Source organism: Procambarus clarkii, chromosome 34, assembly GCF_040958095.1.
Source record: "Procambarus clarkii isolate CNS0578487 chromosome 34, FALCON_Pclarkii_2.0, whole genome shotgun sequence".
NCBI classification, from domain to species: domain Eukaryota; kingdom Metazoa; phylum Arthropoda; class Malacostraca; order Decapoda; family Cambaridae; genus Procambarus; species Procambarus clarkii.
The window spans coordinates 3,625,531-3,696,139 of NC_091183.1; the positions used below are offsets into that span (position 1 = coordinate 3,625,531).

The 70,609-nt window shown below is 41.6% G+C and overlaps 4 protein-coding genes across 4 annotated transcripts; 2 read left to right on the forward strand and 2 right to left on the reverse strand.

Moving 5' to 3' along the window:
* Positions 1-722: 722 nt before the first annotated feature.
* Positions 723-10,495, forward strand: LOC138370912 (Kruppel-like factor 18). The gene is made up of 5 exons (XM_069335573.1): positions 723-1,268; positions 1,649-1,894; positions 2,242-2,436; positions 3,827-4,378; positions 10,328-10,495. The coding sequence occupies exons 1-5, from the start codon at positions 723-725 to the stop codon at positions 10,493-10,495; spliced, it is 1,707 nt and encodes a 568-aa protein (XP_069191674.1).
* A 115-nt stretch (positions 10,496-10,610) lies between these two features.
* Positions 10,611-14,816, reverse strand: LOC138370913 (DNA-directed RNA polymerase II subunit RPB1-like). The gene is made up of 2 exons (XM_069335574.1): positions 14,642-14,816; positions 10,611-11,440 (listed from the first exon to the last, which is right to left on the reverse strand). The coding sequence occupies exons 1-2, from the start codon at positions 14,814-14,816 to the stop codon at positions 10,611-10,613; spliced, it is 1,005 nt and encodes a 334-aa protein (XP_069191675.1).
* Positions 14,817-15,373: 557 nt separating this feature from the next.
* Positions 15,374-18,259, reverse strand: LOC138370914 (Kruppel-like factor 18). The gene is made up of 3 exons (XM_069335575.1): positions 18,246-18,259; positions 17,166-17,967; positions 15,374-15,721 (listed from the first exon to the last, which is right to left on the reverse strand). The coding sequence occupies exons 1-3, from the start codon at positions 18,257-18,259 to the stop codon at positions 15,374-15,376; spliced, it is 1,164 nt and encodes a 387-aa protein (XP_069191676.1).
* Positions 18,258-21,274, forward strand: LOC138370915 (DNA-directed RNA polymerase II subunit RPB1-like). The gene is made up of 4 exons (XM_069335576.1): positions 18,258-18,416; positions 18,690-19,017; positions 19,216-20,276; positions 21,026-21,274. Exons 1-4 carry the CDS (start codon positions 18,258-18,260, stop codon positions 21,272-21,274), a joined length of 1,797 nt encoding a protein of 598 aa, XP_069191677.1.
* Positions 21,275-70,609: the final 49,335 nt, after the last annotated feature.

Consider the following 70,609-nt stretch of genomic DNA (forward strand, 5'->3'; position numbering starts at 1 on the left):
GCAGTTAGTTAATGCTGGTAAGCAGTCTGTATATACTGGTCAGCAGCTGGTGTATTCTGGTCAGCAGTCTGTGTATTCGGGTCAGTAGTTAATGTATACTGGCCAGTAGTCCGGTGTATACTGGTCAGCAGCCTGTGTATACCAGGTAGCAGCCTTTGTATACTGGTCAGCACACTGTGTATACCTATCATTAGCCTTTGTATACTGGTCAGCAGACTGTGTATACCTATCAGCAGTTAGTGTATACTAGCCAGCAGCCTGTGAATACTGGTCAGCAGCCTGGGTATATTTATCAGCAGTTAGTGTATTCTGGTCAGCAGTTAGTGTAAACTGGTCAGCAGTTACTGTATACTGGTCAGCAGCCTGTGCATACTTGTCAGCAGCTTGTGGTTATTGGTCAGCAGCTAGTGTATACTGGTTAGCAGTTAGTGTAAACTGGTTTGCAGCCTGCGTATACTAGTCAGTAGCCTGTGCATACTGCTAAGCAGCAAGTGTATACTGATCAGCCGCCTGTGTATGTTGGTCAGCAGCTAGTGTATGCTGATCAGCAGCTAGTGTATTCTGATCAGCAGCTAGTGTATACTGGTAAGCAGCTAGTGGACACTGGTCAGCATCCTGTATATAATGGTCAGCAGCTTGTGTATAATGGTCAGCAGCTTGTGTATACTGGTCAGCAGTTAGTGTATACTGGTCAATAGCTTGGATATACTGGTTAGCAGCCTATGTATACTGGTCATCGGCTTGTGTATACTGGTCAGCAGCCTGATTATACAGGTCAGCTGCTAGTGTATACTGGTCAGCAGCTGGTGCTCACTGGTCAGCAGCCTGTGTATTCTGGTCAGCAGCTAGTGTATACTGTTCATCAGCCTGTGTATACTGGTCAGCATCGTGTGTATACTGGTCAGCAGCATGTGTATACTGGTCATCAGCTAGTGTATACTGGTCAGCAGCTAATGTACACTGGACAGCAGATAGTGTATACACGTCAGCAGCTAGTGTATACTGGTCAGCAGCCTGTGTATACTGATATGCAGCCTGAGTATACTGATCAGCAGCTAGTGTATACTGGTCAGCAGCTAGTATTATCTGGTCTGCAATCTGTTTATACTGGTCAGCATCCTGTGTATACTGGTCATCACCTAGTGAATACTGGTCAGCAGCTAGTGAACACTGGTCAGCAGCCTGTGTATACATGTCAGCAGCTTGTGTTTACTGGTCAGCAGCCTGAGTATACTGGTCAGCAGCTAGTGTATACAGACCAGAAGTCTGTGAGTACTGGTCAGCAGCCTGTGTATACTGGTCAGCTGCTTGTGTATACTGGCCAGCAGCTTGTGTATACTGGTCAGCATTTGGAGTATACTACTCCGCAGATAGTGTACACTGGTCAGTAGGCTTTGTATACTGGCCAGCAGCTAATGTATACTTGTCAGCAGCCTGTGTATACTGATCAGTAGCCTGTGTATACTGGTCTGCAGCCTGTGTATACTGGTCTCCAGCTTGTGTATACTGGTTAGCAACCTGTGTATACAGGTCAGCATTGGGTATACTTGTGTTTACTCGTCAGCAGCTAGTGTAAACGTGTCAGCAGCCTGTGTATTCTGGTCAGCATTTAGTGTATACAAGTTAGCAATTAGTTTATACTGGTCAGCAGCTAGTGTATATTGGTCAGCAGCTAGTGTATACTGATCAGCAGCCTGTGTATGTTGGTCAGCAACTAGCATATACTAGTCAGCAGCCTGTGAATTCTCATCAGCAGCTAGTGTATACTGGTCAGCAGCCTGTGTATACTGATCAGCAGCCTGTGTATACTGGTCAGCATTTAGTGTATACTACTCCGCAGATAGTGTACACTGTTCAGCAGCCTTTGTATACTGGTCAGCAGTTATGCATTCTGGTCAGCATCCTGTGTATACTGATCAGCAGCCTATATATACTGGTCAGCAGCTAGTGTCTACTGGTGTGCAGCCTGTGTGTACTGGTCACCAGCTTTTGTATACTGGTCAGCAACCTGTGTATTCCGGTCAGTATTGTGTGTACAGGTCAGCAGCCTGTGTATACTGATCAGCAGCCAGAATAAACTGGTCAGCAGCATGTGTATACTGGTCAGCATTTTGTTTACTTGTGTTTACTCGTCAGCAGGTAGTGTATACTTGTCAGCAGCTAGTGTATTCTGGTCAGCATCTAGTGTATACAAGTTAGGAGTTAGTGTATACTGATCAGCAGCCTGTGTATACTGGTCAGCAGCTAGTGTATACTGGTCAGCAGCTAGTGTATACTGGTCAGCAGCCAGTTTATACTGATCAGCAGCCTGTGTATGTTGGTCAGCAACTAGCATATACTAGTCAGCAGCCTGTGTATTCTCATCAGCAGCTAGTGTATACTGGTCAGCAGCCTGTGTATACTGATCAGCAGCCTGTGTATACTGATCAGCTGTCAGTATAAACTGGTCAACAGCATGTGTATATTGGTCAGCATTTAGTGTATACTGGTCCGCAGCTGGGGTACACTGGTCAGTAGCTTTTGTATGCTGGTCAGCAGCTAATGTATACTGGTCAGCAGCCTGTGTATACTGATCAGCAGCCTGTGTATTCTGATCAGCAGCCTGTATATACTGGTCAGCAGCTAGTGTATACTGGTTTGCAGCCTGTGTGTACTGGTCATCAGCTTTTGTATACTGGTCAGCAACCTGTGTATTCCGGTCAGCATTTTCTATACTTGAGTTTACTCTTCAGCGGCTAGTGTATACTTGTCAGCAACTAGTGTATTCTGGTCAGCATCTAGTGTATACTGGTCTGCAGCCTGTGTATACTTATGAGCAGCCAGTGCATTCTGGTCAGCAGCCTGTGTATACTGGTCAGCAGCCAGTATAGTCTGGTCAGCAGCCAGTATAGTCTGGTCAGCAGCCTGTGCATACTGGTCACCAGTTTGTGAATACTGGTCAGCCGCCTGTGTATACTGGTCATCAGCTAGTGTATACTGGTTAGCAGCCTGTGTATACTGGTCAGCAGCCTGTGTATACTGGACACCAGCTTGTGTATACTGGTCAGCAGCCTGTATATACTGGTCTGCAGTTAGTTAATGCTGGTAAGCAGTCTGTATATACTGGTCAGCAGCTGGTGTATTCTGGTCAGCAGTCTGTGTATTCGGGTCAGTAGTTAATGTATACTGGTCAGTAGTCCGGTGTATACTGGTCAGTAGTTAATGTATACTGGTCAGTAGTCCGGTGTATACTGGTCAGCAGCCTGTGTATACCAGATAGCAGCGTTTGTATACTGGTCAGCACACTGTGTATACCTATCATCAGCCTTTGTATACTGGTCAGCAGACTGTGTATACCTATCAGTAGTTAGTGTATACTAGCCAGCAGCCTGTGAATACTGGTCAGCAGCCTGGGTATATTTATCAGCAGTTAGTGTATTCTGGTCAGCAGTTAGTGTAAACTGGTCAGCAGTTACTGTATACTGGTCAGCAGCCTGTGCATACTTGTCAGCAGCTTGTGGTTATTGGTCAGCAGCTAGTGTATACTGGTTAGCAGTTAGTGTAAACTGGTTTGCAGCCTGCGTATACTAGTCAGTAGCCTGTGCATACTGATAAGCAGCAAGTGTATACTGATCAGCAGCCTGTGTATGTTGGTCAGCAGCTAGTGTATGCTGATCAGCAGCTAGTGTATTCTGATCAGCAGCTAGTGTATACTGGTAAGCAGCTAGTGGACACTGGTCAGCATCCTGTATATAATGGTCAGCATCTTGTGTATAATGGTCAGCAGCTTGTGTATACTGGTCAGCAGTTAGTGTATACTGGTCAATAACTTGGATATACTGGTTAGCAGCCTATGTATACTGGTCATCGGCTTGTGTATACTGGTCAGCAGCCTGATTATACAGGTCAGCTGCTAGTGTATACTGGTCAGCAGCTGGTGCTCACTGGTCAGCAGCCTGTGTATTCTGGTCAGCAGCTAGTGTATACTGTTCATCAGTTTGTGTATACTGGTCAGCATCGCGTGTATACTGGTCAGCAGCATGTGTATACTGGTCATCAGCTAGTGTATACTGGTCAGCAGCTAATGTACACTGGACAGCAGATAGTGTATACACGTCAGCAGCTAGTGTATACTGGTCAGCAGCCTGTGTATACTGATATGCAGCCTGTGTATACTGATCAGCAGCTAGTGTATACTGGTCAGCAGCTAGTATTATCTGGTCTGCAATCTGTGTATACTGGTCAGCATCCTGTGTATACTGGTCATCACCTAGTGAATACTGGTCAGCAGCTAGTGAACACTGGTCAGCAGCCTGTGTATACACGTCAGCAGCTTGTGTTTACTGGTCAGCAGCCTGAGTATACTGGTCAGCAGCTAGTGTATACAGACCAGAAGTCTGTGAGTACTGGTCAGCAGCCTGTGTATACTGGTCAGCTGCTTGTGTATACTGGCCAGCAGCTTGTGTATACTGGTCAGCATTTGGAGTATACTACTCCGCAGATAGTGTACACTGGTCAGTAGGCTTTGTATACTGGCCAGCAGCTAATGTATACTTGTCAGCAGCCTGTGTATACTGATCAGTAGCCTGTGTATACTGGTCTGCAGCCTGTGTATACTGGTCTCCAGCTTGTGTATACTGGTTAGCAACCTGTGTATACAGGTCAGCATTGGGTATACTTGTGTTTACTCGTCAGCAGCTAGTGTAAACTTGTCAGCAGCCTGTGTATTCTGGTCAGCATTTAGTGTATACAAGTTAGCAGTTAGTTTATACTGGTCAGCAGCTAGTGTATATTGGTCAGCAGCTAGTGTATACTGATCAGCAGCCTGTGTATACTGGTCAGCATTTAGTGTATACTGGTCAGCAGCTAGTATTATCTGGTCTGCAATCTGTGTATACTGGTCAGCAGCCTGTGTATACATGTCAGCAGCTTGTGTTTACTGGTCAGCAGCCTGAGTATACTGGTCAGCAGCTAGTGTATACAGACCAGAAGTCTGTGAGTACTGGTCAGCAGCCTGTGTATACTGGTCAGCTGCTTGTGTATACTGGCCAGCAGCTTGTGTATACTGGTCAGCATTTGGAGTATACTACTCCGCAGATAGTGTACACTGGTCAGTAGGCTTTGTATACTGGCCAGCAGCTAATGTATACTTGTCAGCAGCCTGTGTATACTGATCAGTAGCCTGTGTATACTGGTCTGCAGCCTGTGTATACTGGTCTCCAGCTTGTGTATACTTGTTAGCAACCTGTGTATACAGGTCAGCATTGGGTATACTTGTGTTTACTCGTCAGCAGCTAGTGTAAACTTGTCAGCAGCCTGTGTATTCTGGTCAGCATTTAGTGTATACAAGTTAGCAGTTAGTTTATACTGATCAGCAGCCTGTGTATACTGGTCAGCAGCTAGTGTATATTGGTCAGCAGCTAGTGTATACTGATCAGCAGCCTGTGTATGTTGGTCAGCAACTAGCATATACTAGTCAGCAGCCTGTGTATTCTCATCAGCAGCTAGTGTATACTGGTTAGCAGCCTGTGTATACTGATCAGCAGCCTGTGTATACTGGTCAGCATTTAGTGTATACTACTCCGCAGATAGTGTACACTGTTCAGCAGCCTTTGTATACTGGTCAGCAGTTATGCATTCTGGTCAGCATCCTGTGTATACTGATCAGCAGCCTATATATACTGGTCAGCAGCTAGTGTCTACTGGTGTGCAGCCTGTGTGTACTGGTCACCAACTTTTGTATACTGGTCAGCAACCTGTGTATTCCGGTCAGTATTGTGTGTACAGGTCAGCAGCCTGTGCTTACTGCTCAGCAGCTTGTGTTTACTGGTCAGTAGCATGTGTATACTGGTCAGCAGCTAGTGTATACTGGTCAGAATCCTGTGTATACTGGTCACTAGCCTGTGTATACTGGTCTGAAGCTTGTGCATAATGGTCAGCAGCTAGTGTATACTGGTCAGCAGCATGTGTATACTGATCAGCATATAGTGTACACTGGTCAGCAGCCGTTGTATACTTTTCAGCAGCTAATGTATACTGGTCAGCAACCTGTGTATACTGATCAGCAGCCTGTGTAAACAGATCAGCAGCCTGTATATACTAGTCAGCAGCTAGTTTATACTGGTCTGCAGCTTGTGTATACAGGTCATCAGCTTGTGTATACTGATCAGCAACCTGTGTATACCGGGCAGCATCATCAGTATACTGGTAAACTGATTAGATTAGATTAAGCAAGAAGGAGTGAGCTGGGCGAACTGCATTTTCTTGGATTGTCAGAAAGCCTTTGACACAGTACCGCATAAGAGGCTGGTACATAAGCTGGAGAGACAGGCAGGTGTAGCTGGTAAGGTGCTCCAGTGGATAAGGGAGTATCTAAGCAATAGGAAGCAGAGAGTTACGGTGAGGGGTGAGACCTCCGATTGGCGTGAAGTCACCAGTGGAGTCCCACAGGGCTCTGTACTCGGTCCTATCTTGTTTCTGATATATGTAAATGATCTCCCGGAGGGTATCGATTCATTTCTCTCAATGTTTGCGGACGATGCTAATATTATGAGAAGGATTAAAACAGAAGAGGACTGTTTGAGGCTTCAAGAAAACCTAGACAAGCTGAAGGAATGGTCGAACAAATGGTTGTTAGAGTTTAACCCAACCAAATGTAATGTAATGAAGATAGGTGTAGGGAGCAGGAGGCCAGATACAAGGTATCATCTGGGAGAGGAAATTCTTCAGGAGTCAGAGAAGGAAAAAGACTTGGGGGTTGATATCACGCCAGACCTGTCTCCTGCAGCACATATCAAGCGGATAACATCAGCGGCATATGCCAGGCTGGCCAACATACGAACGGCATTCAGAAACTTGTGTAAAGAATCATTCAGAACTTTGTATACCACATATGTCAGGCCAATCCTGGAGTATGCAGCCCCAGCATGGAGTCCATATCTAGTCAAGGATAAGACTAAACTGGAAAAGGTTCAAAGGTTTGCCACCAGACTAGTACCCGAGCTGAGAGGTATGAGCTACGAGGAGAGACTACGGGAATTAAACCTCACTTCGCTGGAAGACAGAAGAGTTAGGGGGGACATGATCACCACTTTCAAGATTCTGAAGGGAATTGATAGGGTAGATAAAGACAGTCTATTTAACACAAGGGGAACACGCACAAGGGGACACAGGTGGAAACTGAGTGCCCAAATGAGCCACAGAGATATTAGAAAGAACTTTTTTAGTGTCAGAGTGGTTGACAAATGGAATGCATTAGGGGGTGATGTGGTGGAGGCTGACTCCATACACAGTTTCAAGTGTAGATATGATAGAGCCCAATAGGCTCAGGAATCTGTACACCTATTGATTGACGGTTGAGAGGCGGGACCAAAGAGCCAGAGCTCAACCCCCGCAAACACAACCAGGTGAGTACAACTAGGTGAGTACTGGTCAGCAGCCTGTGTATACTGATTAGCAGCCTGTGTATACTGGTCAGCAGCCTGTGCATACTGGTCTTCAGCCTATGTATACAGGTCACCAGCTTGTGTATACTGGTCAGCAACCTGTGTATACTGGTAAACATTTTGTATACTTGGGTATACTGGTCAGAAGCTAGTGTATACTTTTCAGCTTTTAGTGTATTATGGTCAGTATCTCTTGTATACAAGTTAGCAGTTAGTGTATACTGGTCAGCAGCTAGAGTATACTGGTCACCAGCCTGTTTATACTGATCAGCAGCCTGTGTATGTTGGTCAGCAACTAGTGTATACTAGTGAGCACCCTGTGTATTCTGATCAGTAGCTAGTGTATACTGGTCAGCAACTTGTGCATGCAGGTCAACATTGTGTATACTTGTGAATAGTGGTCAGCATCTAGTGAATTCTAGTTATCAGTTAGTGTATACTGGTCAGCAGCCTGTGCATACTGATCAGCAGCTTGTGTTTACTGGTCAGCCGCCTGTGTATACTGGTCAGCAGCTAGTGTATACTGGCCAGAAGCCTTTGTATCCTGGTCAGCAGCCTGAGTATACTGGTCACCAGCTTGTGTATACAGGTCAGCAACCTGTGTATACCGGTCAGCATTGTGTATACTTGTGTATACTGGTCAGCAGCTTGTGTATACTTGTCAGCAGCCTGTGAATACTGGATATCATCTTTTATATACTGGTCAGAAGCCTGTGTATAGTGGTGAGCAGCCTGAGTATACTAGTCAGCACCTATTGTATAATGGTCAGCAGACTGTGTACACTTTGACGGGAGGAATTTCCCGTCAAAGAAGGAATAATTTAAATAGGGAGATTGAAGAAATCGAGCGGAAATTGAAACACTTATATGAAACTGAAGAAAGGCAGTTAGAACAGAAAGCAATGCAGGAAATAAAGAAAAATCCAAAATATTTCTTATTCGTACAAGTGAAGGTTCATACACGGAGGATGACAAAGAAATTGGTGAAATCCTAAAACAGCAGTATGAGGACATGTTTAGCACTCCAATAAACAACATGAAAGTGGAAGAGCCAGACAATTTCTTTATGCGGGATATTCAAACCCCTGTAAATATAACTGATATCAACACGAGCGCACTAAATTTTGAAAGAGAAATTGAAAACATGCCCATGCAGTCGGCCCCAGGTCCAGACTCATGGAATTCAATATTTATAAAGAAATGCAAAGTGCCGGTAGCACAGGCACTCAGTAGAGTGTGGAGGAAGAGCTTGGACACGGGGGAGATACCAGATGCACTTAAAGTAGCAGACATAGCCCCTCTACACAAGGGAGGGAGCAAAGCATTGGCAAAGAATTATAGACCAGTTGCACTAACATCGCACATCATAAAAGTATTTGAGAGAGTGATTAGGAGTCAGGTCACCAATTTCATGGAGACCAATGACCTTCACAACCCAGGCCAACATGGATTTCGAGCGGGAAGATCGTGCCTCTCACAGCTACTTGAGCACTACGACATAGTCACTGAGGCATTAGAAGAGAAACAGAATGCTGATGTGATATACACGGACTTCGCAAAGGCTTTCGATAAATGTGACCATGGCGTGATAGCACACAAAATGAATTCAATGGGAATAACCGGTAAAGTAGGACGCTGGATACTCAGTTTTCTGTCAAACAGGACTCAGCGAGTTACGGTCAGCCATATAAAATCTAGTCCAAGTGCAGTTAAAAGCTCTGTACCTCAGGGTACAGTCCTTGCACCGCTGCTTTTCCTTATTCTCATATCAGATGTAGACAAAAACACAAGTCATAGCTTCGTATCATCCTTTGCAGATGACACAAAAATCAGTATGAAAATTACCGCGGCTGAAGACATTGAAAAACTTCAAGCTGATATTAATAAAGTTTTCGACTGGGCATCAGAAAATAACATGATGTTTAACAGTGATAAATTCCAGGTACTCAGGTACGGTAAAAATGAGGACCTTAAACATAATACAGAGCACAAAACACAATCAAATGTACCCATAGTAGGAAAACAGCATGTAAAGGATTTGGGAATAATAATGTCTGACGACCTAACGTTTAAGGAGCATAACCAAGCAAATATTGCGACAGCCAGAAAAATGATAGGATGGATTACGAGAACTTTCAAATCCAGGGATCCCATCACAATGGTTGTACTCTTCAAGTCACTTGTGTTGTCCCGTCTTGAGTACTGCTCAGTACTCACTTCCCCCTTCAGAGCAGGAGAGATTGCTGAAATAGAGGGAATACAGAGAACATATACGGCACGCATAGACGCAATAAAGCACTTAAATTATTGGGATCGTCTCAAAGCCCTCCAAATGTACTCACTAGAAAGAAGACGAGAGAGATATCAAATAATATACACCTGGAAGATACTGGAGGGCCAAGTACCAAATCTACACAGTAAAATAACAACGTACTGGAGTGAACGATATGGAAGAAAATGCAGAATAGAACCAGTGAAGAGCAGAGGTGCCATAGGCACAATCAGAGAACACTGTATAAACATCAGAGGTCCGCGGTTGTTCAACGTCCTTCCAGCAAGCATAAGAAATATTGCCGGAACAACCGTGGACATTTTCAAGAGGAAACTAGATTTATTCCTCCAAGGAGTGCCGGACCAACCGGGCTGTGGTGGGTATGTGGGCCTGCGGGCCGCTTCAAGCAACAGCCTAGTGGACCAAACTCTCACAAGTCGAGCCTGGCCTCCGGCCGGGCTTGGGGAGTAGAAGAACTCCCAGAACCCCATCAACCAGGTATCAACCAGGTATCATTGTTCAGCAGCTTGTGTATACTGGTCAGCAGCTTGTGTATACTGGTCAGCAGCTTGTGTATTCTGGTCAGCAGCATGTGTTTAATGGTGAGCAGCTTGTGTATACTTGTCAACAGCTAGTATATACTGATCAGCATCTAGTGTACACTGGTCAGCAGCCTGTGTATATTGATCAGCAGCCTGTGTATACTGGTCAGCAGCTTTTGTTTACTAATCAGCAGCCTGTGTATTCTGGTCAGCAGCTAGTGTATACTGGTCAGAATCCTGTGTATACTGGTCATTAGCCTGTGTATACTGGTCATCAGCTTGTGTATACTGGTCAGCAGCTAGTGTATACTGGTCAGCAGCCTGTTTATACTGATCAGCACCCTGTGTATACCGGTCAGCATCTATTGTATTCTAGTCAGCAACTAATGTATACGGGTCAGCACCTAGAGTATACTGGTTAGCAGCTAGTGTATACTGGTCAGTAGCTAATGTATACTGGTCAACAGCTTGTGTATACTTGTCTGCAGGTAGTGTAACCTGGTTAGATGATAGTGTATACTGGTTATCAGCCTGTGTATATTGGTGTGCAGCTAGTGTATACTGGTCAGCAGCTAGTCTATACTGATCATTAGCCTGTGTATACTGATCAGCAGCTAGTGTATACTGGTTAGCGTTTAGTGTATACTGGTTAGCAGCCTGTGTATACAGGTCAGAAGCCTGTGTATACTGGTCATTAGCTAGTCTATACTTCTCAGCAGTTAGAGTATTCTGGTCAGTATCTAGTGTATACAAGTTAGCAGTTTGTGTATACCAGTCAGCAGCCTGTGTATACTGGTTAACAGCTAGTGTATGCTGGTCAGCAGTTAGTGTATACTGGTCAGCAGCCTGTTTATACTGATCAGCAGCCTGTGTATGTTGGTCAGTAGCTAGTGTATGATAGTCAGCAGCCTGTGTATACTGATCAGCAGCCTGTGTCTTCTGATCAGCATCTAGTGTATACTGAGAAGTAGCTAGTGTATCCTGGTCAGCAGCTAGTGCATACTGTTCAGCAGCTAGTGTATACTGGTCAACAGCCTGTGTATATTGGTCAGCAGCGTGTGTATACTGGTCAGCATCCTTTGAATACAGGTTATCATCTTGTATATTCTGGTTAGCAGCGTGTATATACTGGTCAGCAGCCTGTGTATACTGGTCAGGAGCTAGTGTATATTGGTCAGCAGCTAGTGTATACTGGTCAGCAGCTAGTTAACACTGGTCAGCAGACTGTGCATACTGGTCAACAGCCTGTGTATAATGGTCAGCAGCATTTCTTTACTGGTCAGCAGACTGTGTATACTGATCAGCAGCTCGTGTATACTGGTCAGAAACCTGTATATACTGGTCAGCAGCCTGTGTATACTGGACAATATCTTGTGTATACTGTTCAGCAGCTAGTGTATACTGGTCAGCAGCTAGTGTATACTGGTTTGCAGCTGGTGTATACTGGTTAGCAGTTAGTGTATTCTGTTTAGCAGCCTGTGTATACTGGTCAGCAGCTAGTGTATACTGGTAAGCAGCTAATGTATACTGGTCAGCAGCTAGTGTATACTGGTCTCAAGCTAGTGTATACTGGTTAGCAGTGAGTATATACTGGTTAACAGCCTGTTTTTACTGGTCAGCAGCCTGTGTATACTGGTCAGCAGCTAGAGTATACTTCTCAGGAGCTAATGTATTCTGGTCAGCATCTAGTGTATACAAGTTAGCAGTTAGTGTATACTGGTTAACAGCCTGTGTATACTGGTCAGCAGCTATTGTATACTGGTCAGTAGCTAGTGTATACTGGTCAGCAGCTAAAGCATACTGGTCAGCAGCCTGTTTATACTGATCAGCAGCCTGTGTATGTTGGTCTGCAGCTAGTGTATACTGGTCAGCAGTCTGTTTATTCTGATCAGCAGCTAGTGTATACTGGTCAGCAGCCTGTGTATTCTGATGTATACTGATCATCAGCTAGAGTATACTGGTCAGCAGCTAGTGTACACTGTTCAGCAGCTAGTGTATACTGCTCAACAGCATGTGTATTCTGGACAGCAGCCTGAGTATACTGATCAGCATCTAGTGTGTACTGCTCAGCAGCCTGTAAATACTAGTCAGCAGCCTCTGTATACTTGTAAGCAGCCTGTGTTAACTGGTCAGCAACCTGTGCATAGTGGTCAGCAGCCTGAGTATACCGGTCAGCAGCTGGCGTATACTAGTCAGCAGCTAATGTATACTGGTCAGCAGCTAGAGTATATTGGTTAGCAGCTAGTGTATACTGGTCGCCAGCTAGTGTATACTGGTCAGCAGCTTGTGTATACTGGTCAGCAGCCTGTGTATACTGATCAGCAGCCTGTATATGTTTGTCAGCAGCTAGTGTATACTGGTCAGCAGCCTGTGTATTGTGATCAGCAGCTAGTGTATTCTGGTAAACAGCTAGTGTATACTGGTCAGCAGCTATGGAATACTAGTCAGCAGCCTGTGTATACTGATCAGCAGGCTGTGTATAATGATCAGCAGCCAACGTATACTTGCAAGCAGCTAGTGTATACTGGCAAGCAGCTAGTGTATACTGGTCTGCAGCCTGTGTATACGGGTCACCAGCTTGTGTATACTGGTGAGTAGCCAGAGTATATCGGTCAGCAGCTGGTGTATACTAGTCAGCAGCTAATGTATACTGGTTAGCATCTTGAGTATACTGGTCAGCAGCTAGTGAGTATTGGTCTGCAGCTAGTGAATACTAGTTAGCAGCCTGTGCATTCTGGTCAGCATCCTGTGTACACTGCTCAGCAGATAGAGTATACTTGTCAGCAGTTAGTGTATTCTTTTCATACTGGTCAGCAGTCTGTTTATACTAATCAGCAGCCTGTGTATGTTGGTCAGCAGCTAGTGTATACTGGTCAGAAACCTGTGTGTTCTGATCAGCAGCTAGTGTATTCTGCTATACACAGGCAAGCAGCCTGTGAATACTGATCAGCAGCCTACGTACACTGTCAAGCAGCTAGTGTATACTGGTCTGCAGCCTATGTATACTGGTCACCAGCTTGTGTATACTGGTCAGCAGTCTGTGTATACCTGTCAGCAGCTGGTGCATACTAGTCAGCAGCTAATGTATACTGGTGAGCAGATAGAGCATACTGGTTAGTAGCTAGTGTATACTGGTCAGTTGCTAATGTATACTGGTCAGCAGCTAGTGTATACTGGTTAGCAGCTTGTGTATTCTGGTCAGCAGCCTGTGTATACTGGTCAGTAGCCTGTGTATACTGGTCAGCAGCTAGTGTATTCTGGTCAGCATCTAGTTTATACAAGTTAGCAGAAAGTGTATACTGGTCAGCAGCTAAAGCATACTGGTCAGCAGTCTGTTTATACTGATCAGAAGCCTGTGTATGTTGGTTAGCAGCTAGTGTATACTGGTCAGCACCTAGTATACACTGTTCAGCAGCTAGTGTATACTGGGCAGCAGCGTGTGTATACTGGACAGCAGCCTAAGTATACTGGTCAGCAGCTAGTGTGTACTGCTCAGCAGCTAATGTGTACTGGTCAGCAGCCAGTAAATATTGGTCAGCAGCCTGTGTATATTGGTAATCAGCCTGTGTAAACCGGTCAGCAACCTGTGTATAGTGGTCAGCAACTTGTGTATACTGGTCAGCAGCCTGTTTGTACTGATCAGCAGCCTATGTATACTGGTCAGCATCCTGTGTATACTGGTCAGCAGCTTGTGTATACTGGTCTGCCGCAAGAGTATACTAGTCAGCAGCCTGTATATACAGGTCATCAGATAGTGTATAGTGGTAAGCAGCCTGTCTATATTGGTCAGCAAATAGTGTATTCTGGTCAGCAGCTAGTGTTCACTGGTCAGCAGCTAGTGTATACTGAAATGCAGCCGTTGTATGTTGGTTAGCAGCTCGTGTATATTGGTCAGCAGCCTATGTATTCTGATCAGCAGCAAGTGTATACTGGTCAGCAGCATGTGTATAGTGATAAGCAGCTATTGTATACATGTCAGCAGCCTGTGTATACTGATCAGCAGCTAGTATATACTGGTCAGCAGCTATTATAATCTGGTCAGCAGCATGATTATACTGATCACCAACGTGTGTATACTGGTCAGCAGCCTGTGTATACTTCTCTGCCCAGTATACACTGCTAGTGTATACTGGGCAGAAGCTAGTGTACACTAATCAGCAGCCTGTGTATACTGGTCGTCAGCTAATGTATATTGGTCAGCAACTTGTGTATACTGATCAGCAGCCTGTGTGTACTGATCAGCAGCCTATGTATACTGGTCAGCAACCTGTGTATACTTGTCAGCAACCTGTGTATAATGTTCAGCAACTTGAGTATACTGGTCACCAGCTAGTGTATACTAGTCAGCAGCTTGTATATAAATGTCAGCAGCCTGTGTATACAGGTGAGCATCCTTTGTATACTGGTAATAGCTAGTATATACTGGTCAGCAGCCTGTGCATACTGGTCAGGAGCTTTTGTATACTGGTCAGCATCTTGTGTATACTGGTCAGCAGCTTGTGTATACTGATCAGCAGCTAGTGTACACTGGATAGCAGCCTGAGTATACTGGTCGGCAGCTTCAGTACTAGTCAGCATCTAGTGTACACTGGCAAGCAGCTTCAGTATACTGGTTAGCAGCTTGTGTATACTGGTCAGCAGCTAGTGTACACTTGTGAGCAGCCTGTGAATATTTGTCACCACCTAATGTATACTGGTCAGCAGCCTGTGTATACTGATCAGCAGCCTGTGTATGTTTGTCAGCAGCTAGTGTATACTGGGTCAGCACCAAGTGTATACTGGTCAGCAGCTAGTGAATACTCTTCAGCAGCTAGTGTATACTTTTCAGCAGCCTGTGTATTTCTGGTGTGCAGCCTGTGTATACTGGTCAGCAGCGTGTGTATAGAGCTCAGCAGCAAATGTATACTGGTTAGTAACTTGTTTATACTGGATAGCAGCCTGTGTATACTGGTCACCAGCTTGTGTGTGGTGGTCAGCAACCTGTTTTACTGGTCAGCAGCTTGTGTATTCTGGTCAGCAGCGTGTGTATACTGGTCAGCAGCGTGTGTATACTGGTCAGCAGCCTGTTTATACTGGTCAGCAGCTAATGTATACTGGTCAGTAGTTTGTTTATTCTGAACAGCAACCTTAGAATACTATTCAGCAGCTTGTGTATACTGATTAGCAGCCTGCAAATACTGGTCAGCAACCCGTGTATATTCGTCAGCAACCTGTGTATACTGTTCAGCATCTTGAATATACTGGTCAGCAGCTAGTGTATACTGGTCAGCAGCTAATGTATACTGGTCAGCAGCTTGTGTATACTGGTCAGCATCCTGTGCATACTGGTCAGCAGGTTGTGTATTCTGGTCAACAGCTAGTGTATACTGGTCAGCAGCCTGTGTATACATGTCAGCAGATAGTGTATTCTGTTCAGCAGCTAGTGTACACTGGTCAGCAGCTAGAGTATACTGGAAAGCAGCCTGTGTATACTGATATGCAGCCTGTGTATGTTGGTAAACAGCTAGTGTATATTGATCAGCAGCCTATGTATTCTGATCAGCTGCAAGTGTATTCTGATCAGCAGCTTGTGTACACTGGTCAGCAGCTTGTGTATACTGGTCAGCAGCTGGGCCTAATGGTCAGGAGCTTGTGTATACTGGTCAGCAGCTTGTGTATACTGGTCAACAACCTGTGTATACTGGTCAGCAGTTAGTGTATATTAGTCAGCAGCCTTTGTTTACTTGTAAGCAGTCTGTGTATACGGATCAGCAGCCTGTTTATACTTGTCAACAGGTAGTGTATACTGGTCAAGCTGACTAGTATGCTATGTATACTAGTCAGCAGCCTGTGTATATTGGTCAGCATATTGAGTACACTGGTCAGCAGTTAGTGTATACTGTTCAGCAACGTGTGTATTCTGGACAACAGCTTGTGTGAACTGGTCAGCAGTTAGTGTATACTGGTCAGCAGGTATTGTATACTAGTCAGCAGCCTGTGTATACTGGTCAAGCTGGCTAGTATATACAAGCTGGTGACCAGTATACACAAGCTGCTGACCAGTATACACTAGATGATGAATAGTATACACACGCAGCTGACCAGTATACAACAGCTGCTGACCAGTACACACAAGCTGCTGACCAGTATACACAGGCTGCTGACCAGTATACACAGACTTCTGACCAGTATACACTAGCTGCTGACCAGTATACACAGGCTGCTGACCAGTATACACCGGCTGCTTGCTAGTATACACTAAATGCTGACCAGTATACACAAGCTGCTGTCCAGTAAACAGAAGCTGCTGACCAGTATACACAGGCTGCTGTCCAGTGTACACTAGCTGTTGACCAGTATGCACAGGCTGCTGACCAAAATACACAAGCTGCTGACCTGTATACACCAACTGCTGACCAGTATACACTATCTGCTGACCAGTATACACAAACTGGTGATAAGTATACACAGGCTGCTGACCATGAAACTCAGGCTGCTGACCAGGAAACTCAGGCTACTGACCTGTATACACTAACTGCTGATAAGAATACACATCCTGCTGACCAGTATCCAAACTGCTGCTGTCTCGTATACGCAGGCTGCTGACCAGTATACACCAGGCTGCTGACCAGAATACTCTTGATGATGACCACTAAACACAGGCTGCTGACCAGTGTACACTAATTGCTGACCAGTATACACTAACTGCTGACCAGTATACACAGGCTGCTGACCAGTATGCACAGGCTGCTGATCAGTATACACTAACTGCTGATAAGTATACACAAGCTGCTGACCAGTAAACAAAGGCTGCTAACTAGTCTACACAGGCTGCTGACCAGTATACACTAGCTGATGACCAGTATACACAGGCTGCTGACTAGTATACATAGTCAGCATAGTATATATAGTATACATAGTATACTAGTTATTTTGACCAGTACCCACAGCCTGCTGACCATAATACACAGGCTGCTGACCATAATACACAGGCTGCTGACCAGTATGCACTAACTGCTGACCAGTATATACTAACACCTTACCAGAATACACAGGTTGCTGAACATTATACACTAACTGCTGACACGTATTCACAGGCTGCTGACCAGTATACACTAACTGCTGACAACTATACAAAGGCTGCTGATTAATATTCACAGGGTGCTGACTAGTATACACACGCTGCTGATCAGTATAAACAGGCTGCTTACCAGTAAACAAAGGCTGCTGACTGGTATACACTAACTGCTGCCCAGTATACACAGGTTGCTGCCCAGTATACACAGGCTGTTGAACAAAATACACAGGCTGCTGACCAGTATACACTAGCTGCTGACCAGAATACACTAGCTGCTGTTCAGTATACACTAGCTGCTGATCAGAATACACAGGCTGCTGATCAGAATACACAAGTTGCTGATCAGAATACACAGGATGCTGAACAGTATACACTAGCTGCTGACAAACATATACAGGCTGCTGACCAGTGTGCACAGGCTGCTGACCAGTGTACACTAGATGCTGACCAGTGTACACTAGCTGCTGACCAGAATACACTAGCTGCTGATCAGCATACACTAGCTGCTGATCAGCATACACTAGCTGCTGATCAGAATACACAGGCTGCTGACCAGTAAACACTAGCTGCTGACCAGTATACACTAGCTGCTGATCAGTATACACTAGCTGCTGATCAGAATACACAGGCTGCTGACCAGTATACACTAGCTGCTTACCAGTAAAAATAGAGCTGGTGACCAGTAATCAGAAGCTGCTAACTAGTATACACCGGCTGCTGACTTCTATACACTAGCTGCGGACCAGTATACACATGCTGCTGACCAGTATACACAAGCTGCTGACCAGTATACACAAGCTACTGACCAGTATACACAGGCTGCTGACCAGTGTTAACTAGCTGCTGACCATTATACACTAGCCGCTAACCAGAAAACACTAGCTGCTAACCAGTATACACAGGCTGCTGACCAGTATACACAGGCTGCTGACCAGTATACACTAGTATACCAGGCTGCTGACATGTATATAAATGCTGATGACCAGTATTCAAAGGCTGCTGACCAGTATACACAAGCTGCTGACCAGTGTACACTAGCTTCTGATCAGAATACTTATGCTGCTGACCAATATACACTAGCTGCTGACCAACATACACAGGCTGCATATCAGTATACACAGGTCACTGCCCAGTATACACTAGCTGCTGACCTGTATACACTGTCTTCTGACCTGTATACACATGCTGCTGACCAGTATACACTAGCTGCTGACCAGTGAACACCTATTGCTGACCAGTATACACTATCTGCTGACCTGTATACACTATCTGCTGACCAGTATACAACAGCTGCTGATCAGTATACACAGGCTGCTGACAAGTATACAATAGCTGCTGATCAGAATACATATGCTGCTGACTAATATACACTAGCTGTTGACCAATATACACAGGCTGCAAATCAGTATACACAGGATGCTGCCCAGAATGCACTAGCTGCTGACCAGTATACACTAGCTGTGGAGCAATATACACAGGCTGCTGACCAATACACACAAGCTGCTGACCAGTATACACAAGCTGCTGACTTCTATACACTACCTGCTGATCATTATACACAGGCTGCTGACCATTATACACCAGCTGCTGACGAGTATACACAAGCTGCGAACCAGTATACACAAGCTGCTGACGAGTATACACAAGCTGCTGACCAGTATACACAAGCTGCTGACCAGTATACCCAAGCTGCTGACCAGTATACACAGGCTGCTGACCAGTGTTAACTAGCTGCTGACCAGTATACACTAGCTGCTGACCAGTATACACTAGCTGCTGACCAGTATACACTAGCTGATGACAAGTATACACAAACTGCTGACCAGTATACACTAGCTGCTGACCAGTATTCTCAATCTGCGGACCAGTATACTCAGGCTGCTGGCTAGTGTTAACTAGCTGCTGACCATTATACACTAGCGGCTAACCAGTATACTCAGGCTGCTGATCAGTATACGCAGGCTGCTGACACGTATATACATGCTGATGACCAGTATTCACAGGCTCCTGACCAGTATACACAAGCTGTTGACCAGTATACACAAGCTGTTGACCAGTATAGATTAGCTAGTGATCAGTATAGTCATGCTGCTGACCAATATACACTAGCTGCTGACCAACATACACAGGCTTCATATCAGTATACACAGGCCGCTGCCCTGTATACACTAGCTGCTGACCTGTATACACATGCTGCTGACCAGTATACACTAGCTGCTGACCAGTGTACACCTATTGCTGACCATTATACACTATCTGCTGATCTGTATACACAAGCTGCTGACCAGTATACACTTCCAGATGATCAGTGTAATCATGCTGCTGACCAGTATACACTAGCTGCTGACCAGTGTACACCTATTGCTGACCATTATACACTAGCTGCTGATCAGTATACACAGGCTGCTGACAAGTATACAATTGCTGCTGATCAGAATACATATGCTGCTGACCAATATACACAGGCTGCAAATCAGTATACACAGGTTGCAGACCTGTTTACACCTGCTGCTTTCCAGTATTCACAGGCTGCTGACCAGTATACACTAGCTGCTGACCAACTTACAAAGGCTGCTGATCAGTGTACACTAAGTGCTGACCAGTATACACTAACTGCTGACCAATATACACTAACTGCTTACCAGTATACACTAACTGCTGACCAGTATACAAAGGCTACTGACCAGTATACACTACAGTATTCACAGGTTGATGAGCAGTATACACAGGTTGCTGACCAGTATTCACAAACTATTGATCAGTATCCACAGGATGCTGACCAGTATACACCGGCTGCTAACCAGTATTCACGAATTGCTGACCAGAATGCACTAACTGGTGATAAGTATACACAGGCTGCTGACCAGTATACACAGGCTGCTGACCATTATACACAGACTGCTGATCGGTATACACCAGTTGCTGACCAGTATTTGAAGGCTGCTTATCAGTATACACAAGCTGCTGACCTGTACAAACAGGTCGGTGACCACTATACACAATCTTGTGACCAGATACAAGGTATCATCTGCGAGATGAAATACTTCAGGAGTCAATGAGAGAGAGAATGACTTGGGGGTTGATATCTCGCCAGACCTGTCCCCTGAAGCTTATATCAAAACGATAACATCAGCGGCATATGCCAGGTTGGCTAACATAAGAACGGCATTTAGAAACTTGTGTAAGGAATCTTTCAGAACATTATATACCACATATGTCAGACCAATCCTGGAGTATGCGGCTCCAGCATGGAGTCCATATCTAATCAAGCATAAGACTAAACTGGAAAAGGTTTAAAGGTTTGCCACCAGACTAGTACTCGAGCTGAGAGGTATGAGCTACGAGCACAAGCTGCTGACCAATACAAACAGGTTGCTGACCACCATACACAAGCTGGTGACCACCATATACAAGCTGGTGACCAGTATACACAGGCAGCTGACCGGTATACACAGGCTGCTAACCATTATACACTTGCTGCTGACCAGTATACTCAGGCTGCTGTCAAGTATAAACAAGCTACTAACCAGTATACATTAGCTGCTGACCAGTATACACACGCTGCTCACCAGTATACACAGGCTTCAAACCAGCAATACACAGGCTGCTGACAAGTATACACTAGCTGCTGAAGAGTATTCATTAGCTGCTGACCAGTATACACTAGCTGCTGACCCAGTATACACTAGATGCTGACCAGTATACACAAGCTGCTTACCATTATACACAGACTGCTGACCAGTATAAACAAGCTGCTGACCAGCATACACAAGCAACTGACCAGTATATACAAGCTGCTGACCAGTATACACAAGCTGCTGACCATTATACACAGGCTGCTGACCAGTATACACAAGCTGCTGACCAGAATACACAAGCTGCTGACCAGTATACACAGGCTGCTGATCAGTATACACAAGCTGCTGACCAGAATACACAAGCTGCTGACCAGTATACACCGGCTGCTGACCAGTGTTAACTAGCTGCTGACCAGTATACACTAGCTGCTGCCGAGTATACAATAGCTGCTAACCAGTATAGACAGGCTGCTGACCAGTATACACAGACTGCTGACCAGGGAACACTTGCTGATGACCAGTATACACAGGCTGCTGACCAGTATACACAGACTGCTGACCAGGGAACACTTGCTGATGACCAGTATACACCGGCTGCTGACCAGTGTTAACTAGCTGCTGACCAGTATACACTAGCTGCTGACGAGTATACAATAGCTGCTAACCAGTATAGACAGGCTGCTGACCAGTATACACAGACTGCTGACCAGGGAACACTTGCTGGTGACCAGTATACACAGGCTGCTGATCAACATACACGAGCTGCATGTCGGTATACACAGGTTGCTGCCCAGTATACACTAGCTGTTGACCTGTATACACAGGCTGCTGACCAGTATGCACAAACTGCTTGTAGGTATACAAGTGTAAACCGACTGCTGACTAGTATAAACTAGCTGCTGACCAGTATACACCGACTGCTGACCCGTATTCACTAATTCCTGACCAGTAAACACAGGCTGCTAATCAATATACACTAACTGCTGACCAGTATCCACAGGCTGCTGACGAGTATACTGCTCAGAGTGTTTACTGCTCAGAGTGTTTAATGCTAAGAATGTTTACTGCTCAGTGTTTACTGCTCAGCGTGCTTACTGCTCAGTGTTTACTGCTCAGTGTTTACTGCTCAGAGTGTTTACTGCTCAGAGTGTTTACTGCTCAGAGTTTGTGACTGCTCAGAGTGTTTACTGCTCAGAGTGTTTACTGCTCAGAGTGTTTAATGCTAAGAATGTTTACTGCTCAGTGTTTACTGCTCAGAGTTTAATGCTCAAAGTGTTTACTGCTCAGAGTGTTTACTGCTCAGTGTTTACTGCGCAGTGTTTAATGCTCAAAGTGTTTACTGCTCAGAGTGTTTACTGCTCAGAGTGTTTTCTGCTTAGAGTTTTTTTTGCTCAGAGTGTTTACTGTTCAGAGTGTTTACTGTTCACAATGTTTACTGCTCAGAGTATTTACTGCTCAGAGTGTTTACTGCTCAGAGAGTTTACTGCTCAGTGTGATTACTGCTCAGAGTGTTTACAGCTCACAGTGTTTACTGCTCAATGTTTACTGCTTAGAGTGTTTACTGCTCAACGTTTACTGTTCAGTGTTTTCTGCTCATTGTGTTTACTGCTCAATGTTTACTGCTCAGTGTTTACTGCTCAATGTGATTACTGGTCAATGTTTACTGCTTAGTGTGTTTACTGCTCAGTGTGTTTACTGCTCAATGTGTTTACTGCTGAGTGTTTACTGCTCATTGTGTTTACTGCTCAGTTTTTACTGTTCAATATTTACTGCTCAGTGTTTACTGCTCACAGTTTACTGCTCAGAGTGTTTACTTCTCAATGTTTACTGCTCATAGTGTTTACTACTCAATGTTTACTGTTCAGTGTTTTCTGCTCATTGTGTTTACTGCTCAATGTTTACTGCTCAGTGTTTACTGCTCAGACTGTTTACTTCTCAGAGTATTTACTGTTCAGTGTTTTCTGCTCATTGTGTTTACTGCTCAATGTTTACTACTCAATGTGTTTACTGCTCAATGTTTACTGCTCAGAGTGTTTACTTCTCAGTGTTTACTGCTCAACGTTTACTGTTCAATGTTTACTGCTCAGTGTTTACTGCTCAGAGTGTTTACTTCTAAATGTTTACTGCTCATAGTGTTTACTGCTCAATGTCTACGGCTGAATGTTTACTACTCATTGTGTTTACTGCTCAATGTTTACTGCTCATTGTGTTTACTGCTCAATGTCTACGGCTCAATGTTTACTGCTCATTGTGTTTACTGCTCATTGTGTTTACTGCTCAATGTTTACTGCTCATTGTGTTTACTGCTCAATGTTTATTACTCAGTGTTTATTGCTGAGAGTGTTTACTGCTCAGAGTGTTTACTGCTCAGAGTGTTTACTGCTCAGAGTGTTTACTGTTCAGAGTGTTTACTGTTCAGAGTGTTTACTGCTCAGAGTGTTAACTGCTCAGAGGGTTTACTGCTCAGAGTGTTTACTGCTCAAGGTGTTTACTGTTCAGTGTGTTTAGTGCTCAATGTGTTTACTGCTCAGAATGTTTAATGCTCAGTGTGTTTATTGTTCAGAGTGTTTACTGCTCGATGTTTATTGTTCAGTGTGTTTACTGCTCAGTGTGTTTACTGTTCAGTGTGTTTACTGCTCAGAGTGTTTACTGTTCAGTGTGTTTACTGCTCAGAGTCTTTACTGTTCAGTGTGTTTAGTGCTCAAAGTGTATACTGCTCAGAATGTTTAATGCTCAGTGTGTTTACTGTTCAGTGTGTTTACTGTTTAGAGTGTTTTCTGCTAAGAATGTTTACTGCTCAGAATGTTTACTGCTCAGTGTTTACTTCTCTGAATGTTTATTTCTCTGAATGTTTACTGCTAAGAGTGTTTACTGCTCAGAGTGTTTACTGCTCAAAGAGTTTACTGCAAAGAATGTTTACTGCTCTGAATGTTTACTATTTAGAGTGTTTTTCAGAGTGTTTACTTCTCAGAGTGTGTACTGCTCAGTGTTTACTGCTCAGAGTGTTTACTCCTCTAAATGTTTACTGTTCAGAATGTTTACTGCTCAGAATGTTTACTGCTCAGAGTGTTTACTGCTCAGAGTGTTTACTGCTCAGAGTGTTTATTGTTCAAAATGTTTACTGCTCAGAATGTTTACTGCTCAGTGTGTTTACTGATCAGTGTGTTTACTGCTCAGAGTGTTTACTGCTCAGTGTGATTACTGTTCAGTATGTTTACTGCTCAAAGTGTTTACTGCTCAGAGTGTTTACTGCTCAGTGTTTACTGCTAAGAATGTTTACTGCTTAGTGTTTACTGCTCAGAGTGTTAACTGCTCATAGTGTGTAATGCTCAGAATGTTTACTGCTCAGTGTTTACTGCTAAGTGTTTACTGCTCAGTGTTTACTGCTCAGAGTGCTTAGTGCTCAAAGATTTTACTGCTCAGAATGTTTACTGTTCAGTGTTTACTTCTCAGTGTTTACTGCTCAGATTGTTTTCTGCTCAGCGCATTAACTGCTCAGAGAGTTAACTGCTCAAAGTGTTTACTGCTCAGTGTGTTTACTGCTCAGAGTGTTTACTGCTCAGTGTTTTCTGCTCAGAGTGTTTACTGCTCTGTGTTTAGTGCTTAGAGTCTTTACTGCCAAGAGTCTTTACTCCTCAGAAGGTTTACTGCTCAGAGTGTTTACAGCACAGAGTGTTTACTGCTCAGAGTATTTATTGATCAGAGTGTTTGCTGCTCAGAATGTTTACTGCTCACAGTGTTTACTGCTCTGAATGTTTACTGATAAGTGTGTTTACTGCTTAGAGTGTTTACTGTTAAGAATGTTTACTGCTCTGAGTGTTCACTGCTCTAAATGTTTACTGCTCATAGTGTTTGCTGCTCAGAATGTTTACTACTCAGTGTTGACTGCTCAAAGTGTTACCTGCTCAGAGTGTTTACTGCTCAGAGTGCATACTGCTCAAAGTGTTTACTGCTCAAAGTATTTACTGCTCAGAATGCTTACTAGTCGATGTTTACTGCTTAGTGTTTACTGGTCATTGTGTTTTCTGCTGAATGTTTACTGTTCAGTGTTTATTGCTCATTGTGTTTACTGCTCAATGTTTACTGATCAGTGTTTACTGCTCAGTGTTTACTGCTCACAGTGTTTACTGCTCATAATGTTTACTGCTCAGAATGTTTACTGCCCAAAGTGTTTACTGCTCAAAGTCTTTACCGATCAGAATGTTTACTGATCAGTGTTTACTGCTTAGTGTTTATTGTTCAATGTTTACTGCTCACAGTGTTTACTGCTCAGTGTTTACTGCTCAGTGTTTACTGCTCAGTGTTTACTGCTCAATGTTTACTGCTCACAGTGTTTACTGCTCACAGTGTTTACTGCTCAGAGTGTTTACTGCTAGGAGTGTTTACTGCTCAGAGTGTTTACTGCTCAGAGTGTTTACTTCTCAGAGTGTTTACTGCTAGGAGTGTTTACTGCTCAGTGTTTACTGCTCAGAGTGTTTACTGCTAAGAGTGTTTACTGCTAAGAATGTTTACTGCTCAGTGTTTACTGCTCAGTGTATACTGCTCATTGTTTACTGCTCAATGTTTACTGCTCAGAGTGTTAACTGCTCACAGTGTTTAGTGCTAACAGTGTTTACTGCTCAATATTTCCTGCTCACAGTATTTACTGTTCTATGTTTACTGCTCAAAGTGTGTATTGCTCAGAGTGTTTACTGCTCAGAGTGTTTACTGCTAAGTGTTTACTGCTCAGTGTTTACTGGTCATTGTGTTTACTGCTCAGAGTGTTTACTGCTCAAGGTGTTTACTGTTCAGTGTGTTTAGTGCTCAATGTGTTTACTGCTCAGAATGTTTAATGCTCAGTGTGTTTACTGTTCAGTGTGTTTACTGTTTAGAGTGTTTTCTGCTAAGAATGTTTAATGCTCAGAATGTTTACTGCTCAGTGTTTACTTCTCTGAATGTTTACTGCAAAGAGTGTTTACTGCTCAAAGAGTTTACTGCTAAGAATGTTTACTGTTCTGAATGTTTACTATTTAGAGTGTTTTTTCAGAGTGTGTACTGCTCAGTGTTTACTGCTCAGAGTGTTTACTGCTCAGAGTGTTTACTGTTCAAAATGTTTACTGCTCAGAATGTTTACTGCTCAGAATGTTTTCTGCTCAGAGCGTTTACTGCTCAAAGTCTTTACTGATCAGAATGTTTACTGGTCAGTGTTTACTGCTCAATGTTTACTGCTCAGAGCGTTTACTGCTGAAAGTCTTTACTGATCAGAATGTTTACTCGTCAGTGTTTACTGCTCAATGTTTACTGTTCAATGTTTACTGCTCACAGTGTTTACTGCTGAGTGTTTACTACTCACAGTGTTTACTGCTCAGTGTTTACTTCTCACAGTGTTTACTGCTCAGTGTGTTTACTGCTCATAGTGTTTACTGCTCACAGTGTTTACTGCTCAGTGTTTACTGCTAAGTGTTTACTGCTCAGAGTGTTTACTGCTCAGTGTTTACTGCTCAGAGTGTTTACTGCTCAGAGTGTTTACTGCTCAGTGTTTACTGCTAAGTGTTTACTGCTCAGAGTGTTTACTGCTCAGTGTTTACTGCTCAGAGTGTTTACTGCTCAGAGTGTTTACTGCTAGGAGTGTTTACTGCTCAGTGTTTACTGCTCAGAGTGTTTACTGCTCAGAGTGTTTACTGCTCAGAGTGTTTACTGCTAGGAGTGTTTACTGCTCAGTGTTTACTGCTCAGAGTGTTTACTGCTCATAGTGTTTACTGCTAAGAATGTATACAGGTCAGTGTTTACTGCTCAGTGTATACTTCTCAGTGTTTACTGCTCAATGTTTACTGCTCAGTGTTTACTGCTCAGAGTATTAACTGCTCACAGTGTTTAGTGCTAACAGTGTTTACTGCTCACAGTATTTACTGTTCTATGTTTACTGCTCAGAGTGTTTACTGCTCAGAGTGTTTACTGCTCACAGTGTTTACTGCTCACAGTGTTTACTGCTCAGTGTTTACTGCTCAGATTGTTAACTGCTCAAAGTGTGAATTGCTCAGAGTGTTTACTGCTCACAATGTTTACTGCTAAGTGTTTACTGCTCAGTGTTTACTGCTCAAGGTGTTTACTGTTCAGTGCGTTTAGTGCTCAAAGTGTTTACTGCTCAGAATGTTTAATGCTCAGTGTTTTTATTGTTCAGAGTGTTTACTGCTCGATGTTTATTGTTCAATGTTTCCTGCTGCGAGTGTTTACTGCTCAGAGTTTACTGCTCAGAGAGTTAACTGTTTAGAGTGTTTAATGTTCAGAGTGTTTACTGGTCAGTGTGTTTACTGTTCAGTGTGTTTACTGCTCAGTGTGTTTACTGTTCAGTGTGTTTACTGCTCAGAGTGTTTACTGCTCAGTGTTTACTGTTCAATGTGTTTAGTGCTCAAAGTGTACACTGCTCAGAATGTTTAATGCTCAGTGTGTTTACTGTTCAGTGTGTTTACTGTTTAGAGTGTTTACTGCTAAGAATGTTTACTGCTCAGTATGTTTACTGCTCAGTATTAACTTCTCTGAATGTTTACTGCTAAGAGTGTTTACTGCTCAGAGTGTTTACTGCTCAGAGTTTATGCTAAGAATGTTTACTGCTCTGAGTGTTTACTGCTCTGAATGTTTACTATTTAGAGTGTTTTTTTCAGAGTGTTTACTTCTATGAGTGTTTACTGCTCGAAGTGTTTACTGCACAGAGTGTTTACTGTTCACAGTGTTTACTGCTCAGAGTGTCTACTGCTCAGATGTTTACTGCTCAGAATGTTTACTGCTCAAAGTGTTTACTGCTTTTTTTGAAAAAGAAATTGAAAACATGCCCATGCACTCGGCCCCAGGTCTAGACTCATGGAATTCAATATTTATAAAGAAATGCAAAGTGCCGGTAGCGAGGCACTCAGTATAGTGTGGAGGAAGAGCTTGGACTCGGGGGAGATACCAGATGCACTTAAAGTAGCAGACATAGCCCCTCTACACAAGGTAGGCAGCAAAGCATTGGCAAAAAATTATAGACCAGTTGCACTAACATCGCACATCATAAAAGTATTTGAGAGAGTGATTAGGAGTCAGGTCACCAATTTCATGGAGACCAATGACCTTCACAACCCAGGCCAACATGGATTTCGAGCGGGAAGATCGTGCCTCTCACAGCTACTTGAGCACTACGACAAAGTCACTGAGGCATTAGAAGAGAAACAGAATGCTGATGTGATATACACGGACTTCGCAAAGGCTTTCGATAAATGTGACCATGGCGTGATAGCACACAAAATGAATTCAATGGGAATAACCGGTAAAGTAGGACGCTGGATACTCAGTTTTCTGTCAAACAGGACTCAGCGAGTAACTGTCAACCATATAAAATCTAGTCCAAGTGCAGTGAAAAGCTCTGTACCTCAGGGTACAGTCCTTGCACCGCTGCTTTTCCTTATTCTCATATCAGATATAGACAAAAATGCAAGTCACAGCTTCGTATCATCCTTTGCAGATGACACAAAAATCAGTATGAAAATTACCTCGGCTGAGGACATTGAAAAACTTCAAGCTGATATTAATAAAGTTTTCGACTGGGCATCAGAAATTAACATGATGTTTAACAGTGATAAATTCCAGGTACTGAGGTACGGTAAAAATGAGGACCTTAAACATAATACAGAGTACAAAACACAATCAAATGTACCCATAGTAAGAAAACAGCATGTAAAGGATTTGGGAATAATAATGTCTGACGACCTAACGTTTAAGGAGCATAACCAAGCAAATATTGCGACAGCCAGAAAAATGATAGGATGGATTACGAGAACTTTCAAATCCAGGGATCCCATCACAATGGTTGTACTCTTCAAGTCACTTGTGTTGTCCCGTCTTGAGTACTGCTCAGTACTCACTTCCCCCTTCAGAGCAGGAGAGATTGCTGAAATAGAGGGAATACAGAGAACATATACGGCACGCATAGACGCAATAAAGCACCTAAATTATTGGGATCGTCTCAAAGCCCTCCAAATGTACTCACTAGAAAGAAGACGAGAGAGATATCAAATAATATACACCTGGAAGATACTGGAGGGCCAAGTACCAAATCTACACAGTAAAATAACAACGTACTGGAGTGAACGACATGGAAGAAATTGTAGAATAGAACCAGTGAAGAGCACAGGTGCCATAGGCACAATCAGAGAACACTGTATAAACATCAGAGGTCCGCGGATGTTCAACGTCCTCCCAGCAAGCATAAGAAATATTGCCGGAACAACCGTGGACATTTTCAAGAGGAAACTAGATTTATTCCTCCAAGGAGTGCCGGACCAACCGGGCTGTGGTGATTATGTGGGCCTGAGGGCCGCTCCAAGCAACAGCCTGGTGGACCAAACTCTCACAAGTCGAGCTTGGCCTCGGGCCGGGCTTGGGGAGTAGAAGAACTCCCAGAACCCCATCAACCAGGTATCAACCAGGTGCTCAGAATGCTTACTGCTCAATGTTTACTGCTCAGTGTTTACTGGTCATTGTGTTTTCTGCTGAATGTTTACTGTTCAGTGTTTATTGCTCATTGTGTTTACTGCTCAGTGTTTACTGCTCAGTGTTTACTGCTCAGAGTGTTTACTGCTCAATGTTTACTGACCAGTGTTTACTGATCAGTGTTTACTGCTAAGAATGTTTACTGCTCAGTGTTTACTGCTCAGGGTGTAAACTGCTCAAAGTGTGTAATGCTCAGAATGTTTACTGCTCAGCGTTTACTGCTAAGTGTTTATTGCTCAGTGTTTATTGCTCAGAGTGTTTACTGCTCAAAGATTTTACTGCTCAGAATGTTTACTGTTCAGTGTTTACTTTTCAGTGTTTACTGCTCAGATTGTTTTCTGCTCAGATCGTTAACTGCTCAGAGTGTTACCTGCTCAAAGTGTTTACTGCTCGGTGTGTTTACTGCTCAGAGTGTTTACTGCTCAGTGTTTACTGCTCAGAGTGTTTACTGCTCAAAGTGTTTATTGCTCAGAGTGTTTGCTGCTCAGAATGTTTACTGCTCACAGTGTTTACTGCTCTGAATGTTTACTGATAAGTGTGTTTAGTGCTTAGAGTGTTTATTGCTAAGAATGTTTACTGCTCTGAGTGTTTACTGCTCTGAATGTTTACTGCTCAATGTGTTTGCTGCTCAGAATGTTTACTACTCAGTGTTTACTGCTCTGAGTGTTTACTGCTCTGAATGTTTACTGCTCATTGTGTTTGCTGCTCAGAATGTTTACTGCTCAGTGTTTACTGCTCAGAGTGTTAACTGCTCAGAGTGTTTACTGCTCAGTGTTTACTGCTCAGAGTGTTTACTGCTCAGTGTTTACTGCTCAGAGTGTTTACTGCTCAGAGTGTTTACTGCTCAGTAATTACTGCTCAGAGTGTTTACTGCTCAGTGTTTACTGCTCAGAGTGTTTACTGCTCAGAGTCTTTACTCCTCAGAAGGTTTACTGCTCAGAGTGTTTACTGCTCAGAGTGTTTATTGCTCAGAGTGTTTGCTGCTCAGAATGTTTACTGCTCACAGTGTTTACTGCTCTGAATGTTTACTGACAAGGGTGTTTAGTGCTTAGAGTGTTTACTGCTAAAAATGTTTACTGCTCTGAGTGTTTACTGTTCATTGTGTTTGCTGCTCAGAATGTTTACTACTCAGTATTTACTGCTCAAAGTGTTTACTGCTCAGACTGTTTACTGCTCAGAATGTTTACTTCTCCGAGTGTTTACTGCTCGAAGTGTTTACTGCTCAAAGTCTTTACTGATCAGAATGTTTACTGGTCAGTGTTTACTGCTCAGTGTTTACTGTTCAATGCTTACTGCTCACAGTGTTTACTACTCAGAGTGTTAATGCTCAGTGTTTACTGCATACAGTGTTTACTGCTCAGTGTTTACTGCTCAATGTTTACTGCTCAGTGTTTACTGCATACAGTGTTTACTGCTCAGTGTTTACTGCTCAGAGTTTACTGCTCAATGTTTACTGCTCACAGTGTTTACTGCTCAGAGTGTTTACTGCTCATAGTGTTTACTGCTCAATGTTTACTGCTCACAGTGTTTACTGCTCACAGTGTTTACTTCTCACAGTGTTTACTGCTCAGTGTTTACTGTTAAGTGTTTACTGCTCAGAGTGTTTACTGCTCAGTCTTTACTGCTCAGAGTGTTTACTGCTAGGAGTGTTTACTGCTCAGTGTTTACTGCTCAGAGTGATTACTGCTCAGAGTGTTTACTGCTCAGAGTGTTTAATGCTAGGAGTGTTTACTGCTCAGTGTTTACTGCTCAGAGTGTTTACTGATGAGAGTGTTTACTGCTAAGAATGTTTACTGCTGAGTGTTTACTGCTGAGTGTATACTGCTCAGTGTTTACTGCTCAATGTTTACTGCTCAGAGTGTTAACTGCTCATAGTGTTTAGTGCTAACAGTGTTTACTGTTCAATATTTACTGCTCACAGTATTTACTGTTCTATGTTTACTGCTCAGAGTGTTTACTGCTCACAGTGTTTACTGCTCACAGTGTTTACTGCTCAATGTTTACTGCTCAGAGTGTTAACTGCTCAAAGTGTGTATTGCTCAGAGTGTTTACTGCTCACAGTGTTTACTGCTAAGTGTTTACTGCTCAGAGTGTTTACTGCTCAAGGTGTTTACTGTTCAGTGTGTTTAGTGCTCAATGTGTTTACTGCTCAGAATGTTTAATGCTCAGTGTGTTTATTGTTCAGAGTGTTTACTGCTCGATGTTTATTGTTCAGTGTGTTTACTGCTCAGTGTGTTTACTGTTCAGTTTGTTTACTGCTCAGAGTGTTTACTGTTCAGTGTGTTTAGTGCTCAAAGTGTATACTGCTCAGAATGTTTAATGCTCAGTGTGTTTACTGTTCAGTGTGTTTACTTTTTAGAGTGTTTTCTGCTAAGAATGTTTACTGCTCAGAATGTTTACTGCTCAGTGTTTACTTCTCTGAATGTTTACTTCTCTGAATGTTTACTGCTAAGAGTGTTTACTGCTCAGAGTGTTTACTGCTCAAAGAGTTTACTGCTAAGAATGTTTACTGCTCTGAATGTTTACTATTTAGAGTGTTTTTCAGAGTGTTTACTTCTCAGAGTGTGTACTGGTCAGTGTTTACTGCTCAGAGTGTTTACTCCTCTAAATGTTTACTGTTCAGAGTGTTTACTGCTCAGAATGTTTACTGCTCAGAGTGTTTACTGCTCAGAGTGTTTACTGCTCAGAGTGTTTATTGTTCAAAATGTTTACTGCTCAGAATGTTTACTGCTCAGTGTGTTTACTGATCAGTGTGTTTGCTGCTCAGAGTGTTTACTGCTCAGTGTGATTGCTGTTCAGTATGTTTACTGCTCAGAGTGTTTACTGCTCAGAGTGTTTACTGCTCAGTGTTTACTGCTAAGAATGTTTACTGCTTAGTGTTTACTGCTTAGTGTTTACTGCTCAGAGTGTTAACTGCTCATAGTGTGTAATGCTCAGAATGTTTACTGCTCAGTGTTTACTGCTAAGTGTTTACTGCTCAGTGTTTACTGCTCAGAGTGTTTAGTGCTCAAAGATTTTATTGCTCAGAATGGGTACTGTTCAGTGTTTACTTCTCAGTGTTTACTGCTCAAATTGTTTTCTGCTCAGCGCATTAACTGCTCAGAGTGTTAACTGCTCAAAGTGTTTACTGCTCAGTGTGTTTACTGCTCAGAGTGTTTACTGCTCAGTGTTTTCTGCTCAGAGTGTTTACTGCTCAGTGTTTAGTGCTTAGAGTCTTTACTGCTAAGAGTCTTTACTCCTCAGAAGGTTTACTGCTCAGAGTGTTTACAGCGCAGAGTGTTTACTGCTCAGAGTATTTATTGATCAGAGTGTTTGCTGCTCAGAATGTTTACTGCTCACAGTGTTTACTGCTCTGAATGTTTACTGATAAGTGTGTTTACTGCTTAGAGTGTTTACTGTTAAGAATGTTTACTGCTCTGAGTGTTCACTGCTCTAAATGTTTACTGCTCATAGTGTTTGCTGCTCAGAATGTTTACTACTCAGTGTTGACTGCTCAAAGTGTTCCCTGCTCAGAGTGTTTACTGCTCAGAGTGCATACTGCTCAAAGTGTTTACTGCTCAAAGTATTTACTGCTAAGAATGCTTACTACTCAATGTTACACTGCTTAGTGTTTACTGGTCATTGTGTTTTCTGCTGAATGTTTACTGTTCAGTGTTTATTGCTCATTGTGTTTACTGCTCAATGTTTACTGATCAGTGTTTACTGCTCAGTGTTTACTGCTCACAGTGTTTACTGCTCAGAATGTTTACTGCTCAGAATGTTTACTGCCCAAAGTGTTTACTGCTCAAAGTCTTTACCGATCAGAATGTTTACTGATCAGTGTTTACTGCTTAGTGTTTATTGTTCAATGTTTACTGCTCACAGTGTTTACTGCTCAGTGTTTACTGCTCGGTGTTTACTGCTCAGTGTTTATTGCTCAATGTTTACTGCTCACAGTGTTTACTGCTCAGAGTGTTTACTGCTCAGAGTGTTTACTGCTAGGAGTGTTTACTGCTCAGTGTTTACTGCTCAGAGTGTTTACTGCTCAGAGTGTTTACTTCTCAGAGTGTTTACTGCTAGGAGTGTTTACTGCTCAGTGTTTACTGCTCAGAGTGTTTACTGCTAAGAGTGTTTACTGCTAAGAATGTTTACTGCTCAGTGTTTACTGCTCAGAGTATACTGCTCAGTGTTTACTGCTCAATGTTTACTGCTCAGAGTGTTAACTGCTCAATGTTTACTGCTCAGAGTGTTAACTGCTCACAGTGTTTAGTGCTAACAGTGTTTACTGCTCAATATTTACTGCTCACAGTATTTACTGTTCTATGGTTACTGCTCAAAGTGTGTATTGCTCAGAGTGTTTACTGCTCAGAGTGTTTACTGCTAAGTGTTTACTGCTCAGTGTTTAATGGTCATTGTGTTTACTGCTCAGAGTGTTTACTGCTCAAGGTGTTTACTGTTCAGTGTGTTTAGTGCTCAATGTGTGTACTGCTCAGAATGTTTAATGCTCAGTGTGTTTACTGTTCAGTGTGTTTACTGTTTAGAGTGTTTTCTGCTAAGAATGTTTAATGCTCAGAATGTTTACTGCTCAGTGTTTACTTCTCTGAATGTTTACTGCAAAGAGTGTTTACTGCTCAGATTGTTTACTGCTCAAAGAGTTTACTGCTAAGAATGTTTACTGCTCTGAATGTTTACTATTTAGAGTGTTAACTGCTCAGAATGTTTACTGCTCAGAGTGTTTACTGCTCAGAGTGTTTACTGTTCAAAATGTTTACTGCTCAGAATGTTTACTGCTCAGAATGTTTACTGCTCAGAGCGTTTACTGCTCAAAGTCTTTACTGATCAGAATGTTTACTGGTCAGTGTTTACTGCTCAATGTTTACTGCTCAGAGCGTTTACTGCTCAAAGTCTTTACTGATCAGAATGTTTACTGGTCAGTGTTTACTGCTCAATGTTTACTGTTCAATGTTTACTGCTCACAGTGTTTACTGCTGAGTGTTTACTACTCACAGTGTTTACTGCTCAGTGTTTACTGCTCACAGTGTTTAATGCTCAGTGTTTACTGCTCAGTGTTTACTGCTCAATGTTTACTGCTCACAGTGTTTACTGCTCAGAGTGTTTACTGCTCATAGTGTTTACTGCTCAATGTTTACTGCTCACAGTTTTTACTGCTCACAGTGTTTACTGCTCACAGTGTTTACTGCTCAGTGTTTACTGCTCAAGGTGTTTACTGTTCAGTGCGTTTAGTGCTCAAAGTGTTTACTGCTCAGAATGTTTAATGCTCAGTGTTTTTATTGTTCAGAGTGTTTACTGCTCGATGTTTATTGTTCAATGTTTCCTGCTGCGAGTGTTTACTGCTCAGAGTTTACTGCTCAGTGTTTACTGCTCAGAGAGTTAACTGTTTAGAGTATTTAATGTTCAGAGTGTTTACTGGTCAGTGTGTTTACTGTTCAGTGTGTTTACTGCTCAGTGTATTTACTGTTCAGCGTGTTTACTGCTCAGAGTGTTTACTGCACAGTGTTTACTGTTCAGTGTGTTTAGTGCTCAAAGTGTACACTGGTCAGAATGTTTAATGCTCAGTGTGTTTACTGTTCAGTGTGTTTACTGTTTAGAGTGTTTACTGCTAAGAATGTTTACTGCTTAGAATGTTTACTGCTCAGTGTTTACTTCTCTGAATGTTTACTGCTAAGAGTGTTTACTGCTCAGAGTGTTTACTGCTCAAAGAGTTTATGCTAAGAATGTTTACTGCTCTGAGTGTTTACTGCTCTGAATGTTTACTATTTAGAGTGTTTTTTCAGAGTGTTTTCTTCTATGAGTGTTTACTGCTCGAAGTGTTTACTGCACAGAGTGTTTACTGTTCACAGTGTTTACTGCTCAGAGTGTCTACTGCTCAGATGTTTACTGCTCAGAATGTTTACTGCTCAAAGTGTTTACTGCTTTTTTTGAAAAAGAAATTGAAAACATGCCCATGCACTCGGCCCCAGGTCTAGACTCATGGAATTCAATATTTATAAAGAAATGCAAAGTGCCGGTAGCGAGGCACTCAGTATAGTGTGGAGGAAGAGCTTGGACTCGGGGGAGATACCAGATGCACTTAAAGTAGCTGACATAGCCCCTCTACACAAGGTAGGCAACAAAGCATTGGCAAAAAATTATAGACCAGTTGCACTAACATCGCATATCATAAAAGTATTTGAGAGAGTGATTAGGAGTCAGGTCACCAATTTCATGACCAATGACCTTCACAACCCAGGCCAACATGGATTTCGAGCGGGAAGATCGTGCCTCTCACAGCTACTTGAGCACTACGACAAAGTCACTGAGGCATTAGAAGAGAAACAGAATGCTGATGTGATATACACGGACTTCGCAAAGGCTTTCGATAAATGTGACCATGGCGTGATAGCACACAAAATGAATTCAATGGGAATAACCGGTAAAGTAGGACGCTGGATACTCAGTTTTCTGTCAAACAGGACTCAGCGAGTAACTGTCAACCATATAAAATCTAGTCCAAGTGCAGTGAAAAGCTCTGTACCTCAGGGTACAGTCCTTGCACCGCTGCTTTTCCTTATTCTCATATCAGATATAGACAAAAATGCAAGTCACAGCTTCGTATCATCCTTTGCAGATGACACAAAAATCAGTATGAAAATTACCTCGGCTGAGGACATTGAAAAACTTCAAGCTGATATTAATAAAGTTTTCGACTGGGCATCAGAAATTAACATGATGTTTAACAGTGATAAATTCCAGGTACTGAGGTACGGTAAAAATGAGGACCTTAAACATAATACAGAGTACAAAACACAATCAAATGTACCCATAGTAAGAAAACAGCATGTAAAGGATTTGGGAATAATAATGTCTGACGACCTAACGTTTAAGGAGCATAACCAAGCAAATATTGCGACAGCCAGAAAAATGATAGGATGGATTACGAGAACTTTCAAATCCAGGGATCCCATCACAATGGTTGTACTCTTCAAGTCACTTGTGTTGTCCCGTCTTGAGTACTGCTCAGTACTCACTTCCCCCTTCAGAGCAGGAGAGATTGCTGAAATAGAGGGAATACAGAGAACATATACGGCACGCATAGACGCAATAAAGCACCTAAATTATTGGGATCGTCTCAAAGCCCTCCAAATGTACTCACTAGAAAGAAGACGAGAGAGATATCAAATAATATACACCTGGAAGATACAGGAGGGCCAAGTACCAAATCTACACAGTAAAATAACAACGTACTGGAGTGAACGACATGGAAGAAATTGTAGAATAGAACCAGTGAAGAGCACAGGTGCCATAGGCACAATCAGAGAACACTGTATAAACATCAGAGGTCCGCGGATGTTCAACGTCCTCCCAGCAAGCATAAGAAATATTGCCGGAACAACCGTGGACATTTTCAAGAGGAAACTAGATTTATTCCTCCAAGGAGTGCCGGACCAACTGGGCTGTGGTGATTATGTGGGCCTGAGGGCCGCTCCAAGCAACAGCCTGGTGGACCAAACTCTCACAAGTCGAGCTTGGCCTCGGGCCGGGCTTGGGGAGTAGAAGAACTCCCAGAACCCCATCAACCAGGTATCAACCAGGTGTTCAGAATGCTTACTGCTCAATATTTACTGCTCAGTGTTTACTGGTCATTGTGTTTTCTGCTGAATGTTTACTGTTCAGTGTTTATTGCTCATTGTGTTTACTGCTCAATGTTTACTGATCAGTGTTTACTGCTCAGTGTTTACTGCTCAGTGTTTACTGCTCAGAGTGTTTACTGCTCAATGTTTACTGACCAGTGTTTACTGCTCAGTGTTTACTGCTCAGTGTTTACTGCTAAGAATGTTTACTGCTCAGTGTTTACTGCTCAGGGTGTTAACTGCTCAAAGTGTGTAATGCTCAGAATGTTTACTGCTCAGCGTTTACTGCTAAGTGTTTATTGCTCAGTGTTTATTGCTCAGAGTGTTTACTGCTCAAAGATTTTACTGCTCAGAATGTTTACTGTTCAGTGTTTACTTCTTAGTGTTTACTGCTCAGATTGTTTTCTGCTCAGATCGTTAACTGCTCAGAGTGTTACCTGCTCAAAGTGTTTACTGCTCAGTGTGTTTACTGCTCAGTGTTTACTGCTCAGTGTTTACTGCTCAGAGTGTTTACTGCTCAAAGTGTTTATTGCTCAGAGTGTTTGCTGCTCAGAATGTTTACTGCTCACAGTGTTTACTGCTCTGAATGTTTACTGATAAGTGTGTTTAGTGCTTAGAGTGTTTATTGCTAAGAATGTTTACTGCTCTGAGTGTTTACTGCTCTGAATGTTTACTGCTCATTGTGTTTGCTGCTCAGAATGTTTACTACTCAGTGTTTACTGCTCTGAGTGTTTACTGCTCTGAATGTTTACTGCCCATTGTGTTTGCTGCTCAGAATGTTTACTGCTCAGTGTTTACTGCTCAGAGTGTTAACTGCTCAGAGTGTTTACTGCTCAGTGTTTACTGCTCAGAGTGTTTACTGCTCAGTGTTTACTGCTCAGAGTGTTTACTGCTCAGAGTGTTTACTGCTCAGTGTTTACTGCTCAGAGTGTTTACTGCTCAGTGTTTACTGCTCAGAATGTTTACTGCTCAGAGTCTTTACTCCTCAGAAGGTTTACAGCTCAGAGTATTTACAGCTCAGAGTGTTTACTCCTCAGAAGGTTTACTGCTCAGAGTGTTTACAGCTAAGAGTGTTTACTGCTCAGAGTGTTTGCTGCTCAGAATGTTTACTGCTCACAGTGTTTACTGCTCTGAATGTATACTGATAAGGGTGTTTAGTGCTTAGAGTGTTTACTGCTAAGAATGTTTACTGCTCTGAGTGTTTACTGCTCTGAATGTTTAATGTTCATTGTGTTTGCTGCTTAGAATGTTTACTACTCAGTATTTACTGCTCAAAGTGTTTACTGCTCAGACTGTTTACTGCTCAGAATGTTTACTTCTCCGAGTGTTTACTGCTCGAAGTGTTTACTGCACAGAGTGTTTACTGTTCAGAGTGTTTACTGTTCAGAATGTTTACTGTTCAGAGTGTTTACTGCTCAGAGTGTTTACTGTCCAGAGTGTTTACTGCTCAGAGTGTTTCTGCTCTGAATGTTTACTGCTCAGAGGGTTTACTGCCCAGAGTGTTTACTTTTCAGAGTGTTTACTGCTCTGAATGTTTACTGTTCAGAGTGTTTACTGCTCAGAGTGTTTACTGCTCAGTATTTACTGCTCACAGTGTTTATTGCTCAGAAGGTTTTCTGATCAGAATGTGTACTGCCCACAGTCTTTACTGATCAGAATGTTTACTGGTCAGTGTTTACTGCTCAATGTTTACTGTTCAATGTTTACTGCTCACAGTGTTTACTGCTCAGAGTTTACTACTCACAGTGTTTACTGCTCAGTGTTTACTGCTCACAGTGTTTAATGCTCAGTGTTTACTGCTCAGTGTTTACTGCCTAATGTTTACTGCTCACAGTGTTTACTGCTCAGAGTGTTTACTGCTCATAGTGTTTACTGCTCAATGTTTACTGCTCACAGTGTTTACTGCTCACAGTGTTTACTGCTCATAGTGTTTACTGCTCAGTGCTTACTGCTCAGAATGTTTACTGCTCAGTGTTTACTGCTCAGAGTGTTTACTGCTCAGAGTGTTTAATGCTAGGAGTGTTTACTGCTCAGTGTTTACTGCTCAGAGTGTTTACTGCTCTGAGTGTTTACTGCTCAGAGTGTTTACTGCTAGGAGTGTTTACTGCTCAGTGTTTACTGCTCAGAGTGTTTACTGCTCAGAGTGTTTACTGCTAAGAATGTATACAGCTCAGTGTTTACTGCTCAGTGTATACTGCTCAGTGTTTACTGCTCAATGTTTACTGCTCAGAGTATTTACTGCACACAGTGTTTAGTGCTAACAGTGTTTAGTGCTCAATATTTACTGCTCACAGTATTTACTGTTCTATGTTTACTGCTCAGAGTGTTTACTGCTCACAGTGTTTACTGCTCACAGTGTTTACTGCTCACTGTTTACTGCTCAGAGTGTTAACTGCTCAAAGTGTGTATTGCTCAGAGTGTTTACTGCTCACAGTGTTTACTGCTAAGTGTTTACTGCTCAGTGTTTACTGCTCAAGGTGTTTACTGTTCAGTGCGTTTAGTGCTCAAAGTGTTTACTGCTCAGAATGTTTAATGCTCAGTATTTTTATTGTTCAGAGTGTTTACTGTTCAGTGTGTTTACTGCTCAGTGTGTTTACTGTTCAGTGTGTTTACTGCTCAGTGTTTACTGTTCAGTGTTTCCTGCTGCGAGTGTTTACTGCTCAGAGTTTACTGCTCAGTGTTTACTGCTCAGAGAGTTAACTGTTTAGAGTGTTTAATGTTCAGAGTGTAAACTGCTCAGTGTGTTTACTGTTCAGTGTGTTTACTGCTCAGTGTGTTTACTGTTCAGTGTGTTTACTGCTCAGAGTGTTTACTAATCAGTGTTTACTGTTCAGTGTGTTTAGTGCTCAAAGTGTACACTGCTCAGACTGTTTAATGCTCAGTGTGTTTACTGTTCAGTGTGTTTACTGTTTATAGTGTTTACTGCTAAGAATGTTTACTGCTCAGAATGTTTACTGTTCAGTGTTTACTTCTCTGAATGTTTACTGCTAAGAGTGTTTACTGCTCAGAGTGTTTACTGCTCAAAGAGTTTACTGCTAAAAATATTTACTGCTCTGAGTGTTTACTGCTCAGAATGTTTACTATTTAGAGTGTTTTTTCAGAGTGTTTCTTCTCAGAGTGTGTACTGCTCAGTGTTTACTGCTCAGAGTGTTTACTCATGTAAATGTTTACTGTTCAGAGTGTTTACTGTTCAGAATGTTTACTGCTCAGAGTGTTTACTGATCAGAATGTTTACTGCTCAGAGTGTTTACTGCTCAGAATGTTTACTGCTCAGAGTGTTTACTGCTCAAAGTGTTTACTGCTCACAGTGTTTACTTCTCACAGTGTTTACTGCTCAGTGTTTACTGCTCAAAGTCTTTAATGATTAGAATGTTTACTGCTCAGTGTTTATTGCTCAATGTGTTTACTGGTCACTGTGTTTACTGCACAGTGTTTACTGCTCAGAGTGAGTACTGTTCAGAGTGTTTACTGCTCAGTGTGTTTACTGCTCAGAGTGTTTACTGCGCAAAGTGTTTACTGCTCAAAGTCTTTACTGATCAGAATGCTTACTGCTCAGTGTTTATTGCTCAGTGTGTTTACTGTTCAGTGTTCACTGCTCAGTGTTTACTGCTCACAGTGTTTACTACTCAGTGTTTATTGCTCAGTGTTTACTGCTCAATGTTTACTGCCCACAGTGTTTACTGCTCAGTGTTTACTGCTCACAGTGTTTACTGCTCACAGTGTTTACTGCTTAGTGTTTACAGCTCAGTGTTTACAGCTCAATGTTTACTGCTCACAGTGTTTACTGCTCAATGTTTACTGCTCACAGTATTTACTGCTCAGAGTGTTTACTACTCAGTGTTTACTGCTCAGAGTGTTTACTGCTAGGAGTGTTTACTGCTCAGTGTTTACTGCTCAGAGTGTTTACTGCTCAGAGTGTTTACTGCTAAGAATGTATACAGCTCAGTGTTTACTGCTCAGTGTATACTGCTCAGTGTTTACTGCTCAATGTTTACTGCTCAGAGTATTTACTGCACACAGTGTTTAGTGCTAACAGTGTTTAGTGCTCAATATTTACTGCTCACAGTATTTACTGTTCTATGTTTACTGCTCAGAGTGTTTACTGCTCACAGTGTTTACTGCTCACAGTGTTTACTGCTCACTGTTTACTGCTCAGAGTGTTAACTGCTCAAAGTGTGTATTGCTCAGAGTGTTTACTGCTCACAGTGTTTACTGCTAAGTGTTTACTGCTCAGTGTTTACTGCTCAAGGTGTTTACTGTTCAGTGCGTTTAGTGCTCAAAGTGTTTACTGCTCAGAATGTTTAATGCTCAGTATTTTTATTGTTCAGAGTGTTTACTGTTCAGTGTGTTTACTGCTCAGTGTGTTTACTGTTCAGTGTGTTTACTGCTCAGTGTTTACTGTTCAGTGTTTCCTGCTGCGAGTGTTTACTGCTCAGAGTTTACTGCTCAGTGTTTACTGCTCAGAGAGTTAACTGTTTAGAGTGTTTAATGTTCAGAGTGTAAACTGCTCAGTGAGTTTACTGTTCAGTGTGTTTACTGCTCAGTGTGTTTACTGTTCAGTGTGTTTACTGCTCAGAGTGTTTACTAATCAGTGTTTACTGTTCAGTGTGTTTAGTGCTCAAAGTGTACACTGCTCAGACTGTTTAATGCTCAGTGTGTTTACTGTTCAGTGTGTTTACTGTTTATAGTGTTTACTGCTAAGAATGATTACTGCTCAGAATGTTTACTGTTCAGTGTTTACTTCTCTGAATGTTTATTGCTAAGAGTGTTTACTGCTCAGAGTGTTTACTGCTCAAAGAGTTTACTGCTAAAAATATTTACTGCTCTGAGTGTTTACTGCTCAGAATGTTTACTATTTAGAGTGTTTTTTCAGAGTGTTTCTTCTCAGAGTGTGTACTGCTCAGTGTTTACTGCTCAGAGTGTTTACTCATCTAAATGTTTACTGTTCAGAGTGTTTACTGTTCAGAATGTTTACTGCTCAGAGTGTTTACTGATCAGAATGTTTACTGCTCAGAGTGTTTACTGCTCAGAATGTTTACTGCTCAGAGTGTTTACTGCTCAAAGTGTTTACTGCTCACAGTGTTTACTTCTCACAGTGTTTACTGCTCAGTGTTTACTGCTCAAAGTCTTTAATGATTAGAATGTTTACTGCTCAGTGTTTATTGCTCAATGTGTTTACTGCTCACTGTGTTTACTGCACAGTGTTTACTGCTCAGAGTGAGTACTGTTCAGAGTGTTTACTGCTCAGTGTGTTTACTGCTCAGAGTGTTTACTGCGCAAAGTGTTTACTGCTCAAAGTCTTTACTGATCAGAATGCTTACTGCTCAGTGTTTATTGCTCAGTGTGTTTACTGTTCAGTGTTCACTGCTCAGTGTTTACTGCTCACAGTGTTTACTACTCAGTGTTTATTGCTCAGTGTTTACTGCTCAATGTTTACTGCCCACAGTGTTTACTGCTCAGTGTTTACTGCTCACAGTGTTTACTGCTCACAGTGTTTACTGCTTAGTGTTTACAGCTCAGTGTTTACAGCTCAATGTTTACTGCTCACAGTGTTTACTGCTCAATGTTTACTGCTCACAGTATTTACTGCTCAGAGTGTTTACTACTCAGTGTTTACTGCTCAGTGTTTACTGCTCAGTGTTTACTGCTCAGAGTGTTTACTGCTCAGAGTGTTTACTGCTCAGTGTTTACTGCTCAGTGTTTACTGCTCAGAGTGTTTACTGCTCAGAGTGTTTACTGCTAAGAGTGTTTACTGCTCAGAGTGTTTACTGCTCTGAATGTTTACTGTTCAGAGTGTTTACTGCTCAGAGTGTTTACTGCTCAGTGTTTACTGCTCAGAGTATTTACTGCTGAAAGTGTTTACTGCTCATAGTCTTTACTGATCAGAATGTTTACTGGTCAGTGTTTACTGCTCAGTGTTTACTGTTCAATGTTTACTGATCACAGTGTTTACTGCTCAGTGTTTACTACTCACAGTGTTTACTGCTCAGTGTTTACTGCTCACAGTGTTTACTGCTCAGTGTTTACTGCTCAGTGTTAACTGCTCAGAGTATTTACTGCTGAAAGTGTTTACTGCTCAAAGTCTTTACTGATCAGAATGTTTACTGATCAGTGTTTACTGCTCAGTGTTTACTGTTCAATGTTTACTGATCACAGTGTTTACTGCTCAATGTTTACTGTTCATAGTGTTTACTGCTCACAGTGTTTACTGCTCAGAGTGTTTACTGCTCAGAGTGTTAACTGCTCAGTGTTCACTGCTCACCGTGTTTATTGCTCAGAGCGTTTACTGCTCAGAGTGTTTACTGCTCACAGTATTTACTGCTCAGTGTTTACTGCTCAGTGTTTACTGCTCAATGTTTACTGCTCACAGTGTTTACTGCTCAATGTTTTTTGCTCACAGTGTTTACTGCTCAGAGTGTTTACTGCTCACAGTGTTTACTGCTCAGTGTTTACCGCTCACAGTGTTAACTGCTCACAGTGTTTACTGCTCACAGTGTTTACTGCTCAGTGTTTACTGCTAAGTGTTTACTGCTCAGAGTGTTTACTGCTCAGTGTTTACTGCTCAGAGTGTTTACTGCTCTGGGTGTTTACTGCTAGGAGTGTTTACTGCTCAGTGTTTACTGCTCAGAGTGTTTACTGCTCAGAGTGTTTACTGCTCAGAGTGTTTACTGCTCAGAGTGTTTACTGCTCAGAGTGTTTACTGCTCAGAGTGTTTACTGCTAGGAGTGTTTCTGCTCAGTGTTTACTGCTCAGAGTGTTTACTGCTCAGAGTGTTTACTGCTTAGAATGTTTGTTGCTCAGTGTTTACTGCTCAGTGTTTACTGCTCAGTGTTTTACTGCTCAATGTTTACTGCTCAGAGTGTTAACTGCTCACAGTGTTTACTGTTTAATATTTACTGCTCACAGTATTTACTGTTCTATGTTTACTGCTCAGAATGTTTACTGCTAGGAGTGTTTCTGCTCAGTGTTTACTGCTCAGAGTGTTTACTGCTCAGAGTGTTTACTGCTATGAATGTTTATTGCTCAGTGTTTACTGCTCAGTGTTTACTGCTGAATATTTACTGCTCAGAGTGTTAACTGCTCACAGTGTTTAGTGCTAACAGTGTTTTCTGCTCAATATTTACTGCTCACAGTATTTACTGTTCTATGTTTACTGCTCACAGTGTTTACTGCTCACAGTGTTTACTGCTCAGTGTTTACTGCTCAGAGTGTTAACTGCTCAAAGTGTGTATTGCTCAGAGTGTTTACTGCTCACACTGTTTACTGCTAAGTGTTTACTGCTCAGTGTTTACTGGTCATTGTGTTTACTGCTCAGAGTGTTTACTGCTCAAAGTGTTTACTGCTCACAGTGTTTACTTCTCACAGTGTTTACTGCTCTGAATGTTTACTGTTCAGAGTGTTTACTGCTTAGAGTGTTTACTGCTCAGTGTTTACTGCTCAGAGTATTTACTGCTGAAAGTGTTTACTGCTCAAAGTCTTTACTGATCAGAATGTTTACTGGTCAGTGTTTACTGCTCAGTGTTTACTGTTCAATGTTTACTGCTCACAGTGTTTACTGCTCAGTGTTTACTACTCACAGTGTTTACTGCTCAGTGTTTACTGCTCACAGTGTTTACTGAACAGTGTTTACTGCTCAGTGTTAACTGCTCAATGTTTACTGTTCATAGTGTTTACTGCTCACAGTGTTTACTACTCAGAGTGTTTACTGCTCAGAGTGTTAACTGCTCAGTGTTCACTGCTCACAGTGTTTATTGCTCAGAGCGTTTACTGCTCAGAGTGTTTACTGCTCACAGTATTTACTGCTCAGTGTTTACTGCTCAGTGTTTACTGCTCAATGTTTACTGCTCACAGTGTTTACTGCTCAGAGTGTTTGCTGCTCACAGTGTTTACTGCTCAATGTTTTTTGCTCACAGTGTTTACTGCTCACAGTGTTTACTGCTCACAGTGTTTACTGCTCAGTGTTTACAGCTAAGTGTTTACTGCTCAGAGTGTTTACTGCTCAGAGTGTTTACTGCTCAGTGTTTACTGCTCAGAGTGTTTACTGCTCTGGGTGTTTACTGGTAGGAGTGTTTACTGCTCAGAGTGTTTACTGCTCAGAGTGTTTACTGCTCAGAGTGTTTACTGCTCAGAGTGTTTACTGCTCAGAGTGTTTACTGCTAGGAGTGCTTACTGCTCAGAGTGTTTACTGCTTAGAATGTTTGTTGCTCAGTGTTTACTGCTCAGTGTTTACTGCTCAGTGTTTTACTGCTCAATGTTTACTGCTCAGAGTGTTAACTGCTCACAGTGTTTAGTGCTAACAGTGTTTACTGCTCAATATTTACTGCTCACAGTATTTACTGTTCTATGTTTACTGCTCACAGTGTTTACTGCTCAGTGTTTACTGCTCAGAGTGTTAACTGTTCAAAGTGTGTATTGCTCAGAGTGTTTACTGCTCACACTGTTTACTGCTAAGTGTTTACTGCTCAGTGTTTACTGGTCATTGTGTTTACTGCTCAGAGTGTTTACTGCTCAAAGTGTTTACTGCTCACAGTGTTTACTTCTCACAGTGTTTACTGCTCAGTGTTTACTGCTCAAAGTGTTTACTGCTCAAAGTCATTACTGATCAGAATGTTTACTGCTCAGTGTTTATTGCTCAATGTGTTTACTGCTCACAGTGTTTACTGCTCAGTGTTTACTGCTCAGAGTGTGTACTGTTCAGAGTGTTTACTGCTCAGTGTGTTTACTTCTCAGAGTGTTTACTGCTCAAAGTGTTTACTGCTCAAAGTCTTTACTGATCAGAATGCTTACTGCTCAGTGTTTATTGCTCAGTGTGTTTACTGTTCAGTGTTTACTGCTCAGTGTTTACTGCTCACAGTGTTTACTGATCAGTGTTTATTGGTCAGTGTTTACTGCTCAATGTTTACTGCTCACAGTGTTTACTGCTCAGTGTTTACTGCTCACAGTGTTTTTTGCTCACAGTGTTTACTGCTCACAGTGTTTACTGTTCAGAGTGTTTACTGCTCAATGTTTACTGCTCACAGTGTTTACTGCTCAATGTTTACTGCTCACAGTGTTTACTGCTCTGAGTGCTTACTACTCAGTGTTTACTGCTCAGTGTTTACTGCTCAGTGTTTACTGCTCAGAGTGTTTACTGCTCAGAGTGTTTACTGCTCAGTGTTTACTGCTCAGTGTTTACTGCTCAGAGTGTTTACTGTTCAGAGAGTTTACTGCTCAGAGTGTTTACTGCTCAGAGTGTTTACTGCTCTGAATGTTTACTGTTCAGAGTGTTTACTGCTCACAGTGTTTACTGCTCAGTGTTTACTGCTCACAGTGTTTACTGCTCAGAAGGTTTACTGATCAGAATGTTTACTGCTCAGTGTTTAGTGCTCAGAATGTTTACTGCTCAGAATGTTTACTGCTTAGAATGTTTACTGGTCAAAGTGTTTACTGCTCAGTGTTTACTGCTCAGAGTATTTACTGTTAAAAGTGTTTACTGCTCAAAGTCTTTATTGATCAGAATGTTTACTGGTCAGTGTTTACTACTCACAGTGTTTACTGCTTAGTGTTTACTGCTCACAGTGTTTACTGCTCAGTGTTTATTGCTCAATGTGTTTACTGCTCACTGTGTTTACTGCACAGTGTTTACTGCTCAGAGTGAGTACTGTTCAGAGTGTTTACTGCTCAGTGTGTTTACTGCTCAGAGTGTTTACTGCGCAAAGTGTTTACTGCTCAAAGTCTTTACTGATCAGAATGCTTACTGCTCAGTGTTTATTGCTCAGTGTGTTTACTGTTCAGTGTTCACTGCTCAGTGTTTACTGCTCACAGTGTTTACTACTCAGTGTTTATTGCTCAGTGTTTACTGCTCAATGTTTACTGCCCACAGTGTTTACTGCTCAGTGTTTACTGCTCACAGTGTTTACTGCTCACAGTGTTTACTGCTTAGTGTTTACAGCTCAGTGTTTACAGCTCAATGTTTACTGCTCACAGTGTTTACTGCTCAATGTTTACTGCTCACAGTATTTACTGCTCAGAGTGTTTACTACTCAGTGTTTACTGCTCAGTGTTTACTGCTCAGTGTTTACTGCTCAGAGTGTTTACTGCTCAGAGTGTTTACTGCTCAGTGTTTACTGCTCAGTGTTTACTGCTCAGAGTGTTTACTGCTCAGAGTGTTTACTGCTAAGAGTGTTTACTGCTCAGAGTGTTTACTGCTCTGAATGTTTACTGTTCAGAGTGTTTACTGCTCAGAGTGTTTACTGCTCAGTGTTTACTGCTCAGAGTATTTACTGCTGAAAGTGTTTACTGCTCATAGTCTTTACTGATCAGAATGTTTACTGGTCAGTGTTTACTGCTCAGTGTTTACTGTTCAATGTTTACTGATCACAGTGTTTACTGCTCAGTGTTTACTACTCACAGTGTTTACTGCTCAGTGTTTACTGCTCACAGTGTTTACTGCTCAGTGTTTACTGCTCAGTGTTAACTGCTCAGAGTATTTACTGCTGAAAGTGTTTACTGCTCAAAGTCTTTACTGATCAGAATGTTTACTGATCAGTGTTTACTGCTCAGTGTTTACTGTTCAATGTTTACTGATCACAGTGTTTACTGCTCAATGTTTACTGTTCATAGTGTTTACTGCTCACAGTGTTTACTGCTCAGAGTGTTTACTGCTCAGAGTGTTAACTGCTCAGTGTTCACTGCTCACCGTGTTTATTGCTCAGAGCGTTTACTGCTCAGAGTGTTTACTGCTCACAGTATTTACTGCTCAGTGTTTACTGCTCAGTGTTTACTGCTCAATGTTTACTGCTCACAGTGTTTACTGCTCAATGTTTTTTGCTCACAGTGTTTACTGCTCAGAGTGTTTACTGCTCACAGTGTTTACTGCTCAGTGTTTACCGCTCACAGTGTTAACTGCTCACAGTGTTTACTGCTCACAGTGTTTACTGCTCAGTGTTTACTGCTAAGTGTTTACTGCTCAGAGTGTTTACTGCTCAGTGTTTACTGCTCAGAGTGTTTACTGCTCTGGGTGTTTACTGCTAGGAGTGTTTACTGCTCAGTGTTTACTGCTCAGAGTGTTTACTGCTCAGAGTGTTTACTGCTCAGAGTGTTTACTGCTCAGAGTGTTTACTGCTCAGAGTGTTTACTGCTCAGAGTGTTTACTGCTAGGAGTGTTTCTGCTCAGTGTTTACTGCTCAGAGTGTTTACTGCTCAGAGTGTTTACTGCTTAGAATGTTTGTTGCTCAGTGTTTACTGCTCAGTGTTTACTGCTCAGTGTTTTACTGCTCAATGTTTACTGCTCAGAGTGTTAACTGCTCACAGTGTTTACTGTTTAATATTTACTGCTCACAGTATTTACTGTTCTATGTTTACTGCTCAGAATGTTTACTGCTAGGAGTGTTTCTGCTCAGTGTTTACTGCTCAGAGTGTTTACTGCTCAGAGTGTTTACTGCTATGAATGTTTATTGCTCAGTGTTTACTGCTCAGTGTTTACTGCTGAATATTTACTGCTCAGAGTGTTAACTGCTCACAGTGTTTAGTGCTAACAGTGTTTTCTGCTCAATATTTACTGCTCACAGTATTTACTGTTCTATGTTTACTGCTCACAGTGTTTACTGCTCACAGTGTTTACTGCTCAGTGTTTACTGCTCAGAGTGTTAACTGCTCAAAGTGTGTATTGCTCAGAGTGTTTACTGCTCACACTGTTTACTGCTAAGTGTTTACTGCTCAGTGTTTACTGGTCATTGTGTTTACTGCTCAGAGTGTTTACTGCTCAAAGTGTTTACTGCTCACAGTGTTTACTTCTCACAGTGTTTACTGCTCTGAATGTTTACTGTTCAGAGTGTTTACTGCTTAGAGTGTTTACTGCTCAGTGTTTACTGCTCAGAGTATTTACTGCTGAAAGTGTTTACTGCTCAAAGTCTTTACTGATCAGAATGTTTACTGGTCAGTGTTTACTGCTCAGTGTTTACTGTTCAATGTTTACTGCTCACAGTGTTTACTGCTCAGTGTTTACTACTCACAGTGTTTACTGCTCAGTGTTTACTGCTCACAGTGTTTACTGAACAGTGTTTACTGCTCAGTGTTAACTGCTCAATGTTTACTGTTCATAGTGTTTACTGCTCACAGTGTTTACTACTCAGAGTGTTTACTGCTCAGAGTGTTAACTGCTCAGTGTTCACTGCTCACAGTGTTTATTGCTCAGAGCGTTTACTGCTCAGAGTGTTTACTGCTCACAGTATTTACTGCTCAGTGTTTACTGCTCAGTGTTTACTGCTCAATGTTTACTGCTCACAGTGTTTACTGCTCAGAGTGTTTGCTGCTCACAGTGTTTACTGCTCAATGTTTTTTGCTCACAGTGTTTACTGCTCACAGTGTTTACTGCTCACAGTGTTTACTGCTCAGTGTTTACAGCTAAGTGTTTACTGCTCAGAGTGTTTACTGCTCAGAGTGTTTACTGCTCAGTGTTTACTGCTCAGAGTGTTTACTGCTCTGGGTGTTTACTGGTAGGAGTGTTTACTGCTCAGAGTGTTTACTGCTCAGAGTGTTTACTGCTCAGAGTGTTTACTGCTCAGAGTGTTTACTGCTCAGAGTGTTTACTGCTAGGAGTGCTTACTGCTCAGAGTGTTTACTGCTTAGAATGTTTGTTGCTCAGTGTTTACTGCTCAGTGTTTACTGCTCAGTGTTTTACTGCTCAATGTTTACTGCTCAGAGTGTTAACTGCTCACAGTGTTTAGTGCTAACAGTGTTTACTGCTCAATATTTACTGCTCACAGTATTTACTGTTCTATGTTTACTGCTCACAGTGTTTACTGCTCAGTGTTTACTGCTCAGAGTGTTAACTGTTCAAAGTGTGTATTGCTCAGAGTGTTTACTGCTCACACTGTTTACTGCTAAGTGTTTACTGCTCAGTGTTTACTGGTCATTGTGTTTACTGCTCAGAGTGTTTACTGCTCAAAGTGTTTACTGCTCACAGTGTTTACTTCTCACAGTGTTTACTGCTCAGTGTTTACTGCTCAAAGTGTTTACTGCTCAAAGTCATTACTGATCAGAATGTTTACTGCTCAGTGTTTATTGCTCAATGTGTTTACTGCTCACAGTGTTTACTGCTCAGTGTTTACTGCTCAGAGTGTGTACTGTTCAGAGTGTTTACTGCTCAGTGTGTTTACTTCTCAGAGTGTTTACTGCTCAAAGTGTTTACTGCTCAAAGTCTTTACTGATCAGAATGCTTACTGCTCAGTGTTTATTGCTCAGTGTGTTTACTGTTCAGTGTTTACTGCTCAGTGTTTACTGCTCACAGTGTTTACTGATCAGTGTTTATTGGTCAGTGTTTACTGCTCAATGTTTACTGCTCACAGTGTTTACTGCTCAGTGTTTACTGCTCACAGTGTTTTTTTGCTCACAGTGTTTACTGCTCACAGTGTTTACTGTTCAGAGTGTTTACTGCTCAATGTTTACTGCTCACAGTGTTTACTGCTCAATGTTTACTGCTCACAGTGTTTACTGCTCTGAGTGCTTACTACTCAGTGTTTACTGCTCAGTGTTTACTGCTCAGTGTTTACTGCTCAGAGTGTTTACTGCTCAGAGTGTTTACTGCTCAGTGTTTACTGCTCAGTGTTTACTGCTCAGAGTGTTTACTGTTCAGAGAGTTTACTGCTCAGAGTGTTTACTGCTCAGAGTGTTTACTGCTCTGAATGTTTACTGTTCAGAGTGTTTACTGCTCACAGTGTTTACTGCTCAGTGTTTACTGCTCACAGTGTTTACTGCTCAGAAGGTTTACTGATCAGAATGTTTACTGCTCAGTGTTTAGTGCTCAGAATGTTTACTGCTCAGAATGTTTACTGCTTAGAATGTTTACTGGTCAAAGTGTTTACTGCTCAGTGTTTACTGCTCAGAGTATTTACTGTTAAAAGTGTTTACTGCTCAAAGTCTTTATTGATCAGAATGTTTACTGGTCAGTGTTTACTACTCACAGTGTTTACTGCTTAGTGTTTACTGCTCACAGTGTTTACTGCTCAGTGTTTACTGCTCAGTGTTTACTGCTCAATGTTTACTGTTCATAGTGTTTACTGCTCAGTGTTTACTGCTCACAGTGTTTACTGCTCACAGTGTTTACTGCTCACAGTATTTACTGCTCAGTGTTTACTGCTCAGTGTTTACTGTTCAATGTTTACTGCTCACAGTGTTTACTGCTCAATGTTTTTTGCTCACAGTTTTTACTGCTCAGAGTGTTTACTGCTCACAGTGTTTACTGCTCAATGTTTACCGCTCACAGTGTTTACTTCTCACAGTGTTTACTGCTCAGAGTGTTTACTGCTCAGTGTTTACTGACCAGAGTGTTTACTGTTCAGTGTTTACTGCTCAGTGTTTACTGCTCAGAGTGTTTACTGCTCAGAGTGTTTACTGCTCAGAGTGTTTACTGCTCAGAGTGTTTACTGCTCAGAGTGTTTACTGCTCTGAATGTTTACTGTTCAGAGTGTTTACTGCTCACAGTGTTTACTGCTCAGTGTTTACTGCTCACAGTGTTTACTGCTCAGAAGGTTTACTGATCAGAATGTTTACTGCTCAGTGTTTACTGCTCAGAATGTTTACTGCTTAGAATGTTTACTGCTCAAAGTGTTTACTGCTCAGTGTTTACTGCTCAGAGTATTTACTGTTAAAAGTGTTTACTGCTCAAAGTCTTTATTGATCAGAATGTTTACTGGTCAGTGTTTACTACTCACAGTGTTTACTGCTCAGTGTTTACTGCTCACAGTGTTTACTGCTCAGTGTTTACTGCTCAGTGTTTACTGCTCAATGTTTACTGTTCATAGTGTTTACTGCTCAGTGTTTACTGCTCACAGTGTTTACTGCTCAGAGTGTTTACTGCTCACAGTATTTACTGCTCAGTGTTTACTGCTCAGTGTTTACTGCTCAATGTTTACTGCACACAGTGTTTACTGCTCAATGTTTTTTGCTCACAGTTTTTACTGCTCAGAGTGTTTACTGCTCACAGTGTTTACTGCTCAATGTTTACCGCTCACAGTGCTTACTGCTCACAGTGTTTACTGCTCAGAGTGTTTACTGCTCAGTGTTTACTGCTATGTGTTTACTGCTCAGAGTGTTTACTGCTCAGTGTTTACTGCTCAGAGTGTTTACTGCTCAGAGTGTTTACTGCTCAGAGTGTTTACTGCTAAGAATGTTTATTGCTCAGTGTTTACTGCTCAGTGTTTACTGCTCAGTGTTTACTGCTCAATGTTTACTGCTCAGAGTGTTAACTGCTCACAGTGTTTAGTGCTAACAGTGTTTGCTGCTCAATATTTACTGCTCACAGTGTTTAGTGCTAACAGTGTTTACTGCTCAATATTTACTGCTCACAGTATTTACTGTTCTATGTTTACTGCTCACAGTGTTTACTGCTAACAGTGTTTACGGCTCAGTGTTTACTGCTCAGAGTGTTAACTGCTCAAAGTGTGTATTGCTCAGAGTGTTTACTGCTCACACTGTTTACTGCTAAGTGTTTACTGCGCAGTGTTTACTAGTCATTGTGTTTACTGCGCAGTGTTTACTAGTCATTGTGTTTACTGCTCAGAGTGTTTACTGCTCAAGGTGTTTACTGTTCAGTGTGTTTACTGCTCAGTGTGTTTACTGTTCAGTGTGTTTACTGCTCAGAGTGTTTACTGCTCAGAGTGTTTACTGCCCAGAGTGTTTACTGCTCAGAGTGTTTACTGCTCAGAGTGTTTACTGCTCAGAGTGTTTACTGCTAGTAGTGTTTCTGCTCAGTGTTTACTGCTCAGAGTGTTTACTGCTCAGAGTGTTTACTGCTTAGAAGTTTTATTGCTCAGTGTTTACTGCTCAGTGTTTACTGCTCAGTGTTTTACTGCTCAATGTTTACTGCTCAGAGTGTTAACTGCTCACAGTGTTTAGTGCTAACAGTGTTTACTGTTTAATATTTACTGCTCACAGTATTTACTATTCTATGTTTACTGCTCAGAATGTTTACTGCTAGGAGTGTTTCTGCTCAGTGTTTACTGCTCAGAGTGTTTACTGCTCAGAGTGTTTACTGCTCAGAGTGTTTACTGCTATGAATGTTTATTGCTCAGTGTTTACTGCTCAGTGTTTACTGCTGAATATTTACTGCTCAGAGTGTTAACTGCTCACAGTGTTTAGTGCTAACAGTGTTTACTGCTCAATATTTACTGCTCACAGTATTTACTGTTCTATGTTTACTGCTCACAGTGTTTACTGATCACAGTGTTTACTGCTCAGTGTTTACTGCTCAGAGAGTTAACTGCTCAAAGTGTGTATTGCTCAGAGTGTTTACTGCTCACACTGTTTACTGCTAAGTGTTTACTGCTCAGTGTTTACTGGTCATTGTGTTTACTGCTCAGAGTGTTTACTGCTCAAAGTGTTTACTGCTCACAGTGTTTACTTCTCACAGTGTTTACTGCTCAGTGTTTACTGCTCAAAGTGTTTACTGCTCAAAGTCATTACTGATCAGAATGTTTACTGCTCAGTGTTTATTGCTCAATGTGTTTACTGCTCACAGTGTTTACTGCTCAGTGTTTACTGCTCTGAGTGTGTACTGTTCAGAGTGTTTACTGCTCAGTGTGTTTACTTCTCAGAGTGTTTACTGCACAAAGTGTTTACTGCTCAAAGTCTTTACTGATCAGAATGCTTACTGCTCAGTGTTTATTGCTCAGTGTGTTTACTGTTCAGTGTTTACTGCTCAGTGTTTACTGCTCACAGTGTTTACTGATCAGTGTTTATTGCTCAGTATTTACTGCTCAATGTTTACTGCTAACAGTGTTTACTGCTCAGTGTTTACTGCTCACAGTGTTTACTGCTCACAGTGTTTACTGCTCAGAGTGTTTACTGCTCAGAGTGTTTACTGCTCAATGTTTACTGCTCACAGTGTTTACTGCTCAATGTTTACTGCTCACAGTGTTTACTGGTCAGAGTGTTTACTACTCAGTGTTTACTGCTCAGTGTTTACTGCTCAGTGTTTACTGCTCAGAGTGTTTACTGCTCAAAGTGTTTACTGCTCAGTGTTTACTGCTCAGTGTTTACTGCTCAGAGTGTTTACTGCTCAGAGTGTTTACTTCTCAGAGTGTTTACTGCTCAGAGTGTTTACTGCTCTGAATGTTTACTGTTCAGAGTGTTTACTGCTCAGAGTGTTTACTGCTCAGTGTTTACTGCTCAGAGTATTTACTGCTGAAAGTGTTTACTGCTCAAAGTCTTTACTGATCAGAATGTTTACTGGTCAGTGTTTACTGCTCAGTGTTTACTGTTCAATGTTTACTGCTCACAGTGTTTACTGCTCAGTGTTTACTACTCACAGTGTTTACTGCTCAGTGTTTACTGCTCACAGTGTTTACTGCTCAGTGTTTACTGCTCAGTGTTAACTGCTCAATGTTTACTGTTCATAGTGTTTACTGCTCACAGTGTTTACTGCTCAGAGTGTTTACTGCTCAGAGTGTTAACTGCTCAGTGTTCACTGCTCACAGTGTTTATTGCTCAGAGCGTTTACTGCTCAGAGTGTTTACTGCTCACAGTATTTACTGCTCAGTGTTTACTGCTCAGTGTTTACTGCTCAATGTTTACTGCTCACAGTGTTTACTGCTCAATGTTTTTTGCTCACAGTGTTTACTGCTCAGAGTGTTTACTGCTCCCAGTGTTTACTGCTCAATGTTTACCGCTCACAGTGTTTACTGCTCACTGTGTTTACTGCTCTTAGTGTTTACTGCTCAGTGTTTACTGCTAAGTGTTTACTGCTCAGAGTGTTTACTGCTCAGTGTTTACTGCTCAGAGTGTTTACTGCTCTGGATGTTTACTGCTAGGAGTGTTTACTGCTCAGTGTTTACTGCTCAGAGTGTTTACTGCTCAGAGTGTTTACTGCTCAGAGTGTTTACTGCTCAGAGTGTTTACTGCTCAGAGTGTTTACTGCTCAGAGTGTTTACTGCTCAGAGTGTTTACTGCTCAGAGTGTTTACTGCTCAGAGTGTTTACTGCTAGGAGTGTTTCTGCTCAGTGTTTACTGCTCAGAGTGTTTACTGCTCAGAGTGTTTACTGCTTAGAATGTTTGTTGCTCAGTGTTTACTGCTGATTGTTTACTGCTCAGTGTTTTACTGCTCAATGTTTACTGCTCAGAGTGTTAACTGCTCACAGTGTTTAGTGCTAACAATGTTTACTGTTTAATATTTACTGCTCACAGTATTTACTGTTCTATGTTTACTGCTCAGAATGTTTACTGCTAGGAGTGTTTCTGCTCAGTGTTTACTGCTCAGAGTGTTTACTGCTCAGAGTGTTTACTGCTCAGAGTGTTTACTGCTATGAATGTTTATTGCTCAGTGTTTACTGTTCAGTGTTTACTGCTGAATATTTACTGCTCAGAGTGTTAACTGCTCACAGTGTTTAGTGCTAACAGTGTTTACTGCTCAATATTTACTGCTCACAGTATTTACTGTTCTATGTTTACTGCTCACAGTGTTTACTGCTCACAGTGTTTACTGCTCAGTGTTTACTGCTCAGAGTGTTAACTGCTCAAAGTGTGTATTGCTCAGAGTGTTTACTGCTCACACTGTTTACTGCTAAGTGTTTACTGCTCAGTGTTTACTTGTCATTGTGTTTACTGCTCAGAGTGTTTACTGCTCAAAGTGTTTACTGCTCACAGTGTTTACTTCTCACAGTGTTTACTGTTTAGTGTTTACTGCTCAAAGTGTTTACTGCTCAAAGTCATTACTGATCAGAATGTTTACTGCTCAATATTTACTGCTCACAGTATTTACTGCTCAGTGTTTACTGCTCAGAGTGTTTACTGCTCAGAGTGTTTACTGCTCAGTGTTTACTGCTCAGTGTTTACTGCTCAGAGTGTTTACTGCTCAGAGTGTTTACTGCTCAGAGTGTTTACTGCTCTGAATGTTTACTGTTCAGAGTGTTTACTGCTCAGAGTGTTTAATGCTCAGTGTTTACTGCTCACAGTGTTTACTGCTCAGAAGGTTTACTGATCAGAATGTTTACTGCTCAGTGTTTAGTGCTCAGAATGTTTACTGCTCAGAATGTTTACTGCTTAGAATGTTTACTGCTCAAAGTGTTTACTGCTCAGTATTTACTGCTCAGAGTATTTACTGTTAAAAGTGTTTACTGCTCAAAGTCTTTATTGATCAGAATGTTTACTGGTCAGTGTTTACTACTCACAGTGTTTACTGCTCAGTGTTTACTGCTCACAGTGTTTACTGCTCAGTGTTTACTGCTCAGTGTTTACTGCTCAATGTTTACTGTTCATAGTGTTTACTGCTCAGTGTTTACTGCTCACAGTGTTTACTGGTCAGAGTGTTTACTGCTCACAGTATTTACTGCTCAGTGTTTACTGCTCAGTGTTTACTGCTCAATGTTTACTGCTCACAGTGTTTACTGCTCAATGTTTTTTGCTCACAGTTTTTACTGCTCAGAGTGTTTACTGCTCACAGTGTTTACTGCTCAATGTTTACCGCTCACAGTGTTTACTTCTCACAGTGTTTACTGCTCAGAGTGTTTACTGCTCAGTGTTTACTGCTCAGAGTGTTTACTGCTCAGTGTTTACTGCTCAGTGTTTACTGCTCAGTGTTTACTGCTCAGAGTGTGTACTGTTCAGAGTGTTTACTGCTCAGTGTGTTTACTTCTCAGAGTGTTTACTGCTCAAAGTGTTTACTGCTCAAAGTCTTTACTGATCAGAATGCTTACTGCTCAGTGTTTATTGCTCAGTGTGTTTACTGTTCAGTGTTTACTGCTCAGTGTTTACTGCTCACAGTGTTTACTGATCAGTGTTTATTGCTCAGTGTTTACTGCTCAATGTTTACTGCTCACAGTGTTTACTGCTCAGTGTTTACTGCTCACAGTGTTTACTGCTCACAGTGTTTACTGCTCACTGTGTTTACTGCTCAGATTGTTTACTGCTCAATGTTTACTGCTCACAGTGTTTACTGCTCAATGTTTACTGCTCACAGTGTTTACTGTTCAGAGTGTTTACTACTCAGTGTTTACTGCTCAGTGTTTACTGCTCAGTGTTTACTGCTCAGAGTGTTTACTGCTCAGAGTGTTTACTGCTCAGAGTGTTTACTGCTCTGAATGTTTACTGTTCAGAGTGTTTACTGCTCAGAGTGTTTACTGCTCAGTGTTTACTGCTCACAGTGTTTACTGCTCAGAGGGTTTACTGATCAGAATGCTTACTGCTCAGTGTTTAGTGCTCAGAATGTTTACTGCTCAGAATGTTTACTGCTTAGAATGTTTACTGCTCAAAGTGTTTACTGCTCAGTGTTTACTGCTCAGAGTATTTACTGTTAAAAGTGTTTACTGCTCAAATTCTTTATTGATCAGAATGTTTACTGGTCAGTGTTTACTACTCACAGTGTTTACTGCTCAGTGTTTACTGCTCACAGTGTTTACTGCTCAGTGTTTACTGCTCAGTGTTTACTGCTCAATGTTTACTGTTCATAGTGTTTACTGCTCAGTGTTTACTGCTCACAGTGTTTACTGGTCAGAGTGTTTACTGCTCACAGTATTTATTGCTCAGTGTTTACTGCTCAGTGTTTACTGCTCAATGTTTACTGCTCACAGTGTTTACTGCTCAATGTTTTTTGCTCACAGTTTTTACTGCTCAGAGTGTTTACTGCTCACAGTGTTTACTGCTCAATGTTTACCGCTCACAGTGTTTACTTCTCACAGTGTTTACTGCTCTGAATGTTTACTGTTCAGAGTGTTTACTGCTCAGAGTGTTTACTGCTCAGTGTTTACTGCTCACAGTGTTTACTGCTCAGAAGGTTTACTGATCAGAATGTTTACTGCTCAGTGTTTACTGCTCAGAATGTTTACTGCTCAGAATGTTTACTGCTTAGAATGTTTACTGCTCAAAGTGTTTACTGCTCAGTGTTTACTGCTCAGAGTATTTACTGTTAAAAGTGTTTACTGCTCAAAGTCTTTATTGATCAGAATGTTTACTGGTCAGTGTTTACTACTCACAGTGTTTACTGCTCAGTGTTTACTGCTCACAGTGTTTACTGCTCAGTGTTTACTGCTCAGTGTTTACTGCTCAATGTTTACTGTTCATAGTGTTTACTGCTCAGTGTTTACTGATCACAGTGTTTACTGCTCAGAGTGTTTACTGCTCACAGTATTTACTGCTCAGTGTTTACTGCTCACAGTGTTTACTGCTCAGTGTTTACTGCTCAGTGTTTACTGCTCAATGTTTACTGCTCACAGTGTTTACTGCTCAATGTTTTTTGCTCACAGTTTTTACTGCTCGGAGTGTTTACTGCTCACAGTGTTTACTGCTCAATGTTTACCGCTCACAGTGTTTACTGCTCACAGTGTTTACTGCTCAGAGTGTTTACTGCTCAGTGTTTACTGCTATGTGTTTACTGCTCAGAGTGTTTACTGCTCAGTGTTTACTGCTCAGAGTGTTTACTGCTCAGAGTGTTTACTGCTCAGAGTGTTTACTGCTAAGAATGTTTATTGCCCAGTGTTTACTGCTCAGTGTTTACTCCTCAGTGTTTACTGCTCAATGTTTACTGCTCAGAGTGTTAACTGCCAACAGTGTTTAGTGCTAACAGTGTTTGCTGCTCAATATTTACTGCTCACAGTGTTTAGTGCTAACAGTGTTTACTGCTCAATATTTACTGCTCACAGTATTTACTGTTCTATGTTTACTGCTCACAGTGTTTACTGCTAACAGTGTTTACGGCTCAGTGTTTACTGCTCAGAGTGTTAACTGCTCAAAGTGTGTATTGCTCAGAGTGTTTACTGCTCACACTGTTTACTGCTAAGTGTTTACTGCGCAGTGTTTACTAGTCATTGTGTTTACTGCTCAGAGTGTTTACTGCTCAAGGTGTTTACTGTTCAGTGTGTTTACTGCTCAGTGTGTTTACTGTTCAGTGTGTTTACTGCTCAGAGTGTTTACTGCTCAGAGTGTTTACTGCTCAGAGTGTTTACTGCTCAGAGTGTTTACTGCTCAGAGTATTTACTGCTAGGAGTGTTTCTGCTCAGTGTTTACTGCTCAGAGTGTTTACTGCTCAGAGTGTTTACTGCTTAGAAGTTTTATTGTTCAGTGTTTACTGCTCAGTGTTTACTGCTCAGTGTTTTACTGCTCAATGTTTACTGCTCAGAGTGTTAACTGCTCACAGTGTTTAGTGCTAACAGTGTTTACAGTTTAATATTTACTGCTCACAGTATTTACTGTTCTATGTTTACTGCTCAGAATGTTTACTGCTAGGAGTGTTTCTGCTCAGTGTTTACTGCTCAGAGTGTTTACTGCTCAGAGTGTTTACTGCTCAGAGTGTTTACTGCTATGATTGTTTATTGCTCAGTGTTTACTGCTCAGTGTTTACTGCTGAATATTTACTGCTCAGAGTGTTATTTGCTCACAGTGTTTAGTGCTAACAGTGTTTACTGCTCAATATTTACTGCTCACAGTATTTACTGTTCTATGTTTACTGCTCAGAGTGTTTACTGCTCAGTGTTTACTGCTCAGTGTTTACTGCTCAGAGTGTTTACTGCTCAGAGTGTTTACTGCTCAGAGTGTTTACTGCTCAGAGTGTTTACTGCTCTGAATGTTTACTGTTCAGAGTGTTTACTGCTCAGAGTGTTTACTGCTCAGTGTTTACTGCTCACAGTGTTTACTGCTCAGAAGGTTTACTGATCAGAATGTTTACTGCTCAGTGTTTAGTGCTCAGAATGTTTACTGCTCAGAATGTTTACTGCTTAGAATGTTTACTGCTCAAAGTGTTTACTGCTCAGTATTTACTGCTCAGAGTATTTACTGTTAAAAGTGTTTACTGCTCAAAGTCTTTATTGATCAGAATGTTTACTGGTCAGTGTTTACTACTCACAGTGTTTACTGCTCAGTGTTTACTGCTCACAGTGTTTACTGCTCAGTGTTTACTGCTCAGTGTTTACTGTTCAATGTTTACTGTTCATAGTGTTTACTGCTCAGTGTTTACTGCTCACAGTGTTTACTGGTCAGAGTGTTTACTGCTCACAGTATTTACTGCTCAGTGTTTACTGCTCAGTGTTTACTGCTCAATGTTTACTGCTCACAGTGTTTACTGCTCAATGTTTTTTGCTCACAGTTTTTACTGCTCAGAGTGTTTACTGCTCACAGTGTTTACTGCTCAATGTTTACCGCTCACAGTGTTTACTTCTCACAGTGTTTACTGCTCAGAGTGTTTACTGCTCAGTGTTTACTGCTCAGAGTGTTTACTGCTCAGTGTTTACTGCTCAGTGTTTACTGCTCAGTGTTTACTGCTCAGAGTGTGTACTGTTCAGAGTGTTTACTGCTCAGTGTGTTTACTTCTCAGAGTGTTTACTGCTCAAAGTGTTTACTGCTCAAAGTCTTTACTGATCAGAATGCTTACTGCTCAGTGTTTATTGCTCAGTGTGTTTACTGTTCAGTGTTTACTGCTCAGTGTTTACTGCTCACAGTGTTTACTGATCAGTGTTTATTGCTCAGTGTTTACTGCTCAATGTTTACTGCTCACAGTGTTTACTGCTCAGTGTTTACTGCTCACAGTGTTTACTGCTCACAGTGTTTACTGCTCACAGTGTTTACTGCTCACAGTGTTTACTGCTCACAGTGTTTACTGCTCAGATTGTTTACTGCTCAATGTTTACTGCTCACAGTGTTTACTGCTCAATGTTTTCTGCTCACAGTGTTTACTGCTCAGAGTGTTTACTACTCAGTGTTTACTGCTCAGTGTTTACTGCTCAGTGTTTACTGCTCAGAGTGTTTACTGCTCAGAGTGTTTACTGCTCAGTGTTTACTGCTCAGTGTTTACTGCTCAGAGTGTTTACTGCTCAGAGTGTTTACTGCTCAGAGTGTTTACTGCTCAGAGTGTTTACTGCTCTGAATGTTTACTGTTCAGAGTGTTTACTGCTCAGAGTGTTTACTGCTCAGTGTTTACTGCTCACAGTGTTTACTGCTCAGAAGGTTTACTGATCAGAATGTTTACTGCTCAGTGTTTAGTGCTCAGAATGTTTACTGCTCAGGATGTTTACTGCTTAGAATGTTTACTGCTCAAAGTGTTTACTGCTCAGTGTTTACTGCTCAGAGTATTTACTGTTAAAAGTGTTTACTGCTCAAAGTCTTTATTGATCAGAATGTTTACTGGTCAGTGTTTACTACTCACAGTGTTTACTGCTCAGTATTTACTGCTCACAGTGTTTACTGCTCAGTGTTTACTGCTCAGTGTTTACTGCTCAATGTTTACTGTTCATAGTGTTTACTGCTCAGTGTTTACTGCTCACAGTGTTTACTGGTCAGAGTGTTTACTGCTCACAGTATTTATTGCTCAGTGTTTACTGCTCAGTGTTTACTGCTCAATGTTTACTGCTCACAGTGTTTACTGCTCAATGTTTTTTGCTCACAGTTTTTACTGCTCAGAGTGTTTACTGCTCACAGTGTTTACTGCTCAATGTTTACCGCTCACAGTGTTTACTTCTCACAGTGTTTACTGCTCTGAATGTTTACTGTTCAGACTGTTTACTGCTCAGAGTGTTTACTGCTCAGTGTTTACTGCTCACAGTGTTTACTGCTCAGAAGGTTTACTGATCAGAATGTTTACTGCTCAGTGTTTACTGCTCAGAATGTTTACTGCTCAGAATGTTTACTGCTTAGAATGTTTACTGCTCAAAGTGTTTACTGCTCAGTGTTTACTGCTCAGAGTATTTACTGTTAAAAGTGTTTACTGCTCAAAGTCTTTATTGATCAGAATGTTTACTGGTCAGTGTTTACTACTCACAGTGTTTACTGCTCAGTGTTTACTGCTCACAGTGTTTACTGCTCACAGTGTTTACTGCTCAGAGTGTTTACTGCTCAGTGTTTACTGCTATGTGTTTACTGCTCAGAGTGTTTACTGCTCAGTGTTTACTGCTCAGAGTGTTTACTGCTCAGAGTGTTTACTGCTCAGAGTGTTTACTGCTAAGAATGTTTATTGCTCAGTGTTTACTGCTCAGTGTTTACTGCTCAGTGTTTACTGCTCAATGTTTACTGCTCAGAGTGTTAACTGCTAACAGTGTTTAGTGCTAACAGTGTTTGCTGCTCAATATTTACTGCTCACAGTGTTTAGTGCTAACAGTGTTTACTGCTCAATATTTACTGCTCACAGTATTTACTGTTCTATGTTTACTGCTCACAGTGTTTACTGCTAACAGTGTTTACGGCTCAGTGTTTACTGCTCAGAGTGTTAACTGCTCAAAGTGTGTATTGCTCAGAGTGTTTACTGCTCACACTGTTTACTGCTAAGTGTTTACTGCGCAGTGTTTACTAGTCATTGTGTTTACTGCTCAGAGTGTTTACTGCTCAAGGTGTTTACTGTTCAGTGTGTTTACTGCTCAGTGTGTTTACTGTTCAGTGAGTTTACTGCTCAGAGTGTTTACTGCTCAGAGTGTTTAATGCTCAGAGTGTTTACTGCTCAGAGTGTTTACTGCTCAGAGTGTTTACTGCTCAGAGTATTTACTGCTAGGAGTGTTTCTGCTCAGTGTTTACTGCTCAGAGTGTTTACTGCTCAGAGTGTTTACTGCTTAGAAGTTTTATTGCTCAGTGTTTACTGCTCAGTGTTTACTGCTCAGTGTTTTACTGCTCAATGTTTACTGCTCAGAGTGTTAACTGCTCACAGTGTTTAGTGCTAACAGTGTTTACTGTTTAATATTTACTGCTCACAGTATTTACTGTTCTATGTTTACTGCTCAGAATGTTTACTGCTAGGAGTGTTTCTGCTCAGTGTTTACTGCTCAGAGTGTTTACTGCTCAGAGTGTTTACTGCTCAGAGTGTTTACTGCTATGAATGTTTATTGCTCAGTGTTTACTGCTCAGTGTTTACTGCTGAATATTTACTGCTCAGAGTGTTATTTGCTCACAGTGTTTAGTGCTAACAGTGTTTACTGCTCAATATTTACTGCTCACAGTATTTACTGTTCTATGTTTACTGCTCACAGTGTTTACTGCTCACAGTGTTTACTGCTCAGTGTTTACTGTTCAGAGTGTTAACTGCTCAAAGTGTGTATTGCTCAGAGTGTTTACTGCTCACACTGTTTACTGCTAAGTGTTTACTGCTCAGTGTTTACTGGTCATTGTGTTTACTGCTCAGAGTGTTTACTGCTCAAAGTGTTTACTGCTCACAGTGTTTACTTCTCACAGTGTTTACTGCTCAGTGTTTACTGCTCAAAGTGTTTACTGCTCAAAGTCATTACTGATCAGAATGTTTACTGCTCAGTGTTTATTGCTCAATGTGTTTACTGCTCACAGTGTTTACTGCTCAGTGTTTACTGCTCAGAGTATGTACTGTTCAGAGTGTTTACTGCTAAGTGTGTTTACTTCTCAGAGTGTTTACTGCTCAAAGTGTTTACTGCTCAAAGTCTTTACTGATCAGAATGCTTACTGCTCAGTGTTTATTGCTCAGTGTGTTTACTGTTCAGTGTTTACTGCTCAGTGTTTACTGCTCACAGTGTTTACTGATCAGTGTTTATTGCTCAGTGTTTACTGCTCAATGTTTACTGCTAACAGTGTTTACTGCTCAGTGTTTACTGCTCACAGTGTTTACTGCTCAGAGTGTTTACTGCTCAGAGTGTTTACTGCTCAGAGTGTTTACTGCTCAATGTTTACTGCTCACAGTGTTTACTGCTCAATGTTTACTGCTCACAGTGTTTACTGCTCAGAGTGTTTACTACTCAGTGTTTACTGCTCAGTGTTTACTGCTCAGTGTTTACTGCTCAGAGTGTTTACTGCTCAAAGTGTTTACTGCTCAGTGTTTACTGCTCAGTGTTTACTGCTCAGAGTGTTTACTGCTCAGAGTGTTTACTGCTCAGAGTGTTTACTGCTCAGAGTGTTTACTGCTCTGAATGTTTACTGTTCAGAGTGTTTACTGCTCAGAGTGTTTACTGCTCAGTGTTTACTGCTCAGAGTATTTACTGCTGAAAGTGTTTACTGCTCAAAGTCTTTACTGATCAGAATGTTTACTGGTCAGTGTTTACTGCTCAGTGTTTACTGTTCAATGTTTACTGCTCACAGTGTTTACAGCTCAGTGTTTACTACTCACAGTGTTTACTGCTCAGTGTTTACTGCTCACAGTGTTTACTGCTCAGTGTTTACTGCTCAGTGTTAACTGCTCAATGTTTACTGTTCATAGTGTTTACTGCTCACAGTGTTTACTGCTCAGAGTGTTTACTGCTCAGAGTGTTAACTGCTCAGTGTTCACTGCTCACAGTGTTTATTGCTCAGAGCGTTTACTGCTCAGAGTGTTTACTGCTCACAGTATTTACTGCTCAGTGTTTACTGCTCAGTGTTTACTGCTCAGTGTTTACTGCTCAATGTTTACTGCTCACAGTGTTTACTGCTCAATGTTTTTTGCTCACAGTGTTTACTGCTCAGAGTGTTTACTGCTCCCAGTGTTTACTGCTCAATGTTTACCGCTCACAGTGTTTACTGCTCACAGTGTTTACTGCTCTTAGTGTTTACTGCTCAGTGTTTACTGCTAAGTGTTTACTGCTCAGAGTGTTTACTGCTCAGTGTTTACTGCTCAGAGTGTTTACTGCTCTGGGTGTTTACTGCTAGGAGTGTTTACTGCTCAGTGTTTACTGCTCAGAGTGTTTACTGCTCAGAGTGTTTACTGCTCAGAGTGTTTACTGCTCAGAGTGTTTACTGCTCATAGTGTTTACTGCTCAGAGTGTTTACTGCTCAGAGTGTTTACTGCTAGGAGTGTTTCTGCTCAGTGTTTACTGCTCAGAGTGTTTACTGCTCAGAGTGTTTACTGCTTAGAATGTTTGTTGCTCCGTGTTTACTGCTGAGTGTTTACTGCTCAGTGTTTTACTGCTCAATGTTTACTGCTCAGAGTGTTAACTGCTCACAGTGTTTAGTGCTAACAGTGTTTACTGTTTAATATTTACTGCTCACAGTATTTACTGTTCTATGTTTACTGCTCAGAATGTTTACTGTTAGGAGTGTTTCTGCTCAGTGTTTACTGCTCAGAGTGTTTACTGCTCAGAGTGTTTACTGCTCAGAGTGTTTACTGCTCAGAGTGTTTACTGCTATGAATGTTTATTGCTCAGTGTTTACTGCTCAGTGTTTACTGCTGAATATGTACTGCTCAGAGTGTTAACTGCTCACAGTGTTTAGTGCTAACAGTGTTTACTGCTCAATATTTACTGCTCACAGTATTTACTGTTCTATGTTTACTGCTCACGGTGTTTACTGCTCACAGTGTTTACTGCTCAGTGTTTACTGCTCAGTGTTTACTGCTCAGTGTTTACTGGTCATTGTGTTTACTGGTCATTGTGTTTACTGCTCAGAGTGTTTACTGCTCAAAGTGTTTACTGCTCACAGTGTTTACTTCTCACAGTGTTTACTGCTCAGTGTTTACTGCTCAAAGTGTTTACTGCTCAAAGTCATTACTGATCAGAATGTTTACTGCTCAGTGTTTATTGCTCAATGTGTTTACTGCTCACAGTGTTTACTGCTCAGTGTTTACTGCTCAGAGTGTGTACTGTTCAGAGTGTTTACTGCTCACACTGTTTACTGCTAAGTGTTTACTGCTCAGTGTTTACTGGTCATTGTGTTTACTGCTCAGAGTGTTTACTGCTCAAAGTGTTTACTGCTCACAGTGTTTACTTCTCACAGTGTTTACTGCTCAGTGTTTACTGCTCAAAGTGTTTACTGCTCAAAGTCATTACTGATCAGAATGTTTACTGCTCAGTGTTTATTGCTCAATGTGTTTACTGCTCACAGTGTTTACTGCTCAGTGTTTACTGCTCAGAGTGTGTACTGTTCAGAGTGTTTACTGCTCAGTGTGTTTACTTCTCAGAGTGTTTACTGCTCAAAGTCTTTACTGCTCAAAGTCTTTACTGATCAGAATGCTTACTGCTCAGTGTTTATTGCTCAGTGTGTTTACAGTTCAGTGTTTACTGCTCAGTGTTTACTGCTCACAGTGTTTACTGATCAGTGTTTATTGCTCAGTGTTTACTGCTCAATGTTTACTGCTCACAGTGTTTACTGCTCAGTGTTTACTGCTCACAGTGTTTACTGCTCACAGTGTTTACTGCTCACAGTGTTTACTGCTCAGAGTGTTTACTGCTCAATGTTTACTGCTCACAGTGTTTACTGCTCAATGTTTACTGCTCACAGTGTTTACTGCTCAGAGTGTTTACTACTCAGAGTTTACTGCTCAGTGTTTACTGCTCAGTGTTTACTGCTCGGAGTGTTTACTGCTCAGAGTGTTTACTGCTCAGTGTTTACTGCTCAGTGTTTACTGCTCAGAGTGTTTACTGCTCAGAGTGTTTACTGCTCAGAGTGTTTACTGCTCAGAGTGTTTACTGCTCAGAGTGTTTACTGCTCTGAATGTTTACTGTTCAGAGTGTTTACTGCTCACAGTGTTTACTGCTCAGAATGTTTACTGCTCAGTGTTTAGTGCTCAGAATGTTTACTGCTCAGAATGTTTGCTGCTTAGAATGTTTACTGCTCAAAGTGTTTACTGCTCAGTGTTTACTGCTCAGAGTATTTACTGTTAAAAGTGTTTACTGCTCAAAGTCTTTATTGATCAGAATGTTTACTGGTCAGTGTTTACTACTCACAGTGTTTACTGTTCAGTGTTTACTGCTCACAGTGTTTACTGCTCAGTGTTTACTGCTCAGTGTTTACTGCTCAATGTTTACTGTTCATAGTGTTTACTGCTCAGTGTTAACTGCTCAAAGTGTGTATTGCTCAGAGTGTTTACTGCTCACACTGTTTACTGCTAAGTGTTTACTGCTCAGTGTTTACTGGTCATTGTGTTTACTGCTCAGAGTGTTTACTGCTCAAAGTGTTTACTGCTCACAGTGTTTACTTCTCACAGTGTTTACTGCTCAGTGTTTTACTGCTCAAAGTGTTTACTGCTCAAAGTCATTACTGATCAGAATGTTTACTGCTCAGTGTTTATTGCTCAATGTGTTTACTGCTCACAGTGTTTACTGCTCAGTGTTTACTGCTCAGAGTGTGTACTGTTCAGAGTGTTTACTGCTCAGTGTGTTTACTTCTCAGAGTGTTTACTGCTCAAAGTGTTTACTGCTCAAAGTCTTTACTGATCAGAATGCTTACTGCTCAGTGTTTATTGCTCAGTGTGTTTACAGTTCAGTGTTTACTGCTCAGTGTTTACTGCTCACAGTGTTTACTGATCAGTGTTTATTGCTCAGTGTTTACTGCTCAATGTTTACTGCTCACAGTGTTTACTGCTCAGTGTTTACTGCTCACAGTGTTTACTGCTCACAGTGTTTACTGCTCACAGTGTTTACTGCTCAGAGTGTTTACTGCTCAATGTTTACTGCTCACAGTGTTTACTGCTCAATGTTTACTGCTCACAGTGTTTACTGCTCAGAGTGTTTACTACTCAGAGTTTACTGCTCAGTGTTTACTGCTCAGTGTTTACTGCTCAGAGTGTTTACTGCTCAGAGTGTTTACTGCTCAGAGTGTTTACTACTCAGAGTGTTTACTGCTCTGAATGTTTACTGTTCAGAGTGTTTACTGCACAGGGTGTTTACTGCTCAGTGTTTACTGCTCACAGTGTTTACTGCTCAGAATGTTTACTGCTCAGTGTTTAGTGCTCAGAATGTTTACTGCTCAGAATGTTTGCTGCTTAGAATGTTTACTGCTCAAAGTGTTTACTGCTCAGTGTTTACTGCTCAGAGTATTTACTGTTAAAAGTGTTTACTGCTCAAAGTCTTTATTGATCAGAATGTTTACTGGTCAGTGTTTACTACTCACAGTGTTTACTGTTCAGTGTTTACTGCTCACAGTGTTTACTGCTCAGTGTTTACTGCTCAGTGTTTACTGCTCAATGTTTACTGTTCATAGTGTTTACTGCTCAGTGTTTACTGCTCACAGTGTTTACTGGTCAGAGTGTTTACTGCTCACAGTATTTACTGCTCAATGTTTTTTGCTCACAGTTTTTACTGCTCAGAGTGTTTACTGCTCACAGTGTTTACTGCTCACAGTGTTTACTGCTCAATGTTTTTTGCTCACAGTTTTTACTGCTCAGAGTGTTTACTGCTCACAGTGTTTACTGCTCAATGTTTACCGCTCACAGTGTTTACTTCTCACAGTGTTTACTGCTCAGAGTGTTTACTGCTCAGTGTTTACTGCTCAGAGTGTTTACTGCTCAGTGTTTACTGCTCAGTGTTTACTGCTCAGAGTGTTTACTGCTCAGAGTGTTTACTGCTCTGAATGTTTACTGTTCAGAGTGTTTACTGCTCAGAGTGTTTACTGCTCAGTGTTTACTGCTCACAGTGTTTACTGCTCAGAAGGTTTACTGATCAGAATGTTTACTGCTCAGTGTTTACTGCTCAGAATGTTTACTGCTCAGAATGTTTACTGCTTAGAATGTTTACTGCTCAAAGTGTTTACTGCTCAGTGTTTACTGCTCAGAGTATTTACTGTTAAAAGTGTTTACTGCTCAAAGTCTTTATTGATCAGAATGTTTACTGGTCAGTGTTTACTACTCACAGTGTTTACTGCACAGTGTTTACTGCTCAGTGTTTACTGCTCAATGTTTACTGTTCATAGTGTTTACTGCTCAGTGTTTACTGCTCACAGTGTTTACTGCTCAGAGTGTTTACTGCTCACAGTATTTACTGCTCAGTGTTTACTGCTCAGTGTTTACTGCTCAATGTTTACTGCTCACAGTGTTTACTGCTCAATGTTTTTTGCTCACAGTTTTTACTGCTCAGAGTGTTTACTGCTCACAGTGTTTACTGCTCAATGTTTACCGCTCACAGTGTTTACTGCTCACAGTGTTTACTGCTCAGAGTGTTTACTGCTCAGTGTTTACTGCTATGTGTTTACTGCTCAGAGTGTTTACTGCTCAGTGTTTACTGCTCAGAGTGTTTACTGCTCAGAGTGTTTACTGCTCAGAGTGTTTACTGCTCAGAGTGTTTACTGCTCAGAGTGTTTACTGCTTGGAATGTTTATTGCTCAGTGATTACTGCTCAGTGTTTACTGCTCAGTATTTTACTGCTCAATGTTTACTGCTCAGAGTGGTAACTGCTCACGGTGTTTAGTGCTAACAGTGTTTACTGCTCGATATTTACTGCTCACAGTATTTACTGTTCTATGTTTACTGCTCAGAGTGTTTACTGCTAGGAGTGTTTCTGCTCAGTGTTTACTGCTCAGAGTGTTTACTGCTCAGAGTGTTTACTGCTCAGAGTGTTTATGCTAAGAATGTTTATTGCTCAGTGTTTACTGCTCAGTGTTTACTGCTCAGTGTTTACTGCTCAATGTTTACTGCTCAGAGTGTTAACTGCTCACAGTGTTTAGTGCTAACAGTGTTTGCTGCTCAATATTTACTGCTCACAGTGTTTAGTGCTAACAGTGTTTACTGCTCAATATTTACTGCTCATAGTATTTACTGTTCTATGTTTACTGCTCACAGTGTTTACTGCTAACAGTGTTTACGGCTCAGTGTTTACTGCTCAGAGTGTTAACTGCTCAAAGTGTGTATTGCTCAGAGTGTTTACTGCTCACACTGTTTACTGCTAAGTGTTTACTGCGCAGTGTTTACTGGTCATTGTGTTTACTGCTCAGAGTGTTTACTGCTCAAGGTGTTTACTGTTCAGTGTATTTACTGCTCAGTGTGTTTACTGTTCAGTGTGTTTACTGCTCAGAGTGTTTACTGTTCAGTGAATTTAGTGCTCAAAGTGTATACTGCTCAGAATGTTTAATGCTCAGTGTTTACTGCTCAAAGAGTTTACTGCTAAGTCTTTACTGATCAGAATGTTTACTGCTCAGTGTTTACTGTTCAATGTTTACTGCTCACAGTGTTTACTGCTCAGAGTGTTTACTGCTCACAGTGTTTACTGCTCAATGTTCACTGCTCACAGTGTTTACTGCTCAGTGTTTCCTGCTCAATGTTTACTGTTCATAGTGTTTACTGCTCAGTGTTTACTGCTCACAGTGTTTACTGCTCAGAGTGTTTACTGCTCAGAGTGTTTACTGTTCAATGTTTACTGCTCACAGTGTTTACTGCTCAGAGTGTTTACTGCTCACAGTGTTTACTGCTCAATGTTCACTGCTCACAGTGTTTACTGCTCAGTGTTTCCTGCTCAATGTTTACTGTTCATAGTGTTTACTGCTCAGTGTTTACTGCTCACAGTGTTTACTGCTCAGAGTGTTTACTGCTCACAGTATTTACTGCTCAGTGTTTACTGCTCAGTGTTTACTGCTCAATGTTTACTGGTCACAGTGTTTACTGCTCAATGTTTTTTGCTCACAGTTTTTACTGCTCAGAGTGTTTACTGCTCACAGTGTTTACTGCTCAATGTTTACCGCTCACAGTGTTTACTGCTCACAGTGTTTACTGCTCAGAGTGTTTACTGCTCAGTGTTTACTGCAAAGTGTTTACTGCTCAGAGTGTTTACTGCTCAGTGTTTACTGCTCAGAGTATTTACTGCTCAGAGTGTTTACTGCTAAGAGTGTTTACTGCTCAGTGTTTACTGCTCAGAGTGTTTACTGCTCAGAGTGTTTACTGCTCAGAGTGTTTACTGCTCAGAGTGTTTACTGCTCAGGGTGTTTAGTGCTCAGAGTGTTTACTGCTAGGAGTGTTTCTGCTCAGTGTTTACTGCTCAGAGTGTTTACTGCTCAGAGTGTTTACTGCTTAGAATGTTTATTGCTCAGTGTTTACTGCTC

Excerpts from the sequence above, each read along its gene's own strand:
- LOC138370914 (XM_069335575.1), bottom strand. Across the intron at positions 15,722-17,165 it reads TGTATTATGGTCAGCAGGCT|GCTGCATATCAGTATACACA; the intron begins GTGGGTACTGGT and ends CAACATACACAG.
- LOC138370912 (XM_069335573.1), top strand. The coding sequence starts at position 723 with ATGTATACTGGTCATCGGCTTGTGTATACTGGTCAGCAGCCTGATTAT. Across the intron at positions 2,437-3,826 it reads TGTATACTGATCAGCTGTCA|CAGCCTATGTATACTGGTCA; the intron begins GTATAAACTGGT and ends TATACTGGTTAG. Across the intron at positions 4,379-10,327 it reads TGTATACAGACCAGAAGTCT|CTAGTATATACTGATCAGCA; the intron begins GTGAGTACTGGT and ends ACTTGTCAACAG.
- LOC138370913 (XM_069335574.1), bottom strand. The coding sequence starts at position 14,816 with ATGCTGACTAGTACTGAAGCTGCCGACCAGTATACTCAGGCTGCTATC. Across the intron at positions 11,441-14,641 it reads GTATATACTAGCTATTACCA|CTGCTGACCAGTATACACTA; the intron begins GTATACAAAGGA and ends AGTGTTAACTAG.
- LOC138370915 (XM_069335576.1), top strand. The coding sequence starts at position 18,258 with ATGTATATAAATGCTGATGACCAGTATTCAAAGGCTGCTGACCAGTAT. Across the intron at positions 18,417-18,689 it reads CTGCATATCAGTATACACAG|GCTGCAAATCAGTATACACA; the intron begins GTCACTGCCCAG and ends CAATATACACAG. Across the intron at positions 19,018-19,215 it reads TACACAGGCTGCTGACCAGT|CGGCTAACCAGTATACTCAG; the intron begins GTTAACTAGCTG and ends ATTATACACTAG.